At 41.5% G+C, this 72,089-nt stretch overlaps 3 protein-coding genes and 1 long non-coding RNA gene across 10 annotated transcripts in view; 1 reads left to right on the top strand and 3 right to left on the bottom strand.

Moving 5' to 3' along the window:
- Positions 1-15,419: 15,419 nt before the first annotated feature.
- On the bottom strand, positions 15,420-16,454 carry LOC123019200. The gene is made up of 2 exons (XR_006413885.1): positions 16,327-16,454; positions 15,420-16,211 (listed from the first exon to the last, which is right to left on the bottom strand). It is a non-coding gene; the product is annotated as an uncharacterized LOC123019200 (long non-coding RNA).
- A 4,754-nt stretch (positions 16,455-21,208) lies between these two features.
- On the bottom strand, positions 21,209-33,877 carry SOD2 (superoxide dismutase 2). Of its 2 annotated transcripts, none has more exons than XM_044421870.1 (5): positions 33,709-33,877; positions 30,085-30,287; positions 26,633-26,749; positions 25,586-25,765; positions 21,209-22,123 (listed from the first exon to the last, which is right to left on the bottom strand). In XM_044421870.1, the coding sequence occupies exons 1-5, from the start codon at positions 33,741-33,743 to the stop codon at positions 21,978-21,980; spliced, it is 681 nt and encodes a 226-aa protein (XP_044277805.1). In that variant the 5' UTR covers positions 33,744-33,877; the 3' UTR covers positions 21,209-21,977. The 2 variants fall into 2 exon arrangements, with proteins under 2 accessions (XP_044277805.1, XP_044277795.1); XM_044421860.1 differs by lacking the exon at positions 33,709-33,877 and adding an exon at positions 33,146-33,691.
- Positions 33,878-39,580: 5,703 nt separating this feature from the next.
- LOC123019169 (WT1 associated protein) lies at positions 39,581-58,331 on the bottom strand. Of its 5 annotated transcripts, none has more exons than XM_044421828.1 (8): positions 58,074-58,331; positions 54,355-54,392; positions 54,215-54,270; positions 52,777-52,835; positions 51,061-51,188; positions 48,043-48,221; positions 42,239-42,393; positions 39,581-40,778 (listed from the first exon to the last, which is right to left on the bottom strand). In XM_044421828.1, exons 2-8 carry the CDS (start codon positions 54,382-54,384, stop codon positions 40,195-40,197), a joined length of 1,191 nt encoding a protein of 396 aa, XP_044277763.1. In that variant the 5' UTR covers positions 54,385-54,392; positions 58,074-58,331; the 3' UTR covers positions 39,581-40,194. The 5 variants fall into 5 exon arrangements, with proteins under 5 accessions (XP_044277763.1, XP_044277782.1, XP_044277754.1 ...); XM_044421847.1 differs by lacking the exon at positions 58,074-58,331 and adding an exon at positions 57,929-57,938; XM_044421819.1 differs by lacking the exon at positions 58,074-58,331 and adding an exon at positions 57,699-57,922.
- A 9,395-nt stretch (positions 58,332-67,726) lies between these two features.
- ACAT2 (acetyl-CoA acetyltransferase 2) overlaps positions 67,727-72,089 on the top strand; it is a 10,442-nt gene continuing 6,079 nt past the window's right edge. The window contains exons 1-2 of one of the 2 annotated variants that reach the window (XM_044421784.1): positions 67,727-67,827; positions 70,677-70,811. In XM_044421784.1, the coding sequence (XP_044277719.1) occupies positions 67,773-67,827; positions 70,677-70,811 (190 nt within the window). In that variant the 5' untranslated portion in view covers positions 67,727-67,772. Of the gene's footprint in view, positions 67,828-68,243; positions 69,413-70,676; positions 70,812-72,089 lie in introns of those variants that run through there. The other variant, XM_044421778.1, reaches the window with a different exon arrangement.

Raw genomic sequence — 72,089 nt, 5'->3', positions numbered from 1 at the left:
TGAAAGCCCCCACCCTGCCCCTCTCAGAGCCCGACCTCTGCCAGCAGCTTTCCCCATGCTAACATTCCGGCCTGCTTGCTTTGCTCTTGCCGTCCATCCTTCTTCTTCATTCTCGCTGTGGGTGGCCTCAGGCCGGGTCTTTCTTATGAAATCGCCCTGATTCATTCATGGAATTTTACAGTGGACTCCAGCCAGTAACATCTTCCATTTGTAAGCCTCCTTTGTGTTCTCCTCTCATCCCTTCTGTGGCGGGGTGAAACCCGACTTGGATGTGGCAGAGAAATAGAGCTGGGTGCCATCTGTGGCAGCTCTCTCCCAAATCCCCCAATGACTGCACCCAGCAGTCTCATGCTGATGACAAAAAGCACTGGGAACGGGATCATGCCCTGTGGCACCCCACAGAACAATGGTTGCAGGTCCAAATCCCGCAATGCCCGTCCCTGAAAATGACCCCTCAAGCAGAGGCAAGGCCATTGCAATACAGGCTGCCTCCCTTATCCAGCCTCAAAGAACCAGTCCAGGGAGCTGTCAGGGTCAATGGCATCAAAAGCCACTGACCAGTCAAGGAGAAACAGCATGGTCTCACTACCCAGCCCTTCTAAATGCCGTCACCCATCAGGACAACTGCGACCCATTCCACCCTGAAGCGGACTGAGACTCTGCATCCTCCAGAAGCATCTGCAACTGTGAGAGTGCCACTCCCTGGAGCCCCTTGACCCAAAAAGGGGATTTTTAAAATGGGACCACAGTTGCCAGGGAACCTCTGGATCCAGGGAGGGCTTTTCCAGAAGTGGATGCAGGTGCCTCTCTGAAGGCAGCCAGCACCAGTCCTTCACAGGAAGATGCAATTGCCACTCCCGGGACACACCTGGCCAAACCTCTGCAGCTTGTCCTAGCAAGTCAAGATGGGCAAGGATGGAGAGGGCACATGGTTGGCTGCACTGGGTCCTCAGGCCACATCAACTGAAATTGATCTGGCAGAGCTGAATACAATGGAACGTGAGGCATCTCAGCAGGACTTTTCTGGACTTTAGTCTGCAGATCAGAATGAGCACGAGCAATTTTTTCCTCAAAGTGCCTGATAAGTTTGTAACAACAGGCTCCTCCTGGGACAGATGACATTAAGCCTCATGCAACCCAAAAGAGCTCTGCTGGGAGGGTACTTGAGAACATGATGGACTCAGCAAAGCAAGCCGTGGCTTCCACTGGCTTTGCTGCTGCGCAGAAGGCACAATTCTAGGCTCTCATGTGTGTCCACCCTTCTTACACCACAGGCACTCCAACCTTCAGCTGTCCTGCCTCATCTCACAAAGTTCTGCAGAAAAACACTTGAGCCTCACAGTGCCAAAGAAGGTGCTCAGGGCCCACCTCACTGCGTCACTCCACAGCAAGAGCAGGGCCTGGACAGCCACCTGAGTGGGATGGTGTCACTTGGTGTCCTGCAGCAGCAGGGGGTTGGACCCAGTGGCTTTCATGGCCCCTTCCAACTCTTCTATTCTATAACTCTATGACCATACACACTAGCTAGCAAATACTTCCTCAGAGCATTCAGAGTCCTCTAGATGCCATAAGTCTATGGGGCAGACCATTTTAAGAAGTCCTCCACCTCAGTGATTTGTGTGAGGCTTCACCAGGAAACAGTGCTGCCTTACTAGTTCCTTTTGCTACTTTTCAGCACAAAAACTCTCCAGGGCATGAAGAGAGCCTCTTGAAAATCATGCAGTACAACAGTGTTCAAATAGAGAGACAGCATTTGGATGTAGATCTGTGGTCATCTGGAACTAAAAGGAGAAACACCAGGGATGCTAGAACACCCTGGCACTGGGCAAAGAGAATCCTTTGCTTGGGTGGCAACCTCTCCCCACAGGTTGTCACTGCCAGCCATTAGCTGGTGGGGTTCCTTGGAGCAGCTGCCAGCACCCCCATTCCTTCTGATGCGACCTCATGTGACCACCACCAGCAGTCACAAGCCCTCAGGCAAGCTCTTGCAAAATCACTGCAGCGGGGCTTTGGCCAGTCTACAAATAACCCCAAACAAGCCAAAATGCTCATTTCCACTAACTTCTCCCCATCAGCAAACCAGCACTTCTGCTCACTTCCAGGGTCATTTTTAGGAGTTCGAGAACTCCGTTGCACAAGCAGTCACTCCCACTAGCACAAGGAAGCTGAGGCAGCATAGGACACTGCCCAGTGTAAAACCAGAACCATTTTTAAATGATAGAATAAAACCAGAGTGAAGCATGCTTGTTGGCCTGCAGATAAACTGAGAAGTTTTGCTTTTATGCAAGAAAGCCCTTTCGTACTGGTGACAGACTGGGGAATTTGAGAACTGTGGAATTTGCCACATCAGCACTCTGTTCTTAATTATTATAAATGGGCAATCCATTTTGAAACTGCAATGCATTCTAGCATCATTGGAGTGCCTCTCGAGGCTATTTTCTGTCCAGAACATATGGTTGCAATGGCACATCAGCTTCCAAATGCCTTCTCTAGAGTCGTGCTTTTTAGCTTTGAATTGCTTCCTTGTGACTGCAGATCAACAGGGACTACAGAATAAAACAGTTCATAGGCAATATGAACCATTGTGATGAGTGGTACCCCCAGTGCTCCCGAACACGGAGATGGTAAACAGCACTGAACTGCAATGGCCAGCAAGAGTTTGCTTTCTTCTGGGCAGTTTGAGGCAGTGGAAACTCTTATAGGAGACATATTTTTACATTGTCTATCACATGCTCAGAAGAACCAAGAAGCATAGAGCCCATCAGAGAAAGAGAGAGAGGCGGGAGTGTGCTAGACCAATCCAATGTTTCAGAAGAAGCTTTCTTTTACGGCAGGGGCATCTTTCTGCAGGGCTGCAGCATATTCTCACATCCACTGAGCTGCGAGGAGCTCTGCACCAACAACCTGAGGAGCTCTGCACCAACAACCTGTGGTTTAATGCTGTAAGCTGGTTTCAAACATGAGGGAGGGGTCAGAGTAACACACCCAAAGGGCATTTGGAATTGGACAGGGCTGGGCTGCTGCCAAAGAAATATCGTTCGCATGCCCAGAAGGCTTGTTTGTGGTCAGGGAGAGCTGAGTTTGCATTAAACTGAAATTGCTGGATTAACAGAGGGAAATGGCCCATGTTCCATTCAGTGAAGCTCAGTTCATAACTTTGCATTAAACCAGCAAGGAGTGGGGGTTGTTTTTGGTTTTGGTTAAAGAATAGTACAAAACAAAACACAAGCTCTGGCCAGCACAATTTTTAATGGGTTAAGATCTGGAGAAATTAGGAAACAGGCTGGTTGAGAGATACAAAGGCTATATGTGTTAACAGAGATTGCAGAAGGGAGAACAGACACTTTTGTATATCAAGAGCCACTGTAATACGTTCAGAAAAAGTGCACCCTGGTTCTGCTGTCACCTCGGCTGCAAACTGCAGCCATCGTTCTCTCAGTCCCCACCCACATGGTGAACCATGCAAGGGTAGTGCTGCAGGCCTCATATGCAGGGCTTACATTGCTGAGGTCCATACTAGTGAAGCGAGCAAACATGTCTCTTTGTTTCCATGTCTGCTCTATTCATTTATGCAGTGGAACAGCTGTCCTCAACCTGGTGCCCTCCAGATGTCCTGAGCTTCAGTTCCCCTCAGTCTGAGCCAATATGGCCAATGGCCAGGAATGCTGAAGTTTGTCGTCCAACACGTCTGAGGAGCACATATTGGAGAAGCTTGAAGCAGAGGTTGAGCATCTGCAGCTAACACCCAAAGGGGCACTTGGGTAACAAGTGTTGAATGCCACCCTTTTAGTGCCTGAGCAATGCACTTCGGGTGTCTTCACGTGTGAAGTTTAAATTCCCTTTGGGCTTCTCTTGCACTTTTGGCTGACATTGGAACACCACTCATGTGGGAAAGAACATGGCAGAGACACAAATAGTGATGCAAAAGAGAATTCTGGCAATCTAGCATTGTTTTGTTTTGTTTTTGCATTTTGAACTGATTGAACCCAGAACTGCTTTAAGCCTAAATGTTAAACACCTGCAGACGTCATGCTTCTCCAGAACTGGCTAAGGATTTAATTAGATATATTTTGTTCTGAAATAACCAGCTAATATACACAAAGTAACACTGAAGACTGCTTCAAGCTTTGAAGAATATGCTTCTTTTTTAGTAAAAAGGTACAGATTATTAAAATGCACTTTTTAAAAGGCAATGTCCTCCATGCTCCATACAAGATAGTTTTGATTAGCCTTTCTCAGCTTGGACACTGTAGTTACACTGGAAGTAATCATAAGAAGACAACATTGAAGTAAAGCAGATTTGAGAAAGAAAGCTGTCAAACCATAAGGACCAGACCAGGTGTAACTTTACCCATTCAGTTAGCAAATGTATGATTTTTTTTTTCAAGTAAATACCACCACCACCCTAAAAAATATGCAGACTACCACACTCCACACTCATTATTTACTTTTCAAACATTCACACAATAGCTCACTGCATTAATAATATCTTGTCAAGGTTGGTCCACATCAACTGCACTACTCCATGAAAAAGGAAGTGTAATCGACATTAGAAAAAGGGCTAGAAGAGTACTGTGTACTCTCCTCTGGTGCACAGGATACTCCAATGGTGAGAGCATGGGAGGGAGAAAGCAGAACCTTGGATAGCTCCAAGTGAGTTCAGCCCGCAGGACCTCTCCTACAAGGATAGTAGGAGGATAGTGTCTCAGCAGGAAGCTAAAGCCAACTTTGCTTAAAGCTAAATTCAAAGCCTTATGTACTCTAACAAGATGATAGTGATAAGCTTTGCCCATTTTGGAGGAGCAGACTGGATTGTTAAAGGACCTTTGCCTGATATTTCTGGGAAGATGGAGCTTCTGAATCAGAGAAACATGATGGGACTCATTGCTCTGCCCCTGAGGAAATAGCTTTGCCTCATCCTAATCAGAATCCTTTGCTATGCACTGTAAGGTCTGAGAGTTGGGGAGTCATGACAAATATCTCAGAAGTGCATCCTTTTGTTCCAAATACATTCACAAAGAATTAATTGTCCATGCACTCAACAAGACTTACTGCAGAATAAGCATAAATTGAATCACACCACATAGTTCACTGCAAGATATAGGAGATGCTATTGGTAACTTGATTACATTATCAAACCATAAGGAAAAAGCCCAGAAAAATTCAACATGGAAACAAAGATACTGGAATCAAGACAAGTCCCCAGCCCCAACACACACACACACACACACACACACACACACACACACACACACAAAACTGTAGGGAAACTGAAGTGAACCATACTTTGTCAGCTGTCTGGTTAGTGCATTCAGTTTATGTCAGCAGCTTTAAAGACTTTCTTCCATCCTGGCTAAGCTGGAAACCATGTTAAAAAGTTTGCTGCCAGCCATTGCATAGAAAAAGCACTGGAATTCAAGAATGTATAACAAATTAAGTGACAAGTAGAAAACCAGGTCAGGACACTCACAGAGGACTAGATGTGATATTACTAATATTCCTATAGAAGTTAGAGTTTGTATCTAGAATGAGTCTGATTTTTAAAATCAAACATTTTCAGTAATCCCATTTCCAAAATCATTTCCAAATAGGCATTTCTAGAATTAGTGAATGAGAGCAATATTACAGCAGCTAGCTATTATGCTGGATATTAGGAGAGTTCAAGCAACCCCCATTTGTTGTTGTTATTCGTGAAGTCATGTCTGACCCATCACGACCCCATGGACAACACTCCTCCAGGCCTTCCTGTCCTCCACCATCTCCCGGAGTCCACCCAAGCTCACACAAACTGCTTCAGTGACTCCATCTAGCCACCTCATCCTCTGCCCTCCCCTTCTTCTTTTGCCATCTATTGTTCCCAGCATTAGACTCTTCTACAGGGACTCCTTCCTTCTCATTAGGTGGCCAAAGAATTTGAGTTTCATCTTCAGGATCTGGCCTTCTAAAGAGCAGTCAGGGTTGATCTCCTCTAGGACTGACTGGTTTGATCGCCTTGTGGTCCAAGGGACTCGCAGGAGTCTCCTCCAGCACCACAATTCAAAGGCCTCAATCCTTTTGCGCTCAGCCTTCCTTATGGTCCAGCTTTCACAGCCATACATTACAACTGGGAAAAACATAGCCTTGACTATACACACTTATGTCGGCAGGGTGATGTCTCTGCTTTTAAGTATGCTGTCTAGATTTGCCATAGCTTTCCTGCCCAGGAGCAAGCGTCTTTTAATTTCTTGGCTGCAGTCCCCATCTGCGGTGATCTTGGAGCCCAGGAAAATAAAATCTGTCACTACCTCCATTTCTTCCCCATCTGTTTGCCAGGAAGTGAGAGGACCGGATGCCATGATCTTAGTTTTTTTAATGTTGAGTTTCAAGCGAACTTTTGCGCTCTCCTCCTTCACCCACATCAAGAGGCTCTTTAGTTCCTCTTCACTTTCTGCCATGAGAGTGGTATCATCTGCATATCTGAGGTTGTTGATGTTTCTCCCAGCAATCTTAATTCTAACTGGTGATTCATCTAGCTCCGCCTTTCTCATGATGCATATAAGTTAAATAGGCAGGGCGACAGTATACAGCCTTGCCAAACTCCTTTCTCAATTTTGAACCAATCAGTGGTTCCATGTCCAGTTCTCACTGTTGCTTCTTGACCCGCATATAGGTTTCTCAAGAGACAAATAAGATGGTCCGGTACTCCCATCTCTTTAAGAACTTGCCACAATTTGTTGTGATCCACACAATCAAAGGCTTTAGCATAGTCAATGAAGCAGAAGTAGATGTTTTTCTGGAACTCCCTAGCTTTCTCCATGATCCAGCGTATGTTGGCAATTTGATCTCTAGTTCCTCTCCCTCTTCGAAATCCTGCCTGTACTTCTGGTAGTTCTCGGTCCACATACTGCTGGAGCCTAGCTTGTAGCATTTTGAGCATAACTTTGCTAGCATGTGAAATGAGTGCAATGGTGCGGTAGTTTGAAAATCTTTGGCATTGCCCTTCTTTGGGATTGGAATGTAAACTGGCCTTTTCCATTCCTGTGGCCACTGTTGAGTTTTCCAGATTTGCTGGCACATCGTGTGTAGCATTTTTACTGCATTGTCTTGTAGGATTTTGAATAGCTCAACTGGAATACTGTCACCTCCACTAGCTTTGTTGTTGCTCAGACTTCCTAAGGCCCATTTGACTCCACATTCCAGGATGTCTGGCTCGAGGTCAGAGACCACCCCCTCATGGTTATCAGGGTCGTTAAGCTCTCTCTTGTATAGTTCTTCTGTGTAATCTTGCCACCTCTTCTTAATCTCTTCTGCCTCTGTTAGGTCCCTCCCTCTGTTGGTCCTTCATCATGCCCATCTTTTCATGAAATGTTCCCTTCATATCTCCAATTTTCTTGAAGAGATCTCTGGTCCTCCCTATTCTATTGTTTTCTTCTATTTCTATTTCTTCTATTTATTTGCACTGTAAGCAACCCCCATATGTGTTTGATAAAAGTATGGGGAATTGGTAGGAACTTACCTGCTAGCTATGCCCTTACGAAGCCATGGTTGCCCTCTGGCCATGTCCCTGCTGACCATGCATTAGCACGAGAGGGGCAAGACCAACAGGTACATTCCCATTGCTCTGAGCACTTGTGGGGCATCCCATAACCATCCCTAATTTCAAGGATGGTGGGCGCGGTGCTGATGCCCCTTCATGTATGATACTTCCAGGGAATGCAGATAATTTTATGACACGAGACAGCTGGGAAAGCAACGGAGTGCCACAATTTTGCTCACCTCTGGAGCTTCAGACCAACAAACCACATAGCACACACAGGAGAGCACAAGACGTTGACTTATTATAGAGGCAAAGCACTGGCCCAGCTTGCTCTGAATTGTCCAGCCAGGGGTCCCCAGCCCTTTTGGACCTGTCTGTGGGCACATTTAGGAATCTGAGAAACTGCTGTGGGCACCATCACGAAATGCCAAACCATGGGCTATCACTTCAGAATCTACCTGTCGTGTCTGTGGCTCTTCAGCTGTGTCTCGTTGAGCAAAAACATTTGCATTGTGTCTGTTGGACACTACAACATAAGGGATTAATAAGGGATTGTCTAATTTGGCTAATTGCTGGCAGTGTCGTGCAGTGCATGATTCTTTTAAACATATTTTTGGAATATCCAGTAGCTGCTTTTTTCAGGAAGATGTTATGACATGGATAAATGTTGAAATGGAACATCCTTTAATATTCACAGATTGCACACTCTTTTAAATTATGCTTCATGGAAATTTGACAGATAAAAGACTAATATTAAAACATGGGATGGATAAACGTGCATTTCTTACCATGCAGCGGGCAGAAAATTTTACAACACTTTCTGTATTTGAATGGATGACATACAGATGCCACCTTCAAATGGCAGCAGCTCTCCAGGGTTTCAGACATGGGTTTCTCCCAACTCTACTAGAAGATTTTAAAGTTCTCCGCATTTGTGGTACAATGAAATAAGTGACCCTGAGATAAGAGAAATTGCCATGAGGATGTTTGGTCATTTCAATGGGCAAAGAGAACGTGTGTATGACATGGTCATAGGAACGTTGTAGTCAGCTACCACTTGGTAAATGGCTTTTGGTAGTCACCCTCAGAACTACCAGTAGAGGTGGATAAGATGTCCATTAACATGGATCATAAAGAGCTCCAAAAGCTGTGCAGTTTGCTAGTGCAAGGTGTGCCAACAACTAGAATGGCTTTAAAGGAGGAGAACACAAATTCATAGAAAGTAGGCTACTCGTCCTGATGGCTGCATATTCCTAGCACCATCAGGGATGTACGCCTCTGAATGCCAGTTGCTGTGGAATATAAGGAAGAAGGTACTATTCCTTGCAAGTTCTGCCTGTGGATTCTCCCTGGGCATCTCTTTGGCTGCCGGGAGAACTAGATTAGATAAGCCTTTGATCCATTAGGTCCTTCTTAGGTTATTACATTTGACAATGGCTAGAATATAAGCTTTCTAGAAACATTAGGTAAATACTTCTTCAAGCCATGGATTTCTTTGTGAGCATTTTTCTCTGCTTTGTAATGCACTTTTCATAAACCTCATAGTGAGTCTTTATTATTCTATATGCAGTACTGTCCTGCAGATGAGATATTGAATTGCTATGGGTTTATATGAGAGCTAAACAGTAAAATATGAGAATACCATGGGTGCAGTCAAAAGGTGTCATCTGCCAGTTATTGTAATCCTCATGACCCCCAAAATATGCTCCAAGGCACTGATGAATCCTCTGAACAGACTGGTTGTGGGGTGGGGAGGTGCAATGGAAAGACAATTTCTCCTAATTGAGAAATCCTGTTGCATGATCAGAAGGCCAGTTGTGTGACGTTGGATGTTGTCTGATCAATGAATGTGAGCATGTTGTGAGTCTTGTCTTTCTCCTGGAACAACTGCAAGGAGCTGTAAACTGAACACTTCACACAACTGCACTGACTAGTGGGCAGGTTTAGCTTTTCTGATGCAGAAAAGGAAAAAAACAGAAAGGAATAAGTGGCAAGGACAGTTCAAAATCCCATCCATTGTTTCAGGATGTCATAAAGTGGAGGACTGAGATGAAATGATTGGGGTGAGGGGGATTAGCTTTCACTTACATGTACACATAGAAATTTAGCTTTCAGGTTATGTCTTCAAGTCATTGTTGGGCCATGAAACATAGAAAAAATATGATAAGGTCTCCCTGAACCACATTTTAGCTGTACACTATGATCAACATCTGTCTGAGTGCCACCTCCTAGAAAGCCCTTCTCACTGGTGACCTTCCAGATCTGGAATGATTATCCCACTGTGGCCTGATGAAGTAGCAGATGGTGATGAAACCACCTGTGAGTAGGTTATCTCCAGATTGCTCTAGTCTGCAAGGTCAGATCAAGGCTCAGTTAATTGGGACTGAATGATCTCAGCTTTGGCTTTGGAAATATCTACCTTCCCTCAGAGGGTCTGGGAATGCTCCTATAGTTAACATGGACATCCACCTCACAGTCCAGTCTTGAAGGCACCACTGATTTAGTGTAAAATCATACTAAGAAAAGGAAGGTTAAGATTTTTTAAACAAAGCTAAGATCGTATGCTTAACTGAACACAGGAAGGTGCCTTATGCCAGGTCAGACAAGTTGATGGTCAAGGCCAAGGTTGTCTGTTTCACTGGAGGCAGAATCTCAGGCGAAGGGGTGGGTTCTTGTTAAGTGGAGATGCCAGGGACTGAACCAGGACCCTTCTGCTTGCACAGCTCCTGTTTTGCCCCTGAGCTATAACCTCATCCTCTAAGACAGATGGGCACAATGACCTTCATGGCGCTGATATGGCATAGAGGCAGTTCACTGCTGATCACCCCGCTCATTCATGCAGAGGCAAGGTTTGAACCAAGAGCACGCAGTTCTCTGACCATCTCCCAGCTGCTACACTAAGGCTGGCAAGTTAGCATATCCACAAAAAAAGAGGAAATGCATCCTCTCGAAAGAGAATGCAGCTGTGCACAAAAGACAAAGACGCATGTGCTAACATATATATGCAGATGCAAGCCAAGTTGTAACTATTTGGCAGGGAGCTATTTGGGTGGACCAGATAGTTTGTGGGAACTGTGGACAGATTGAAGATCTCCACATTACAGGATGTTTTCTCCATTGTGTATGGAATCAGGGAGGAAATTAATCCCATATATCATATTTCAGAGTCTCTGTGAGCCATCTCAAGATATCATAGTGGAATTCTGGTGTGGCTAACAGTTTACCATGGAATAAACAGCCTTTTGTTATGTACAGTTTAGGGCTGTTTGCTGTGTCTGCAAAGAAATTGCAAGCTGCATTAGGAAGCATTGCTGTCTAGCTTAATTTGTTGTTCTTGCTTTTGCTGCAGTGCTGGGTTCACAAATGGGTTAAATTCCAATCACCCACAACTAAGAAATCCAAAACTTCCCACCTCTGTGGGAAAGATCTGAGTCCAGACACCCTGCATGTCTTCTGTCCAGGCCACTCCTTCAAGGCAACCTCAAAGCCATCCTGCTGCTCTCCCTTCTTAGGGCTCTTCACCATGAAGCAGAGCTTGGAGTGTCCAGTCTTTCAAACAGAGGATGCCTGCAGAGGACTGTCCTCTGTAAAGTAGAGGACATGGCCTGAAACCCAGCAGACTTGACAAAATGACTGATCCATTGTGTTGTGGACTTGACAACAAAAGCAGTCTCAGGAATTATAGCATTCTTGAATGCATTAGGAGTCAGAAACAAATTTTGTTGGTGTAAAATATAAACAGTGTTAATATTTTAAACAACTCATCTATGTTGTTTCCATTACTCGGACTGTTTTCCACAATTATAGTTGAGCTTCTCACACAATTTATGAGCTCCATATATTTGCATGATATCTTTTAAAAACATACACAAATAGACATTCGAGAAAGTCTTTTGGCCATGAAGCTGCCATTCTCTGCCTTTAAATCAAAATCGTATGGAAAACATATTTATTACAGAGAGACTATTTAGACCCTCTCAAGGAGAAAAGAAATACTTATAGCAGATGTTTCCTCTTAAAAAAGAATGGACTGGAAAAGCCAAGAAGAACTCATCTTGGCCCAACTTAATCTCCAATTGGAGAACAATCCCTGTAGTGTTCACTGTAACAGTCTAGACAACCTCCCCATGCTACGTACAGCTTCTGCCATGAAAAAATGCCTGCTAAAGTTGCTAGCTCTCTTGATTCAATTGAAGGAGCAATGGAAAGACTTACTCTTCAAACAAAAGGGGCAGGAGGAGGCTCAAGTTCTTTAGAATTAATCACCAAAAGCAAATTATGCCATGACTAAGGGAACGCCTCTCCCCATATATACCAGCCCTGTCACTGGGGCCCTCATCTGAAGCCCTCCTCCATGTTCCATCCCTCAACGAAGTGAGGGGGAGTTTGCAAGCAAGGATGCTTTTTTGAGCATCATGCCCACACTCTGGAACATGATTCCATTGGAGCTACGGTTGGTGCCTGCCATTCTAGTCTTTAGGTGCCAACCAAAGACATACCTGTTCGTACTTACTTTGATTAGGTGATCTCTTGATTTTTATTGATGTTTTAATCTCAATGTTTATGTTAATGTGCCACTGTCAATTGGTGTTTGCTTTAATGCTAGATTTAGATATGATTAAATTTTCATGGTTTTGTTTTACTTTTGGGGTTATGAATATATATTATTCATTTCTGTTATTTTGTTTATCTTGGTTTTATTGAATTTTGATAGTTCATGATTTTATTGTTATTGGTTCTTTGTAATCATGTATGGTCATGTTGTCTTTTGTATTGTTTCATGTTGTCATGGATTGTAAGGATGGAAGCCACCCAGAGAACAATGGCTAGTGCGGTAGCATATAAATCAGATGATGATGATGATGATGTCACAGGGTCAGAATCAAAAGAGACAGTGAGTCTGGTTTAATAAATTAATATGGGCCATGGGCATGCCCTGGTGATTCCAAGCAGGCAGTCATCAGCGAATCCCAAGCACAGAGGGTAAACTATCTCTACTACTAACAGGAGTGTCAGGTGGCGAACGCTTACAGCATTAAAGCAACATCAGGGATGCTGACAAATAAGAGGGAGATGTTGGCATGTTTGGAGAACCCAAAGTAGGAAAACACCAACCATACAAAATTAAAACCTTACGAAGGACACACAGACACAAACAGCCTGATGTGAGCATTTAGAGTGGCCTTCTCCCACCTTGTGCCTTCCAGACATGTTTGGACTACAACACCCAGAATTCCCAATAAATGGTCCTGCTGGATGGGAATTATGAGAGTTGCTGTCCAACTGCCTCTGAAGGCCACCAGGGTGGGGAAGGCTGATCTAGAGAACCCCCAAGGGCTGGAGTCAGCTCCCAAGTCTGAAGTTCCACACACCTGCCTGAGAACTTACACCAGGGTACAATGCTATGTTACTTCAACAGAAAAACTCCTACAACAGCTTGCTGCTAGGGAATGCTAGGAAATGTGGGACTTTTTATGCCTAGACATGCATAGCATTGTGCTGTGCAGGAATCAGTAGCTGAACTGAAACTTTCAAATTTGCATCTAATGGATTCTAGCCACCGTTAGCATAACTTAAGTTCCATTCATTTCAGTGGGTCTACTCTAAATCGAGCTAAAATGGGATACAACCATCAGTTCCTATACAAACTAATCTTCTCTGGGATTAACAAGTAAAGTCCTTGCAGTTATTCCATTGCCTATTTTGCTAAGGATGTGGTGAATTATCTGGTCCAAAATGACACAGATGTTTGGCCACCTCTAGGAATTTTAGCGGGCTTGGTGTTTATAGGTAGACTATAGCTAGAAGTGATGGCGTGTGTGTATGCTGAATACATTTGGCATTGATTGCTGTCTTTCCAATCTGCCACGCTAGTAAGTGCTCTACTCCAAGTTGGCTCATGGAAGCAGCAAGAAAACTGATGTATTTTCAGACCGTTACTATGGCTTTTACTTTGTAAAGAGCATACATTTTTTTCTTTGGTGCAAAAGAAAAAATAATAAACTTGTATAGTGAACAGACATTTCCCCTGGAGATTCCGGGAGTGTTATTATCGTTATTATATAAAATAGAATTAGTTTGTTCTCGGTGCTATAAATCCTTAAGTACTCATTGGCCCAATGTAGTTAAGAACTGTCTCTTGCATTTGCAGAAAATTCCATATATACTTCTGCATCCATTTGCATTAGGTTTCCAAAGCAGCAGTTAAAATTCCATTTTCCATAACTGTTTAAAATACTCAGTGATATAGATGTTGGAAAGCCAACTCAAATGATAAATGGAAGACTCTTAGAAGTTTCATGTCCCATCATCCATATTTTTAAGGAGGGGGCAAGCTGCTTTGTTTTGGATTGAACTCCTGGAAAAATAACCCGAAATGAGAAATGAGGGCTCAAGCTGGCATTGCTGGTTCTCTTCATAGGAATAGCTGTCCTGAGTACAAATTTCTTTGTAGAAAAGGAGTAAAAATATTGTGAATTAATTAATGAGGAACACTGCCAACATTAGAATTTTCAAAACCATAAAGCAGAAAAATCTAAAATCTCCAGTGTGGTTTGTTCATTATTTTTGAGGGAAGTTTTATCTCCTTCAGAAATGTTTTCTGATGTTCTTTGGACTGCTTCGACTTCCATGCCATTTTAGGGGTCATTTTAGAATTCTTTCTAAAAAATCCAGTCTTATCACTCTGGAAAGCATGTAAATGGATCCCAGAAGCAAGTACTGGAAGGAGTGGGAACATCAGATATGGATGCTCTGCAACATTCATTCATTCATTTATTTATATTACAATTTATATCCTGCCTTTTTCCTACAAAGGGCTCAAGGCAGCTTACATCATCTCTCCTCCTCCATCTTATCCCCACAACAACAACCCTGTGAGGTAGGTTGGGCTGAGAGTCTGTGACTGGCCCAAAGTCACCCAGTTGGGTCCATGGCTCAGCAGGGACTAGAACCCAGATCATCTGAGTCCCAGTCCTGTGCTCTTAACCACTACACCACACTGGCTCTCTCTCATTTCATAGGCACTGCCTACATAAAGATGGACAATTATGTTAACAGATGCTAAGGTGGCAGATATTCGCAAAGAGGTGGATCCAAACGTATTCCGATTAGAGGTGAAGGCCGCTAAAGGCATGGTCCCATGCATGTTTAGACGGAAAGAAAAAAAGTCAAAGAAAAGCAGCAGCTGAGGAATGCTGAGAGCTGCAGGACTTCTTTCTGTCTGAACACGTATAGGATTGTGCCTGAAGTCGTGGAACGATCAGGCAATGGGATGGCACCCAGAGAATCATGAGATGGTGGGATATAACAAGTCACGTGGTCCCAGTCAGAAGGAAATCCTATTTTGTTCAATTGGGGTTACTTCTGGATAAATGGAAACAGAGTTGCAGCCTAGTATGTGCACCTCAGGCTCCACTGGGATGATACTGGAAGCTCAGCAGTCAGTTGCATACTTGGCATGCACAAGATGCAGGAGCAACTCCTGTAGCATCTTGGATGGGACCATCTCCGGTTGGAAGCCCCGGAGAGCTACTTGCCAGGCAATGTAAAACTGGACCCCCACCAGGGAGGCTTTTGCCTTTGCACTGATTGCTGGGCAGGGTGGGGGTGAGCCAACCCTGGTGAAGACAGCCCTCATTGCAGGTGCTTGCAGGAAACCATGGTCCAAATCAGGACTACTGGTGAAGGGAAGGGGAGCAGCTCTCCATGCCCCATCCCACATCCATATGGCCCGAGGCCAGAAGGCTTGTCCACCTTCAGTAAGCACAACTCTGTGTCTCATGGACCCAAAGCCAGTCTCCGTGGAAGGACGCTTCCTGTGCTCCCAGTCACTCAGGGCTGGTGCCACCATTTTGCAGGCTGATGCACAAACATTGGGTGGAAAAGGGGGAAGAATGGGCAATTTATTTATTTGCTTATTTATTTAAAATTCTTATAAACCGTTCTTTAGTAGACACTCTCAGAACGGAGTACAGTGATTAAAACAGCATAAAACACAAGGTAAAGCATATATGTAATAATCATAAAAATTTAAATATAGCAAACCAAGTAAATAATAACAACACAGTAACAACTGATCATCAACAACCAAACATCATACGATAAAAACAATATAAAATCAAAGCATTCTATTCAGCAATTAAAATAATGGGTGAATAAAAAGAGTTGAACCTGGTGCTGAAAGGGTTGGCCTCAGGTGCACTTTCCCGAGGAGCCAATTCCATATCCGGGGTGCCACTGCCAAGAAGGCCCTTCCCCTCGTGGCCAACTTCCTTCTCTCTTTTAAAGTTGGCTCCTGGAGAAGGACCTCATAGATGAGCTCATGGTCCAGGTAGGTGCATGCTGGAGGAGGTGTTCCTTTCGATATCAGGCTCTAAGCTGTTTAGGTCTTTATATGTAATTGTAAGCACCTTAAAGTGGGCTCAGACCTCAACTGGTACCCAGTGCAGTTGGTAGAGGACAGGGCAATTGCGCTGCTGTGCTCTCCCAACAGGAGGGCCCACCCCTTCCTCCACTCCACCTGCCCAGGGGTTCTGGGGAGCCCAGCTAGCCACTCTCCTGAGCTGGCATTGGCTGCAGCAAGAGGGCAACTGGCAGGCCTCTCCAGGGCCCCCTGTGGGGGGCACTGCCAGCTGCAACTATAGGAGGTGGCCACCACCATCCTGTCCATCCTTCCAGATATACCCCAGTCTACCTGTGGTATACTTCCACAGGTAGACTGGATCCATGGGGTTGCGATGGGTCGGACACGACTTCACGACTAACAACAACAAGGAATGAGGAAACTCCTGGCCATGGATCCAGTCTACCTGTGGTATACTTCCACAGGTAGACTGGATCCATGGCCAGGAGTTTCCTCATTCCTTGTTGTTGTTAGTCGTGAAGTCGTGTCCGACCCATCGCAACCCCATGGACAACATTCCTCCAGGCCCTCCTGTCCTCCACCATCTCCTGGAGTCCACTTAAGCTCACCCCAACTGCTTCAGTGACTCCATCTAGCCACCTCATCCTCTGCCCTCCCCTTCTTCTTTTGCAATCTATTGTTCCCAGCATTAGGCTCTTCTCCAGGGAGTCCTTCCTTCTCATTAGGTGGCCAAAGTATTTGAGTTTCATCTTCAGTATCTGGCCTTCTAAAGAGCAGTCAGGGTTGATCTCCTCTAAGACTGACCGGTTTGACCACCTTGCGGCCCAAGGGACTCGCAGGAGTCTCCTCCAGCACCACAATTCAAAGGCCTCAATTCTTTGGCACTCAGCCTTCCTTATGGTCCAACTTTCACAGCCATACATTGCAACTGGGAAATCCATAGCCTTGACTATACACACTTTTGTTGGCAGGGTGATGTCTCTGCTTTTAAGTATGCTGTCTAGATTTGCCATAGCTTTCCTCCCCAGGAGCAAGCATCTTTTAATTTCTTAGCTGTAGTCCCCATCTGCGGTGATCTTGGAGCCCAGGAAAATAAAATCTGTCACTACCTCAATTTCTTCCCCATCTATTTGCCAGGAAGTGAGAGGACCAGATGCCATGCTCTTAGTTTTCTTAATGTTGAGTTTCAAGCCAACCTTTGTGCTCTCCTCCTTCACCCGCATCAATAGGCTCTTTAGTTCCTCTTCACTTATGTTATCCCTATTGTGCATTGTGTCTTTTGGATTTTTGGAGTGTAAGCTGCTTTGAGGACCTTGGCTACACAGCTAGGTAGACAGTTGAAAATGAAATATGAAAAATATTAATTGCATTCCTAAGGTCTACAAAATTAATTCCTTCAACTCCAAGGGGCTTTAAGGAACTTTTATTATTATTTTCCTCAAGAGCTCCCCACCCCACGATCCATGGAAAACTGTTTGTGAAACTGAGAGGATTTCAGAAGCAGGTTGTAGTTTGACCTGGGGATACTGAAAAGTCCAGAGTTGGAGGTGGGGAGCAAAAACCCTATGATAAAATGAACAGTGTTTGGGGAAGATGATATCTTTAGCAAGAGAACAGAATTTGAAGATAACTGACCTATTTATACAAATATATAACATATGCACATTTTTGTACCAAATACTGCATATCTAAAAGGCCTTTATGTATGATATTTTTCTTCTACAGAAAATTATTCTAATAAACTGCAAATCCATTGTAAAGGCTTCAATAAGCACACAAGATCTTCCCTTCTTGCCATAATATTTCAAAGACATTTCTACGGAAGTCTAAAGACAGCTTTCCTACTCCCGGGGTACAGAGTAGCCACTGCTTTTCCACCTTTTAAATGCTTTTTATCCTACTAGAGAAAGCAGAAATGAAATGAGTTTGAGATGAGTTCTTTGTGGATTACATGAAATGCCTGGGGTCATTATTGTTCCTGGAACTGAGATTACCTCTGGTTTCTCACAACGTCATCCATGCAAACATGCTGCATGAGATAACCAAAGCAAAGCAAAACTGGGTATGTTCAGTTTTTTAAAAAATTTCGAGGTAAAAACTAGGCAAATATATTCCACTAACCCTCATAAAAAGCTAGGACTGCGCAGTAAAGAGAAATGACTGTAAACTCTGAAATTGAAAGAAGGTGGGGGTGAAGAAAAGAAAAACCTCCGCCTTGTCTTAACTAATGGATGACTTGTGGATAAGGCTGGCCTGGAGGTACAGCTGCTTTAGATAGCTTCTATTGCCAGGCAGGACAGGTTGGTGTGGGCAGCTCATTTCATTTTCCTGGATGAATTTTAAAGAGGTACTCTAAACAGGCTACAGAGGAGGAGGAGAGAAACAGTCCTTGTGCTGGGTCTGCCTTTCCCAAGCTGGTGCCCCCCAGATATGTTGGGTTACAATTCCCATCATCCTCTGTATTTAAGACAGCTGTTCCTGTTGATGTATGTATTGGAACGATTAAGACTGTATATTTAGGCCATGTGAGAAGGCGGCCAGGTGGTGGCACTGCTATTAGCCAATGAGTAGATGGCTGATTTGGGCCTTCTAACTGTGGGGCTTGGAAGGGAGGGAAAGAGGCTGAGTGCCTCCAGGATACCTCATCTTTTGCCAGCACCACTTTCCCTTCCTGCCCCTAAATGCACCCCAACCCTTCTTTGAGATTGCACGTATGTACCTGGAGAAGCAGCCAGCAGGGGGCTTTCTGTGCTGTGAGGTGAGAGGGTACAGCCCCAACTCCATGACTGGAGTCCTTTCTAGCCCCAGGGCTGGGCCTCTAAGCCTGCCCCAAGACAGATTCAGGTGAGGAGCTGAATGCTTGCTAAAAATAAAGCTTGTCACAATAATTCTGTGAGGCACCTTAGACGCTGACTGGCCAAAATCACCTGGTGAGCTTCATGGTTGAGTTGGAAGCAGAACCCAGATTACTCGTCCCAGTTCAGCGCTCCAGACACAACCCTACACTGACCTCCACAGGTTTCGCCTGTGTTTTCAGTTCCACCTGCTCCTTCCCTGCCCAATCTTATACTCATTGCATCATTATCAACTCATGATGATAGCCTATTGCCCGAGTTTGCTTTTTCCATCCATTTTCCCCATCCAATACAGAGTTGGATGGCTTTACAAAACCAAGCATAATATCAGCATGAACTGAAACACTTAGCAATTGATGGCTTTGGTAAGCTAATTTAGCTTCTAGTGCAGCCAGTTTGTACTACAGGGCTAAAATAAAGATCTCCCTCTCCTGGTGAGTCTTCATATATCAGGTCATGTAAAACCACACACAAGTTTTACTAAACACTGTAATCCTGGAAGCAACACTTATCTGTGTTACGGTATTATCTGAAACCCTGTGTATATTCTTTACTCATTAGGCAAAAGCAAATGTGGGTGAGAAAGGATACAAAACTTGATGGGCAGAGTGATCCTGCCAGTGGGGAGAGAAAGGGAAATCTGAAGATGGAGAAAATGCTTAATCCAAATCCCTTTTGGTTTCACGCCTGCTAAACCAGGCTTTCCTCCAATCTGCCCCAACATGGAACATTCCTCCACTTTTGCCTCCACAGACACAAGTTCCAATGTGAAAGAGGCCAAGTCTGTGGGAGTTTATGCAGCATCTCAGAGGGTGCTGCAAGGCCTGGTCTTCCCTTCCAAGATCAGGCATCTCTTGCTGTGGCCAGGTCCACATGCCGCTCCGGTGCCAGCTGAACTTGACAGCATGTGACATGGAACTTTTGAGGCATGTGCTGTAAATATTGAGTTGACCCCCCCTTGCCAAAGATAGGACACTACTTCAGTTGACCCAAGGGGCTGCCCAAGACATATTGCGGCCCGAAATGAAGGGCAAGACGGTGGATCATGCTGCTACTCCACATACATAAACTGACCAGATGATCTTAATTCAACTCGGGCAATAGGCTAGCATCCTCCACACCTAGGGCAGGTGGTTAGCTTAGGGAAACCATGGCAGGCTCCAGGTGTACACTGGGGAACGCTTCCCTCTGCCTAATGGCTAGGGTTGCTCCAGCCCTACCTGTGTTGAAACTTCAGACTCAAGTGTGGCTCGGTGGCGGAGCTCTCCATTAAGCCAGATAAGATTGCACTGTCACTCATCAGTGCCAGAATGTTTAATACTACTTTAAATGTTTTAGATACATCTAAGCTTTTAACAATTATCTCTGACTATGTTTCTTTCATTCCTTCCTCCTCTGATCTCCCTGCTAAGACTATATTCTTCTTTACCCTGTGCATATATATCCACCATCTTCAATCACAATCTGATGAAGCAGGCTTTGGTCCAAGAACTCTTAAATCATGATAAGCATGTTACTCCTTAACGTAACCCAAAACTTAGTTGTATAAGCCAAAGTGGATTTCAAAGTATGATGGTGTAGCTCCACCTGCTGGACAAATTAGAGAACTGCTGTTGACTTTTAGCAACAAAAATCAACATTCTGCAGCTGGGGACTTGCAAGGAAATTTCAGAATAAGATGGGGCACCCCTTTTTGCTCATCTTCTCATTTCCCTCCCTCTACTGGCAGATGGTGGCAGCAGACACAGCACTGCCTAGCCTTTTAGGCGTAAGCTGTGACTAGGATATGTACAGCAACACAGAAACCTTGGAAGCTGCCTTACACAGAATCAGACCATTTACCTTTAGCTCAGTATTGCTGAAACTGAGGCGCAGTGAAGGACAGACATAAGTTTCTCCCAGATGTTTCCCTACGTGGCTTTAGGAAGGAGGCAGTTCCATGGCCCTGAAAGCCAAGGTTATGCCAGCACCTGTTTACATTCCTGCAAAATGAGATAAAAATTCTTTTTTCCTAGGGTTTTCATTTTGCCTACTTTGTACACAAAGACCTTTTTCTGCAGAATAAAGCTTTTTCCACCTAACACCCTAGAGTGCTTGATTAGCTACTACACATTCCAAGACCGAATCCCAACAGTAGCAGTTCTCCAATGTTTCAGGCAAGCATTTTTCCCTGCCCTACTTGAAGAGTCCAAGCTGGGACCCTCTGCATGCCAAACATATGCTCTATCACTGTGCTGTAGCCCCTGTTCCCACCTCTTACACTCCTGGCATGCTTGATCCCTTGATGCAAACTTTACTCCTCATCAAGTATAGCCAGTCAGTCACAACTGTCTCAGATCAAATGCATTTGTAAATTAAAGTTTCCCTACACTTCGTGGCTGAGTTAATACAAGAGTTGCATAATAGTTAAGGTCCTTACATTTCTCAATACGCTACTATAATTAAAAACTATTATTTAATAACATGGCAGAGTTGTTTTTAGATTTTATTTTGACACTGAACTTCCATTTCCAATCAAACACTGTAGGGCAAAAACCAGCTAGACCATTACCAGATAATAACAATTTGATCATTCATTATTAACAGTATCCTACAGAAGTAGCAATAAATTGACATTTCCCACCTGAATATACAAAAGACAAACATTCATACTCATACCACAAATCTGATATCCCACCTATACAATTTATGTCTAGTTTTTATTTTCCCTTTTGGTAGAGCATATTTTATTAAAGCTAACCCACTGTCTTTAGTAACTGACACACACACCAGAAATTCTGATCTTGTAATGAACAAACATTTGCCAAGCCTCTAGGAAATTATAATGGATTGCTTTTTACTGAAGCACTACCAGAATCTGACAAACTCATATCAAGCTTTTATGAAACCTTGTTTGTAAGATCTTCCTGAACTGGATACACCTAGTTTTTCTTTACATGTTAGAAATTTGAAAGCATCATTATCAAGAGGCCCTTCAGCTATAATCCCATTGTGTTGTTTTAAGAAATTATATTCTTTCAAAGTACGGTAACAGAATTCCTGATTTGAAAAGCAGATTAGCACTTCAAAAATATTTCACCAAATAAGACAAACATTTAGCTTCACTGTGCAGAGGTGGGCATTTTGATGGGCTAGAATATTTTCAAGTGGTGCAATTATCAAGTAAACTTGTTAACTATGAGTATAAAAATTATCAAGGGAACATCAAGGTTCTTGCTCTAGGCTGCACAAGAATCCTGTTTTACTTTTTGCAAGCTGTATATCTTGAGGATACATTTTCCCAGTTGATCACATTCCAGATAGCTTTCAGATAGTCAGGTCTAACATTTTTATACTGGAGATAATATGCATGCTCCCATACGTCAATTCCTAGAAGGGGAATGAGACCTAGAAAAGAAGAGATGTATGGCTCAGGTATTATACAGCTTAAAACAATTGCAGCATTTCTCCCATAATTTCTTTCTGCTTCATATGATATCTACATAATTACGCAAAGTAGCAATAAACACCAGTTTGTTCACAAGCATATATAAATAGTCATTAAAATGCTTTCCTAACAGAGGCAAGTACTGGAGGTGTCCTGTTTGTAACAGAAGCTGTAATTTTCAAGCTAGTCACTTTTAGTCTATTGTATTGCATGTTCAGCTCCAGCTGTTTCCTAAACTGAAGGGATGATGGCTTAAAATGAGCGTTTAAATGTGGTAAAAGAGTGGTGCATATATTCTTTGAAATAAAACAAATATTCAAGAGTGGATACGAGATACATAGTCCAATTTCCTCAGAATTCCCACTTTCACTTGAAGAACTCTAACTTTTATGGGTTAGAAGCCTATGAGAAATGTCTACTGCAGTGGTTGGAGGCAAGGATTTAGTGCCCCACATAGTATCACTGTGGCAAGCAATGCCAAAGTTACGCCGAAGAATAATAGTATGACATTTATACTCTGCCTCTTCCCCATTTCCAGGTAGATACCATAACCAGAATTCTTCTAACTTGTAAAGTACCAGTGTTACTATCCCTTCAAAAACAATTCTTAACTTTAAGAGGACAAATTTTACTTGGTGCCTTCCATATTGTGTGACCATCTGATTTAAGCTTTGTTATCCAGAGGCAGCTTCCTCAACTGGTGCCCTCCTAATGAGCTGTGCTACAACCAGCTGAGGATGATGGGTGTTGGAGCTGAGCACGTCCAAAGGATAACCAGGTAGGGAAGATCGCTTTAGAATATTTCTGCTAGTCTCAAGTTATATTTAAAAGAAAGGTAAATGCTATCACTGACTTTAAAGTAAGTGCTTCACTAACTAGAAGCAAAAGTAGGATTCTTCCATTAATTTCCCCTAGGAACATAGTTCCTTTTCTTCCAGTACACAAAACTAGGGATATGTTTGGCACGGGGATATGTCAGATTCCCTAGGCTCAGCTTCTCACTCTGGTCCACTTTGCAGCAGCCCTGAGACCAAGTTCTGGTGATCACTCCCAGCATTCATAGGGCACTTGCCAGAAATCAAGCCTCACACATTGTGCCAGCAGCATCTTTCTTCTGTGCCTGGTTGGGCTGCTGCCAGCTGCACTGGGCAGGGAAGAAGGATGGGCACCGGGAATGGTGCCTGGCACAGCCACTACCAGTGCCCTCTTCCATATCCTGACAGGGAAGGTTACCAGTTGCACAACTGGGCACACACGGACTTCCTCTGGGCTCAGCTTGCTTTGCAGGACCAGGCAGAGCACAAGAGGAAGTGCATGGATAACAGAGGCAGGGATTCTAAATGGGTTCATCCCAATGCAGCTCAAAACTAGGGCTCAAATGCCTATCCGTGTGCTTTTCAAGATTAAGCCACCATATGCTCCTGGCTTATGGCAAGCTCCATTAGTTCCTGGCCTTCCCAAAGTTCACTGTACATAAAAAGTTCGGTGCTTGGCTGCATCTGCTGGCTCTTCCTCCCTTGCTGAAATTATTACGCAGGCAATATTAAGTGCACAAAACAGTACTCCAGGATTGCCAATACATCTTATAGATTTAAAGCTTGAAAGTTATACATGTATAAAATGTATACACTGGATGCACTATTGGTGGCCATTTTGCTTGTTTCTGAATTGCTCAAGTCATGGAATCCAGGGTTCTGCCTCATCAACTCTTTTTCCCCAAATGAACGGTTTTCCCCCAAAGTCCCTGCTTTTGCTGAAGTGGGCACCCACATACAGCTACTCTCAAGGCAACAGAAGTTTTCCCACACCTGAGCTCCATCTTCAGGACAACCCCCAGAAAAGCAACTTTTAGACCCTTATCCTAACTTCTAGAGCTACTTTCCCTGCACACTGTAGCCTCCAATTTTTTTTTACCTATCATGTAATTTTCCTATCATGTGATTCTGTTAGTGTACATATAGAAATTTGTTCTATCTGTAATCGAGCTCTGGAAATTAGTGTTAATGCTCAGAATTTAGCTACTGCAACATTCTGCCCTCCCTTTGCCACAGCAGTTAGCCACGAGGACTAACTCCTACACTTTGCCTGTGACTAGAGAGGAAGCACTGCAGGCCCCTTGACTCTCCCCATCTCCCCATCCTCCTATCCCTTGTCTCCTTCCTTCCTCTCTACTGAGGCCCTAGAGCAGTGATGGCGAACCTTTTTGAGACCGAGTGCCCAAACTGCAACCCAAAACCCATTTATTTATCGCACAGTGCCAACACTGCAATAAAACCTGAATACTGAGGTTTTAGCTTAGAAAAAACTCACAGCGAGTCCAAGCAAATATATATATATCCTTGACAGCGCACTGACTGTCCATGCAAAAGCTCAGACGAGTTGCAGCTAATAAGCATGCGCATGGCCCCTATGTGCACTGTTATCCAATGCTCAGCTGCTGGGGTGATGCTGGGGCAACTTGGCTTGTGTGCCGACAGAGAGGGGTCTGCATGCCCGCAGTGGCACGCATGCCATAGGTTCGCCACCACTGCCCTAGAGCATCCATTTGCCTAGCCCCTATTTCTTCATTTTCCTTCAAACTGTGGTATAAACATTTAAGGTACTTCTGATTTTTTTATTTTATTATTGTAATTTATTATCAATTTTATGGACTGTTGCAAACCTCCCAGAGGGCTTTGGCTGTGGGGTAGTATAGAAATGAAATTACTAACAACAACGCATTTGGGTGTAGATGTACAGTGAATATTCGGGTCTAGCCTTTCAAGCACAGCATCTCTTGGTTTAGACAATAAACAGGCTGAGCAAATTTCCCCCCCTTCTGAACCCTGAGTATGGATGCCTACCATATTAATTTTGTTTTCTTCCTTATACGTTTAGTATGCCTATGATTGTATGAATTTGATTAACTCCATGCACTAATTATAGCATGCCCATTATCAAACTGATTAATTGATAAGTGACTGATGCATATTTTTCTTCTCTGTTCAATGAAATAACTCTTTCTGGGAGGTTGTGTGTATCATGAAGACAAATCTGATGAGATGTGCTGCAAGCAACATTCTAAGATCCTTTCAGAAAATGTGCTTACTCATATAAGCGTTCAGAAATGCCTCCTGTAAACAAAGCATATCTCAATTCAAGTGAGAAGTCCTGTCATTCTCCCAAAGCAACTGTGACTGCCAGAGGGCTGAATGGAGAGGAAGAAACCTTCCTCTATTGCAAACAGGTTTGGATAAGGGCAGAGCAAATGCACGCTGTTTCCTTCTTATCCAAATGGTTGTGCAAACGACCAGCCAGTCAAAGACTATGGGCAGTCCTGCTCTCTAAGGAAGCAAGAGGCACTGTTAATGCCCATCTTCTCCTACCATGTAACAAAAGTGATATTCTCCACTTGTGATCAAGTTCTATTGCAAAAAACTCACCTGTGGTTCCTTGGAGAGGATCCTGGTTGGCACAGGCAGCAATCTGCAGTCGGCCTTGCTCTTTACTGAAGCCTAGCCATCCCCATCCTGAGCCTTGCACTCCAACTGAAACAGCTGTCAATTTCTCCTTGAAATTCCCAAAGGAGCCAAAATCACGCTTAATGGCCTCCATTAACTCCCCTTTAAAAAAAAAAAAAATACACCAGACCATTTCAGATTAATTCAGACATAAACAAGAAAGGTACAGGTCTAAACCAAGGTACAGAACCTCTTTCAACCCAAGGACCACATTCCATTTTGGAGAAACTCTTGGGGCTGCCTTCCAGTGCTGGGAAAGGCCAAAGGCAAAATGGGTGGAGCCAAGATTAGCAGCAGAGTTTAGTCTTAGTGCCAGTCACTAAGGAGAAAAAGTTCAGCCTTTTAAAACGAGGGAAAAACTAGCAGCAGATTGCCCTCTCCCTCCACAAAGTTCCTTCCCTGAATCCCCCCCCATCTCCTCAACATCAGTATTAGTCATGGTTGAAGTTAAGGCTGTCTGTTTGTAAACATTTCCTGAGACAAATTTTGGTACAAAGTAGCTGATTCATATATATGTATGTTCCTGTCCAAAGTAAAGAATTTTGTATACATTATAAAAGTTAAAAAATAATGGAACTGGAACCACTGCCATATATAATTTATGCAAAACCCAACTAATCACTGAATTCATCACTGAGTAAAGGTGCTTAGGACAGTAACTTAAATTCTCTATTCAACATGGCATTTGCCGAAAGCTCAGCTTAGTACAGCTCATGCAATATCAATCTCTCGCACCTGTGCATGAGTGTGTTTGCTTTCTTATAGTTCCTTACTTTGCTGCACCCATCCCCCCACCAAGCAGTTTTATGCTAAATCAGTGCTCAAACCTGATTTCTGGGAGTGTTTACCAGCAGTAAATGATCCAGTTCGTCTCAGTAAAATGTCCTGTGAAATGTAATTTTGCTACATCTGTGAGACATAATTTAGCTAGGTACTACAAGTTACAACAGACCCTTTTTCTTTGCAAACCTTGGGGCTCCCCTCCACCATTTGGAGAAAGGTTTGTCCAAAAAATAGTGTGATTGATGTGACCTCCACCATTGAACTTCAGAGCTGGCTGAAGGGACACTTGAGCAGTCACATCTCCTGCAGATGCAAGAAAAAGAGAATGAAGTGAAACCAAGATAAATCCTAGCAGAAAGCGTTTTACTTACTTCTACTGATTTCTTCCACTTTGAAGAAAATGGATTGCAGCTTTTAAAGAAACAAATGTTTGATGCCAAGTACAAATATAGCACTTCCTGGCTGTCCTAAGAACCCTGTCTTTAAACTATAACTGTCTGTAAACCCATACCTTATGGGCAGTATCCAACACTGCTGCTCTGCTTACACAACAGACACAGTGCTAGCACCACACTGATAGCATAAGCTGGTACAACAGGGTTTCCGGGGACAGTGCCAGAGGCTGCTCACATAACACTATATCAAGTGTATAAGCAAGCACCTCCAGACACTGCCCTACATACACATCTTCACCAAAAGCTTTCAACACACATCCCCTAAGCCAGAGTTCACAAATGTCTTCTCTTGATAGCCAGCTATTATTTGGCTGACATGAACCAATCTCTGCAGCCCTTTGGGAGAGAAAATCCAGGGGACCAGGATCATCTCGACACATATGCAGAACCTCAGTTAAGAGAGCAGGTTATTCCTATGCTAACAAACCAACACCTGAGAATGTAACCAGCACAACAGAGAAAACACTGACATGTTTTGGTTGGCACCATATGAGAAAACTGCCTTGTGTACATATTTCTACAGAACTCTTGAAAAAGTATCACTGATATGCAATATGTATTTCATAGTAAATCATGCAAAATACCACTACTGCAAACATGCTGAAAATACTTATCACACAGAAGAAAGTATTCTCAAAAGATCTGAAGTAAATTTAAAGTTTGTAAAACAGACCTACAAAGACTCAAGATTTAAACTCTGAATACAGCATATACGATTTAAAATATCTTTGAAAGAGAGGCTTGAACTGTTAATGAGAAGTTACAAGCTTCTGATGAAATTTCTTTTAAAAGGGTTTGAACTCACTGACTGTTGATTTTCTGCTACATGCAATTTGAGTAGGAGTCTATTTGTTGGACTACCTATCTATTAAAAAAGGTTTCCCCATGACATTAAAGTCCAGTCATGTCTGACTTGGGGGCAGTGCTCATCTCTGTTTCCTAGCTCAGGGAGGCAGCATTTGTCCACAGACAGTTTCTGTGGTCGTGTGACCAGCATGACTAAACAGAGGTGCACAGACCGCTGTTACCTTCCCACAGAAGTGGTACCTTTTCATCTATTTGCATTTGTATGCTTTCGAACTGCAAGGTTGGCAGGAGCTGGGACAGAGTACAGGAGCTCACCCCAGCTGCAGATTTGAACTGTTGACCTTTCAATCAACCAGCCCAGCAGCTAACCCACTGCGCCACCCCATCCCACACATCTACTGGCAGCACTCAAAAGCTAGCCTTGGTTGCACCCTAAAAAGAAAGAATGTTTGCTTATCTTTAAGTCACCAGCCAAATAAGCATTCCTGTCTTTGCTTAATCACTCAACTTACAAAGTAACAACACTTTCCTCATCTTTTTCTGTTTTATCTTGCACTGCCTTTATCAGCCTTTCCCAATGTGGTGTTCTCCAGATGTGCTGCACTATAACTTCCATCATTCTTAACCACTGGCTATGCTGGGGTTGATTAGAGTTAATAATCCAAAACTTCTGAACAGCATCATGTTGGATGATATCTGACATGGTGGAACAATAACACAGAGAAGAAGTAAAGAGGAAGGGAAAAAGGGAACAATAATGGGGTTGCACCATAAATAAGAAAAGGAAGTAGAAAAATCAGATTCAGAAAAATAAAAAGATTTGATTTTAAACCCAACATATTTCATAAATATGTTTATGAAAAATAAACCCAACGTATTTCATAAATAAATTTCATAAAGAGAGCCAGTGTGGTGTAGTGGTTAAGAGCATGGGATAGGGACTCAGACGATCTGGGTTCTAGTCCCCGCTCGTCCATGGAGCCAACTGGGTGACTTTGAGCCAGTTACAGACTCTCAGCCCAACCTACCTCACAGGGTTGTTGTTGTGGGGATAAGATGGAGGAGGTGATATAAGCTGCCTTGAGCCCCTTGTAGGAAAAAGGCAGGATATAAATTGAAAAACAAATAAATAAAATCCTTCTTCAACAGCACTTGCTTTCAGGATATTTCAGCAAATGAGTACCCCTGAGGAAGGATTTTCAACATGTATTGATCCCACAAGCAAACTCTTTTTCCAACTCTAGGAAGAAAAAAACCACAAAACTTAAGTTGCCTTCAGAATGACTAATCTAGACAATTACATTCAACAGCTGTCAAGCGATCCAGAATCAGTTGCTCAGAAATGTATTCAAGTTGCAGAGAACCAATATGAAAACCAATAATTTAAGTCAGATACATATCTTAAGGCAGGTTATCTAACACATCCGAAGAAATCAGTTTTTTAATCTGTTCCATTACTGAATTGATTCAGAAGTGCATGCACACAAAAAGGGCCACATCTGCTGCAATTCTTTTCAGGTAGACCTTAAGTAGGCACACAGGTGCTACCTAGAGCTTAAGGAGTCTGACGGTTTTGAACTAAGTAGTCAGAAATGAAAACCAGAATTATTTCAAGTCCTGTGCACAAAACTCCCATGTGTTCTTTTCCAGCCAGATGGTTCCTTTACAGGTTCTGAAAAACTAACTGGACTTAACAGAATGAATCCTTTAACTATAAGTAAAGCTTTTGAATTTAAAATATGTATTACATGTTTTCATAGGCTTCCCATTTAATCACATGAGAGACTCAGTACTTAACTGTGGCTATTCTGATTTCATTAGCATCTCAATGTCTGTTAAGAATTCACTACTCCATCATTGTTTTAACCTAGGTTCCAAGAATCACTACAACTTACTGTAATATTAAGTCACAAAGAATAAAGCAAGTCAATCCTATAAACCCTGCAGTTGAGGCAAACAAAGAAAAAGATGGACCTCATCTGCTTATTTGATTGGCCAAAGTGCTTTCAAATTATAGTTGTGGTAACTAATCCAAATGTAGTAACAACTGCTTCTTGATGACAACAGTGATAAAACCCTCCCTTTTAGTGCAGACGTCTTTACAGTTAAAAGTTCTCAAATCTCACTACTATTTACAACTAAATTGAGATCAACTTGAGCCATAATTCACATTTGAAGTTGCTAAGGATGTCACAGTGGATGCTACATCCCTTCTACAGTATAGCTAGAAACTTTATGAACACACACCAACAAGATGGACTATGTCCTAAATTACTATTAATCTTAGCACTGGAGAAAACATGGGGAAACAGTGAGAAGCATGCAGCAGCTACAGGAAAACAGAGGCAACACATTCTGACATTTTGTTACCCATACCTTTTGCCAAGGCCTCTTTATATTTTTCTTCAGCAATATTCAGATTATTTACGTAAGTGGCATGATGTTTGCTGTGGTGAAGTTGCATAATTTCTGCACTAATATGAGGCTGCAGGGCACCATAATCATAAGGCAAATCAGGGAGAGTGTGCTTTTGCCTGAAGGCCAGACAGCCAATAGGTTCAATGAGTTTAGTGCCATTTCTGGAAAAGAACAAAACATAAAAAGTTAATGTTTTGACTCTTACTCATGTTTCGCAAGTGTCTTCATTATCTCTTTTAACTAAACTAAGACAGAGAATGATTGTCATGTTTGAGTCCAATACTATGTAGTGCTTGCACTTTTTAAAAGGGTTTGAGCTTCTGTCTCTGAGGTCCAAAAGTCACTCCCAGGACCCTGTATTATAACAGCTCTCAATAATAACTGTTGTTACTCTATTATGGAGAAATGGGAATACCAGAAATGTCCTGTTATAATTCAATTGCAAAAGACAGGTGAAAGAGATACAAAAGCTGAGGGTTTCACCCCGTGAGCCACAAGGAATTCCTGTGGATCACAGAAACTTTAGTTGCTAAAATGCTGGTAAGGACTGTGGAAGGCAGTTTTGGACCAAAAATGATTGACACTAAAACAAATTTGTAACTGATGGATCTTTCTAGTAAATATCCACCGAGAATTGTTTTTAAGTCCAACTACCTATATCAGCAGTTGCCAACACAGTATCCACTGACAAATCTCTCAACTCCCAGCTACCTTTAAAAGAAATTGTTATTAATGCAAACCCTGAAAAAAGCAAAATCTTCTCTTTTGTCTAAGCTCTGGTTTTGCAGCTTTGGCTCCTCTCCCTTGTTTCCCTCCTCCCAGCCTCTAGCCTTGTGCACTCACTATCTCCCTTCTGTCCCTTATATTCCCTTCCTCCCTGCCTCTAACTTCACTACCTCTCTCTCTCTCACACACACAAATGTACCTCTTTGGCTCACTTCTGAAAAGCCACAGACCCCAATATGAGTAGCCACATCTTCTGCTGGAGACATTTTACGGTGGTGCTCACTGCAGTTTTTCAGATTCCCAAATATGCCCCAAAACATTGAGGACCCCTAATCTATACTGCTCACATGAAAGATTGACTACAACATAAAACCAAGGTAATAAATAACACCAACAAGTTTGATGACTATCATCTTGAAATACTGTGGAGCTTAAAGGTTAATAATACAGGTGTCAAGGTTCTTATCTCAGGCATTAAAGACATATGTACCTCTGAAAGGCAAGGAGTCAAAATTTGAAGACTTTTCTACCTAATATTTATATAAATAAATATAAATATTTGTAAACTGCCCAGGCTCTCTGGGCAGTTTACAAATTTAAAAGATATATAAATAATCATTAAAATTATTGCAATTAGATAAAACAGTAAAATGATAAAACCAATGTAACAGGATCAATGGCCACAGCTACTATATTAATATTAACATACAGCACAGCAGCAATAACAACAACAACATTAAAACTGACCCGTATCTATTAAAATGTCTGGAAAATAAAACGGTTTTCACCTGGTGCCAAAAAGAAAGCAAAGATGGTGCGAGGCATATCTCTGGGTGCCATTACTGAAAAGGCCCTTCTCCTGGTCACCATCCCCCTTACTACCCTAGAGGAGGGGTTTCCTAAGAAGGACCTCAGTGGATGATCTAAGAGGCTGGGTATGAACATATGGAACCAGGCATTTCTTTAAATAACCTGGCCCCAAGCCTTTTAGGGCTTTAAATACTAAAAGCAGCAGTTTGAATTGGGTCTGGACTTCAACTGGCAGCTAATGCACTTCCAAACTATGCAGCTTGTCCTTCAAGGGGAATACAGCCCAATCCAGGACAGGTTAAATATCTCCCAATTAGAAAGACAATCGCGCATGATGTGATCTCTTAGGCCAGCCCCACTAACAGCCCTGCTGCCCTTTCTGAATCAATTGGTGTTTCCAGACCATTTTCAAAGGCAGGCCCCAAGAAGAACATGTTACAGTAATCCAGACCATGTATGAATCCAGATGGGAAGTTACCAGAGCAGGGATAACTGTAGCTAGGCTCTGTCTGTCCAGACAGGCTGATTTACCAACTACAACTCTAAGCTGATAAAAGGTGCTCCATGCCACTGAGTCCACTTGAGATTCAAGTGCCAGTTCTGGGTCCACGAGCACTACCAAACTGTGAACCTTGTCCTTCAAAGGGAGTACAATTCCATCCAGGACAGGCTGAATATCTCCCAGTTAGAAAATCTATCTGAACTAGATGCTTACAAATATGGTGGTGGGGATACCAGCTCTTAAAGAAGCAGGTTGTCAATAAACAGCCCAGAAGGACCTAAAGTTAATACATTTAACTGTGTTAACAAAGCAACAAATTAGACCACAGAGTTCTTTAACATACATCTAAATGTTCCCAGCCTCCTTCTTCTAGAATCATATTTAAAACTCATACCATTTGTCTATCCTTTGATGCATCTCTCATGAAGACTCAATATGTCTAATAAAGGTAGCAGCACCACATTCTAAACACATCTGTATGCAAATATCTGTATGCAAATATTAATAATAGAATTAAAACCTCTTACACTACTGATAAATCTATTTATTTTAAATTAAATTTCTTAGTAAATTTCCCATAATATGTATTCAACCCCCAAATAATTGCTAATCTGCTTAATAGTTTACACAGCCACAAAAATATTCCCAGAGCACCTATGCTTTCTCTTTGAGCGCCTCCCACCCCAGAAGAGGGAAAGTGTTAATATTCTATAACAAGACTGATTTAACACCAACAAAACAACTTGAAGATGCAAGCTCATACTTGCTTAAAGAGAAAAAAACCTCCTACATCTAGGGCACTTTCTGCCTAGTAGGATTATGGCTTAAAGGTTTTAGTTCCAAAGGAGAAGCATCAAGAGCTCAAACATACTTGAAACAGGTTGCATTCTGCTGGGGAAACCTATTCTTATAATTGCAGGTATGTAGGAGTTGTGCATACCTACTGGGGTCCGAGTGTTGCTTATTATGCTGCTATCCTACCTTTCTTCCTGGCGAATTAGGGTCAGCGGACTGCCTCCCCATTCCATTTTATCTTAGCAACTATTTTATGCGGTGGGTGAAGCAAGCTGAGGCCGCGCAACCGCCCAAGGTCACTCGGCGAGCTGCCCGGCAGAAGGACGCTTGGAAGCCATGCCGCTGGAGTCCGCACTTCCACCACCGCTCCCCCAGAGCCGCCCTCCCGCTCCCGTCCAAGGCCTCGGGGGGTGTCCTCCAGATGCGTCTGCCTTCACCTCCCAACCATGCCAGATGGGGGACGGTGGGACTCCGGGTCGGAGAAAGCGGTTTCATTATTTCAGTGTTTCACAGCTAAACTAGCTCAAATTGAACAGGAACCCCTGTTCCTGCGAGGTAGCAGCTTTGCACCTTCACAGCATTAGTTCCTGCAGGCGACTCCAAGCTGCTACTCCTCTGTCTCCATCCCAGACTGCCCCCCTCGCCTTGCTTGCCTTCTAATCTCCCGCCTCTCCCGAGCTCCAGTCAGGCCCCATCCCCAGTGCCCTTGGCCAGGCACTCAAGGGCTCCGGACCCTCCTGGGCTCTCACCTGCAGCTGCCGCGCGAAGTCAGACGGCAGAGCATAATGGAAGCGGTGCTCAGAGAGGAAGAAACTGAAGGCGACGCAAGAGACACGACTCACGCAGCTCCTCAGGAGCCGCTCACACGACTGTCTGCGGGCGGGCGGCCTTGGTCGGGTCAACGAAGCGCTTGCGCAGCCCCGCCCCGTTTCGCCCTCCTCTCTCAGCGGTTGCGGTGCAGAAGCTGATCTGTCTGGCTGCCAGTAATAGAAGGGGCGAGGCGGCGGCGGGGGAATGCTGGTGACGCATGCGCTTGGGGCTCTGCTCGCCGCTTGGTCGGAGCCTGCGGGCGGCCTGGTCACGCGCTTAGAGTCGTCCCCATGAGGCTTGGTACGGTTTGGGGGGTATGCTGGGAGTTGTAGGACCCTGTTTCTAAACGTGCAGAGGTTCGTGCGTGAAAACATACTGCAGTCTTCATAGATGAGTATTAAAAGCGGCAACGGGAAAAGGACAATTAACACAAATTTCTGCAATTATGATTGTAAGTTAAAAGTTGGACAGGAGGATGTGGACCAAGTCACAAATACAGGTCACACGGAAGAGCTTTGCATGGAGACCGCCGCCAACAGAGTGTGCGTTAAAGTGGATCCATCACGGATTGCAACGTTCAGAGAAGTAGCCATGTTAACATGTTGGATCAAAACCAATGGTATTCTGGCACCTTTAAAAACTAACAAATTGATTCAGACGTCAGCTTTCACGGACTGTCATCAGATCTTTGCAGTATTATGAAGAGTGAATGAGGTTAATGCTATCATTAGAAGCTTGAATTAGGATAATTTAGTTTGTGCTAGCAGCAGCTGTTGCACTGTGATGAGTGCAGTGCAGTGCAGTGTTTGAAACTTTCTGTATTTAACGCCTTTCTGATTTCACTGTTCACAACCACCATCACTGCACAATATGCACCTTACCGAAACTGCATTTGTTGAAGTGGCTATAGCCCATGTCGTTCAGTGGTAGAATGCAGGCACAATCCAGTCACGGTCTTCATAGAATTACAGAACAGAAGAGTTGGAAGGGGCCATGAAGGCCATCGAGTTCAATGCCTTGCTGTTGCATGATCCTCTGATCTTAGAGATTCATGCTAATCCAGTGCAGAGCAGGCCATGGAGGCAATATTTGCCTCCCAGTTCCACTGGCTCTGCTTTTTTGCTGGATGACCATGTTCAGGTGTCAAGTAATAGTGGATCAAAGGGGGAGCAGAGAAGCCTGAAATGGCTTCAGTCCCATGCTTTCCTGGCTATTCTGATCTCAATCCCCAAAACACCCCTTAATCCCTTCCTAAAGTCGTGTTCTCGACTAGGGAGCAGATGCCACTATTCTTTTTGCACTAGAGGTGAGGGGGCAGGAAAGGGGGATAAGCCTGCTGATTTCCAGCTCTGAAGGCAGAGCACATTCTCCAACCTTGGAGCTGGGAATCTGAGCTATCCAATGGTCTCTGAACAATGCCCAGGAGCCATAGAATAGCTCCCTTAATGTGTTAATATTTTACACTGCCACAAAGCCGTTACTTTCCATTTCATATACAGTGTCCTCATCAAGAAGCTGTCAAGGATCTTGTATGTGGGTAGCAAACATCCCAACCCCAGAGTCCCAGGCCAGAGTTCTGCCAGCACTGACTTCTTTTTCCGGACAGACACACACAGCAAAGTGGCAGCAAAGCAACACATCATTTCTCCAGTGAAAGTAAACTGTTGCTCTGTGACCTATTTGATATGTGAAAGAAATGAATGTATGCAATCATGACCTTCTTGGAAGAAAGATAAGATATACATGTAAATAAATAAATGTGCAGCGGGTCGGGGCTGTGCATGTAAAGAATCTCCAGCAGGATTTGCTATTCAGAGGGAGACCTCCAATGCCTGTGTTTTAAAGCAAATTTCTAGTCTTTATGTTTACAAAAGGATACTTGAAATGTGAACAGTACTTGACAACACCATAAGAACATAATGGGGTGGGCAAATCATTATGTCCGTGTCCCCATGCTCTGCTGTCAAAATAGCTTAAGAATAATTTAATATTTAATTACAACATTTATATGCTGTCCTTTGCAGGAGCCTCAGGACAGCTTACAAAACCTCAGGATAGTTTACAAATAATGATCTGCTTGTTTGCAAGCTGGCTCCTTTAATGTCAGAAACAAAGAACCCTTGGCTCAAAGTTTCAGGGGCCCAGATACAATATTTTTATGCATTATACATTTCTCATGCAGAGTGCTTCCCCATCCCTAATGACTTCAGTGCTTCTCCAACATGTCACACACATGTGGTTGAGATATTTTTAAACACTCTGTCCCCAGGTTGGCTATCACTTTTGTAAGGTGGCAAACTAATTACACAGATACGTGCCATAATTGCCACTTTTCACATTTGTTGCTCACAATTCTTCACTGGTATTTGATCCCCAAAGTACCTTTACTATGATCAACCCAGTATTGGTTCACATGTTCCCATTACTCTACATACATTATTTTGCTAAATGTTCTGGTATGAAATGACAAGCAACAAAGATTTCTGATCCATTTAATATTGAGAATTGCTTGGGGCTAAAAGTCAAGCCTGTTAAAACCAGCAGAAAATAGCAAGCATTAGCTCCTTTAGCTTCAGAAAGAAGAGGTAGTGACAACCAATTGGAACTTAAAGTCTCAAGAATATCCTTTTTAAAGTTTCCAGTAAGCCATTCTGATACTTTCCAAGTAGAAGGGAAGACCAGTCTAACATATACATTTTAAGAAACTCCCTTTGTCTTTTACCAATTTTTTGAAGTTTTTAAACTGAACCCTGTGAGAAAGTTTGACAGAAGCAGGGGATTATCTGGTCCTAGGGAATGATGAACATATTTTTGATTGTCCAAACGGGAAAAGTTAAACTTTTGAGCCTGTGAGCCTATTTGGAAATTTGAGCAACGTCTGGGTGCAGCCATAAAATGGTTGCCATGAGTGGGCAAGGCCAGTCACAAAGAACAAGTAATGTGCCCAGAGTCATTCATGAGAAATTAAGATAGCATCAGCCAGAGCTTCCCACTTTGAAGCAATTCCAGCAGCTGGTGAAAAATATTTCTAAACAGTTGACATGAGTAGGGTGTAGCAATTGGCACATTGGTACCTGGAGGCACCACATTGTATGCCTTTTAGGTAAAGCTAGGCAATAAGCATACCATAGGATGTGATAGTCAGTCAAAGGGACACAGGGGAATATTGACATACCAGACATTCAGAAAGGGATACCATATGTAGGTGTTTATAGGCTAATGCTAGAAGCCTCTGAGCCAAGAAGTGAGAGTTTATGTGCAGTTTTCAAGATCATAGAGAAAACTGTTGGAATGAAAGAACCAGTGAGATATGAATTATTTCAGGGTATAAGTTCCAAAGGAAGGACATTAAAAAGAGCATTGGGTGATGTTTTGTATGTCCAAGGGGCTATAGAATTAAACTAGAAATTCCACAGACTCCTCAACAGAGCAATCATGGGTGGAAATATCAGACCTCAGAATTGTTTTAGCAATAGAACTATATTGCCCCACACCCCCATCAAAATGATTCAGGGTGATCTTTAATGAATGTGATCAGGAGGTATCAAAAGGAGAAAGTATTACAGTTTAGTTATCTTCATACGGACTTACAAAGGCATGATCCAGCATGAAGAGGGAAATGTCTAGGCACCCTGAATAACTAGGAATAGAACAGATGAGAGCGGAGACCTGGACCTGATAATAGGTGGCACTCTGAACCCAATGCAAAACCTATATATTGTTAATGCGAATTGAAACAGTAACCACAATGCTCTAATTGCCAGGAAAGCCCAAGAGTTATATTTGATATCAAATGAGGAAGTGAAAATGAGGGAGTTAAAAAAAGCCAAAGCAAACATCAGGAGGGTCAAATATTTTCCAAAATTGTAGAAGCTACTCAAAGCCAAAATAGTAGCTCAGCTAGAATGTCTACCACATATTGAGAAAGATTAACACCTAGAACAAGAGGATGCCAGCATGGCTAATTTCAGAATACAGGAATTGGGTGTGAGCTAGAAAATGAGTACCCCAGAAAAGGGATCTTGGGGCCATGGTGGCTCAATATCAGTATGTGATACATCTTGAAAAGCTCAAATTCTGTGTTAGGAAAGAGACCAGAAGCAGTCAATATAATGCTTTTATACAAATCTATAGTGAAACAATTGGAATACAAAGTACAGTTTCAGTCACAACAATCCATACTGTAGATATGGATAAGGTGTAGAAAAGGGCACCCAAAGAAATGGTTGGAACCACGCTTCTGAGATTACATTTGGGGTATCTTTCTGTGGACTTTGTCTCTTATAATGCCAGAGCTGATGGGCATCTAACCCAGACGAAGGGTGGGTGATTTAGTAAACAAACTTACCTCTTCACACTAAGGGTTTGTTAAACCATGGAAATTGTTAAAAATGTATTGATGGCCACCAAATTTAAAAAGGATTAAGCAAATAGTGGATAAACCATTCAATGACTTTTTCCTCATGATGGCTCTATGCAACTTCCAGAATATAAGGCAGCATTCCTCTGAATTTATGCAGCTGCAAAAGCAATAGAAGAGAGCTATTGGTTATATTCTTGCTTGTGGGTAATAGCTAGACTATAAAGACCTTTGGTCCGATCCAACAGGGTTCTTAGGTTCTTGTGACGGAGGGCAGATTGGTGTATCAGTGTTGTCCAGGTCATGCTAGTGTGCTCAAGATTAATCAAGAGTGTATCGTTCATACGATGATCCTTGGCAAGATTGCATCAACTTCATTCCAGCAGTAACACGAACATTATTGGAGAGTCCAAAGTAATAGATTTTCCATTCACATCTTGAAGTAAACACAGGCTTGCTGCAGCAGTATCACGTTGTACCCTTTTGCGTTGCAATCCACTCTGTCACACACAGAGTATCGCCAAAGTATAGTATACTTTGCTCCAACTCTACAACCTTTACTTATTGATTTACCAAGAACAGAGACTATTTAAGGATCCATGATGGTATTGCCATTCTTGATGAGAACAAAACCACTTTTACTATACAGCTGGGAATTTAATTTTGTAAAGTTTGATTAAATGCTTTTATGGCATATAATCCTGAACTAGGTGTGGAAAACCCATAAATAATGTATTTCAGTGTACAGAAATGCACTGGGGCAGACATCTTGCTCGGGTATCGCACTGAGACATAGGACAGTTGTTTAATGTGAAGATGTGAAGTATTTAGGGATGAACTCCTTTCCCACTACTATAAGCCATTTTTACAAAGCTCAGCAAGAATCAACAGCATTTGCTATGTCAATCTATACCTTGATCCATTTAAGCATGCCTAATTATATTTAAGTACAATAACCACAAGTTTAGAAATTGAATTCTTCTTGGAATTGTGTTCCATAAATGCCCTCTTCCTACTGCCATACAATAGGAAAATAGCAATGGGTTTCAGCTATGAAATGTTTTTAGTAAAGTGACTGCAACCTCTTTTACTATATGGGATAAATCTGCAAATTCTGCAGAATTCTCTCAACCATGGGGCTAGAAATAAAAGTGTATATAAATTCACCCTCAACTTTTTTTAACAGTACACATCTAGTAACTGCATGTTATTACACAATCTAGTATTTATAAAGCAGCCATGAATACTTCCTAGGCAGCAGACAGTACATGTCACTTGCTAGGAGAAATAGCCCATTAAAAAGTTCGGTAAATGATAGGAACACCAAAAAGACATCTCTTCAACTGACTTCCAAGTACATGTTTTTGCTTATCACAGTGAAGGCCCCTACATAACAGGGTAATAAAGAAAAATCCAGTTTGCACGCGACAAATGCAGGGGGACTAAATGCATTACATTATTAAAAATTTTTATTTAGGTTTGGTCAGTACAGGTAAGATAATATTGGAGTCACAGAGCAATATGTATTAACAGGATACAAGAGTTCTTAAACTGAGTAACTATGCACACAAAATTCTTAACATTCGGTCACCTAAAGAGAACGCACAGATGCATGGTGGCAAAACTGGAACACAAACTACTACAGGACTCCCTCACCAAGTTCATTTTAGTTAGAAAACTACTGTACTGGGCAAACTTGGCAATCATTCAACTCACAGCTATTATGACAAATTCTGAGTGTTATAACAGTATGAGTAAAGAATGCCCTTACACAGCACAAGTTCTAGATATACACAGATTTGTACAGACATCATTGTGTTATACCTGGAAATAAAATTCCATTTTCAACTTCACATTAACTCAAAAATACCTTGAGCCTACACAAATATCCTTGTAGCAACATTCAACGTAATTAGTTGTTAAAATTTCAGAAGTGGCAGAGGTATTGAAGCAAAAAACCCACAAAGGCAGAATTGTGACATATATGCACTAATTTGAACAGTTCTGGACAGTTTTTCTTCTCCCAATTTAAGTGACACTATATAAAAATGTAGCAGAAAAAAGGTTACAAAACTGAACCCTGTGCATTTACATTTGAGTCCAAACCATTCTGAACATGACGAGACCCCGCAGTTCTGTTACCTTTCACATTGACTGTTTTCTCCTCTTGAGGATCGTGATTGGAGTCTGTGTCATTTGAATGGTGAGTTAGAGAATTTTCACTACCAGTGGGAGAGTCTACACTTTCGTACCCAGTACTGAGTTGATTTATATAGCTACCAGATCCTCTGCCAGTTTTATCTTCAGAGTGGTTGGAAAGCTTATTACCATTGTTTGGCGAGGGTGGAAAGTCATCCTCTGTTCCACTACTCTCTCTATAAAAACCGGGCCCAGCTGTCCTCTGATGGGAAGAGCTGCCATTGCTTGGTCCATTAGCCAGACGACTGCAGTCTTTGCTCACAGCCTCTCCCTGATCGGTAGTTTCAGAAGTTGGAGTCCGGCTGGTACCTGCAGCTGAGGTTTGTGACTGCTGCTGCTGATACTGAACCAACTGCTGGCGAGTCTCTTTCAGTTGCTGTTGTAGGACTAGAATGGTACTCTGCATACCTTCTACTTCCTCATCAAGCTGGATGATGAAATCATTCAGTTCTACACGAAGAAAAACACATTTGGAGCATACACTTAATAGCTTTTATCTGTCTCCCCAAACTGAATCAGCCACCTGAACTTATGCAGTAACATCAGACTCATATGTCTATTTTTCCTTATGTAAACTCCAATGTAACAATTTGATTGTTTACAATGTGTTTTTGCTGACTAGACAGAAAAACTTACGAGATAAGTGTGTGTGCATGAGCACACATGCACACACCTTGCCAATAAAAATACAGAACATGGGACACTTTATAGAATACCTTTTTTAATCTCAAACTACTAGCAAAAAGTTTGTAATATTAAGAGGAAACCCCTGAAAATCCACATGCATAGTATTTTGTACCAGGCTTAAATTTAGCTTCTGGTAAATCATCCTAGAGGGGAAAAATTGATACAAATGGGCTTGAAAATATGAACATGTCTAAAAACACCCCTGGGATTCCTCTGATCTGCAAACCTACAAGCCTCTCGCCTGTTGCTTCTGGTTAGTTTGCCTTAAGCCATTTGCTATAATTGACTTATACTTTCCACAAACAAATAGGCCAGAATAAGATATAAATTAGAGAGATGTAAAGTAAGAAATGCACACACATGTATATGGAAACTGGGTTTTTGTGGCAAGGATTTCTTTACTTCTGCGCAAGCAACACTAAGCCTGAGCTAGTAATCCACTTAATCTATGATTTATATGATCATTTTGTCACATTAAAAATATTTAGTATACTATCAGTATACAACAGAAGTTGAATTGTGAATTATTTTTGGTATATTGCCAATACACACACACACACACACCAAATATACATTGGCAATCCCATTTACAACAGTGGACTAAACTTTTTTTTTTTTCATTTTTAAGTGTATATTGATCTAACTCCCAGCTGGATCACAAAAAGCTTTTTCACATCTCAATTTCAAAAAAGTACTTTGATACAAAGTGTCTATTCAAGAATCAAATCCAAAATTCCTTAGGAACACAGAGGGAAGTATCCAATAGGGTGATTATGGCCCACAGATTCTCCTGGGGCTCAAAAATTACCTTCCGCAAAGTGCACCCACTGTTTATACAAGCAAGCTTCCAGGAGCAATACAAAATCAATGGAAATATTTTTTTTCTGGAAGACAGCAGGACAGCAAAGCTCATAAGGGAGCTCTACTGACCTGACTCCTTCCAGAAATATCTGGAAATGCTTGTTCCAAATGCTTTCGATACCTCACAATGTGTTTTTTTACATGTCAAAACACAGTTCACTTTAATGGGAAGCCATTAATTTAATTTGTGTTCCTTAACTATATAGTATTCTTTTGTTGAAAATAGAATCAGATAACTGACCTATTCTTTTAATATTTAAACAAACATGTTCCACAGCGGAATCTTATAATCAAATGTTTAATTTTTGAAGCCTATTCAAATACAAGGAAATTCTCTAATTTCTTTAAAAAAAATCCCTTACCATCCTGACTGCTTTTAAGCTCCTCACTATATTTCTTCTGTAAAGCCAACTCTGCCTCGAGTTGTGCAATACGTCCTTGGGACAGCTGCCTTCCAAGCTCTTGATTCTCCTGGATAAGCATTCGACACTTCGCCATTAACTTTTTGCCTGTTTGGCTGTAAAGGAAAGAGCCATCTATCACAAAATGAAGACAAAATTCTCTCATCTCTCTTGATAAAAGTTGTCACTAAAAGTGGTATTTGTTAACACACTCTTAAGTATCTTACTGCCAGTACAAAGTATTCCTACAGACACCACAGCTTGATCCATCATCATTTGTTGATCTTCTGGCCCTGCTTAGAGAAACTGAAAAGAAAGTTCTACTGATAAAGATTTTAAATAACCAAAGCATTAATGATGATCAAAGTACTTATCCATTTTTATACAAAACCAAAGCACTACATAATTTTCCAAAGAAAATGGGACTCAGCTTATGGGCTTTAAATCAAGAAGTGGCAGGAGGAAGTGCTGGAAATAGCAACATCCAGTGTTTAGCTTTCATGAACTGAAAAATCCAAATTTATTGAATGCTTAAAGTCCTTAAGGTTATATCAAATATTTGTCTAAATTAGACCCATCAAAATGAATGGGACTTAAGTTAGACTAACATAAGCTATTAACTCCATGACTATGTGCATCATTACATTATTTCAATGAAATGATGCTCACAAGTGAGAAAGAGACTAATTGGTTTTAGTACCAGAAAAAACAAAGCCTTAGGACAATTTGCAATTGGAAACATTTAAGATTTTTTGGAAATTATTCAGGTCCTTCAATAAGCAGAGTAGAATGGGAGGAGCTCCATGCTGAATGTTTGCCATCAACTTTCACTGTTGGCCTTATGCCAGGTATGCTGCTCCCTAAGTGTGCTGCAATGCAATGCAAGCCATGGCCATCTTGCACCTCATATTTAGTAATCCCCTGCAGAGTAATCCTAGAAAAAGCAGCATCCTATACAACTACAGTGTAACAGCCAATACATACATATAAAAGTAGACTAGGATGGCATTTATTGACTTGTTACTAATAGCCAGAAACATTGCAGTAGCAAAGGTCCAGAACAGAAGATAGTCTACATACAGAAGCAGCTATACTATAACCATTGCCTTGGATATTTTTTAGGTAAGCAGCTGATTACTGCTTATGACTAAATTTGCAATTATGGTGAAAGCTCATTTTTCTTTTTAAGACTAGGAAAAATTGCAAACTTCTAAGGCAGTATTTTATATACACACTTTTGTGTGCCAAGGATTTATGTAATCTTCAATTCAAAATAAACTGAAAGTCATTTTACATTTTTAGAATCAGAGTTGGCAGGGACCTCCAAGGTTCATGGAGCCAATCCACTACTAAGCACTCCTAACACATAGCCTGCTTGAAAACTTCTAACACAGAAGCAACCATCACTGTTCAAGTCAACCTGTTCCATTGTTGAGTAGTTTGCTTCATCAGGAAATTATTTTAGTTAAAACCCCATTTTGTAATTTGAATCAGTTAACTCTGGTCTTACTTGCTGGCAGAACACCAAAAGGATTTGTTCCATCATCTATCTTACAGCCTTTCAAATATTTTAGATGACAATCTTATTACCTCCTAATCATCTCTTCTCCAGGCTGAACATACTCAACTCCTTTGACCTTTCCTCACAGGATTTGGATGTCCAGGCCCCTTACCATCCTTGTTACCCTCCTCTGGACACACTTGTTTGTCAATATATTCTTCTTAGAATGTGGTGCTCAAAACTTTAGTTTTACCAGACTGGAACATGTAGTTCACATTTTAAAACTGCAGTTTCAAACACTGTATTAAGAGTATATAGTAAAATAGGTTACAGCTTAGTGGTAGAACATTAGCTTTGCATGTAGAAGATTCTAGATTTAGTCCTCTGCATTTCCAGTTAAAAGGAACTATGGTAGGCTTGGGGGAGAAATTCCACTTGATAATAGAGAACTACTGCCAGTGTTGGGTTAACTGGGCTACATGCCTGACTTGGTATAAGACAGCTTCATGTTTAAAAATCCCTTAACTGTTACGAGCTTGTAAACATCAGAAACAGTAGGCAATTCTTCTCACTCCTTTGAAGAAAATTTTCAACTGCTAAAGAAAATATTGGATCTAACTTAAAATATATAGTGAATGAAGTTATAAAAAGCTTGACAAATATGCCAGAATATTTTAAAAGCTAGGAACTTAACCACATCTGTCTCATATTGTCCTAAAAACAGAAACAAAGAGCATGCCTTTCACATGCCTTTTTTTAAAATGACAAGTGTACATGACCTATTTTCTAAGTGTGGTTCTAAATCCTTGAAGCTTAATTATATGGGTTCAATAATATCCAAGAAAGTTAATTTCACTTCCTCTGAAGGATATTTATTCATTGGAAAGCAATAAGCACCTATCCTCAAACTGTAACCAAATATAGCAATGGTTTCACCACTTAATTCCACTCTTTTGTGTCTATTCACAATACTTCAAGACTAAACAAAAATCTGACACTTCCAAAATTGGTTTCTAGTACAACTTGGATGCAAAGGACACTTCTTTCATAAATGACCAGTTCCATATAGGGAAAACTCCATACATTGGATATACATGGAACTCACTGATTCCCCAGCATGTGTACATGTGGTGAAACACAATTCTGTATGTGTAACATGTTATGCCAAACACCTGATGTTTTTTCTCCCTGGGAATAGTATCTATTTAGAAAACAATTTGTATGAAATAACCCATAGCCATCATGCAAAGCTTACTGCCAGGATTGAATGAGCTTCTTTAGACATACCAAAGGGTTTGGGCATGCCTAGTACAATGTAGTTTTGTTTCAATTCCTTCAATACCTGCAACTCTTCTGCTTGAGGGAAAAAAACAATCAACCCCACATCCCTGCAACTAATTGGATAGTTCTTTGAATCCTGATCTGTGTCTCCAAAAATGGTGACCATATGACAACATCCATGATGTATTCTTCAAGCTTACGCCAAACAAGATATACATTCTTATGAAGTTTCTAAATATTAACTTGTTGTTTGTAATAGTTCATGTTCATCAACCGTTTGTCACATGTAATAACTCAAACTGTTTCTTATATGTTAAACTACATTATAAACAGGTAAGAAATGCAAGGACAGTTACTATCTAACTATAGGGTAAATAACATAATTACAGGAAAATACCACAGTGCAAATGCTAACTATTTAACAATGATCAAAATTATAATTTAAAAAAAAATACTGTTGAGCCTTCATGGTGATGTCCCTATTAATGAAAATCTCAATTAGATGCTATGTGTGGTATCTGTTACAATCATAACACATTGTTATGTGCTCACTGGATTTCTCCCTACTGCAATCAAGAAGCCTGTTGACAAGGGCAATGCAATACAATTCTTAAAACACTGTCGGAAAATGTCAGATTTTGAGAACAGACTTGCAAAGACATTGATAGATCCACAAAAGGTGATAGGTAGATACAAGAATGATTCCTTAAACACTTAGAATAGCTTTAAAAGTGCAAAGGAGTGCATTTGCATTTTCCAGTGTAAGGTCAAAATAAACTGAAAAAATATGTGGAACCAAACAAGGAAATACTTCTTATAGGGGATAAATTAAAATCCCATTTGTTAGACCAGCCTTTCCCAACCTGGTGATCTCCAAATGTTTTGGACCACAGTTTTCATCATCTTTACATAATGGCCATTTGTCCAAAATATCTGAAGGGCACTATGTTGGGCCAGGCTATCCTCAACACACAAAAGATGTAGTCAATTATTAGGTAACCAAATAAACCTACAATATTTGAGGAAATATGATTTTACACTGATTATCTGATTTATCAGATTTGGAAATATGTATACACCAAAGACTTAAAGCTAGGAAATTGTCACCTTCTACAAGTCAAGGAAAAATAAATTTTGCAGATGTCTCATGTGAAAATGAAGTAAATTTACCCTAAGGTAAATGATGCATTTTAAACCCAAAGACATTTGATGTTACCATCTTCTATCAAAACATGAATTCATCTGGTTAAGTTGGGAGTTCACAAGCAATCTGTATGACATCCCACAATTAAAACATACCTATGAAGAATGATTTTTTGATTATACAATTCATCATGTTTCACAAAGCCAGATGTAACATTAAGATAGGCTGTTTGTTTTATGTAGGTCTTACCTCTGTATTGATGCTAGATCTCATCACACCAAGATGGTTTTCAAAAGACATAATTTGTTTTTATGCAAGGTTCTTTTCTGATGTATACCCAAAGGTTCGTATCTATCAATCATTATGATGCAATAATGATCTAAATCAAAGCTAAAAGGTATTTATGGGAGTATGTTTAATTTAATGCAAATTAATACTTCATTTCAAATATTGGAATTGGTCTGTTAACTACTTCATTCTTCTGCGATTTTACCTCCTGTGAAAGAGACTTCACTAAAAGTACACAAGTACTGTTAGTTCAATTAATGTCAAGGATTCTTTCCATTGTATTCTGAAAAAATGTGCACTAAACTGCCCCATGCTGTTGTTCCTAGTATACACTTGGGACATGGCAAGACATCAGAATGTAGCAATGCTTCTGAGCCAATGCCAACCAGCAAAATGTATGCAAAAAGCCCAGACATCATCCCTCTTCAAGAGAACAGGTCAAGACAAAGTAGCACCCTGTTCTCCATTCTTTTATAGTCATAACCCATGAAAGCTTCATATACAATAAGTACCACCAGCAGTGGTCCCTGAATTATGCAGTACAACTATTTCAAGGCATATTTATGTATGAGTGCAGTACAAAAAACTAAGTATACAATGGAATGTAAAATGCCCCACGCCAACGAAGGTACTACCGATGTGCCTTGTATAGTCTGCATATATTTTATCAGGATAAAATTATAAACAGTACTTCTGCCCTGACATGGGCAGTATAAGAATCACAACTAGTTTTTTTTTTTGATTATATACTCTAGTTGAGATCCAGAGTGAACATGACTGCTTCAACAATGTTAAGAATATGTAATTAAATTGCATTTATGTTGTTACAGCACTAGGATTTAGGAGTTCACATATTGTCAGCCATCCAAAGAACAATTGTTATTCAAAACCATGACAAGGTTCACTGAAGTTCTATGGCACCCAAATGCTAAGAAAATCAACACTGACTGTGTGCATGTTCTCACAGCTATTCAAAGCTGATTACCAAAAATGTGATTTAAACAAAATTCACCTCATTGAGTTCTGACCCAGCAGTTCAGTGAACAAGGAGCAAATCCACGGTCCTAATGGCAAAACTGACTTAATCCGTCTCTAAGTCACTAGGTTTAGGGTTAAGAGCGAAGTATATTCCATTTTTATGTTTTACTCGAATTTGACATAATCAATTCATGATTTAAAATCTCTATGTTCTCCTCCAATATGTCTGTAGACATAGTGTGCCACAGACTTTAGACTTCTGCTTCTCCCACTATTTTCTTCAAACAGAACCACTTTGCAAATGTCTACACGTTCTAGAAAGGACACTTTTTTCTGAGATGGCCACTTCTTCAGAACAGTCCGACGCTGTCAGGCCTCTGAAGCAAAGGGGGGAAAAGCTGAAACACAAGGTTCATCTGGTAAGTTTTACATTAAGCAATACAAGCTGGACAGTATAAGAATGTGGCTTTTGGCTCAAAACGTCTGAGTCTTGGTGTGGAAACGAGTACGTGGTTGTCCCACCAAAGCATTCTCTGTCAGGGAAGTCTTGACTGGGGAGTATGTTTTGTTTACCTATCAGGTGTAAATTTCCAGGCACTCAGTTCATTTTGGGCTTGTTCCAGTTTGTCTTTAGTCTGTTCCAGTTCACCTTTCATTTTTAGGAAAAACAAGTTGATGGCTGGGTCTACCATTGTTGATCTCAGTTGAGCAACACTCGGCTGCTGGACTTGCTTGAGGTACTGGATCTGATTCTGCACAAAAGGAAAGAAAAATTGTTAAGTCTGCATTTATAAAGTTTCATGCGTTCACATGAATAATTTCAGTTTGTTACCCCTATATAATTCTTAACTAACATTTTCTTGAATAGGTCAGTAAATTGAACTCAGAAAACACACAGAATATACTTGAAGATTTGGTGCAAAGTATCATTTTATGGAACACTTCAATCCAGTGTTTGCTCCACCAAAGTACTGGGTCGTACAACTGCTTTATATAATCTATCATTACCCAGCATTTATTTCCAAATTTTAACTAATTTCATCTTCAAATTATGCAAGCATGAACAATGAGTCAAAGTGCTGCTATCTGATGACAGCCTAACAAAACCCTAAAATGGGGGCAGGCAACATACAGCCCCCACAGTTGTTTTTTATGCCCTGTGCTCTGTTCCCCTCTCACTGCTGAAATTGCAGCACTGGCAAAGATCACAGCAAGTTTGTAAGACAACAAGGCATGCAAGGAGCATATGCCTTTTTTGCAAGAATAACTTTAATACTGCTTGAAATCAAGCACCCTGTTTCCCTGAGAACTTACTGCAATTTTGGCTGTCAGCATGGTAACAATTTCAGGTGAGATGAACCTCCACTGGCTTCTGAGGAAGAGGGCAGCATTATTTGGGTTTTGTGTCCCCCAAACCCTGTAAGTTGCCCAGCTCAGCACTTAAAACATAAGCAGAGAATGCAAACACTGCCTGACAATTTCTGAATCTGCTACTTGAAAAGAGAAGTATCTGAAAAATATACCATTTTTAATGTGCTGTTTGTAATTCTGTATGCTATTCTATCTCCCCAATTCTGGCCAGGTTTTGAACTTGTAGATAATGTCAAAACTGTTTCTACTCATTAATAGTACCAAAGAGAAATTACCAAAATAGGTGGCTTTGGTACTTCAAGAAAAAATGGCATTCTAAAAGTCCATTCTTACTTGAACTTGAATATGAACTTCGTTTTTAGTAAGACAAACCTCCTCCTAAAATTATTACAACAGAAAGAGAATTCCACTTAACACCTACACTGCTGCCAGTAAAAGCTATTTACTGCCCAACCAGCTAAAACAGCCAAAATAACCTTGAAAAGAGAGCCACTGTAAAATGGATGTTCTTTTACTTAAGAACCTATCACAGCCTTAAAACTGCTAAAAATCAGGAAGTCTAGGTAGTAGGAAATATGCTGTTGTGTATGCTAAGATGTTACGTTAGAGAAAGAGGCAAGGCACCTTGGTTTGTCCCACAGAAGTTCACAGGTAACATGAAGTAGTTCTCCAATCCCTAGCAATACAATCCTAGGCATGTCTACTCAAATCTACTGAGTTCAGTAGGATTTATTCCTGGTTAAGTATGCACCGGATTGCAGCCTTCAGACAAGTCACAGATTGACTGGGTTCACACAATCACAAAGGGGGAAATCAGCTATAATGGCTTACTTCTCCTACTATGTATGTGAGTCACATCCCTTGGGATTTGCATGATTACAATCATAGCTTGCTGTTTTGTGAAAAGCTGGCAAGGGTGGCTTGTTGCTGTGGTTAATAAGCAGCCCAGAACTCTTGCCTTATTTCCTCCCTTTATGATAATACATGCAGGCCTCCTTAACATCATAACAGGGATACAAGTACTCACCCATTTTACTGGGCTATTGTAAAGATATACAAAATCTACATAGTGATATAGAAATAAATAAGAAGAATGAATAATGCAACAAAGGGATATCTTGGCCACATTTATCAAATACAGTTTCCAGAGGGGATGATCATAGTAACTTTGATGCTGAACTGACAGCATTTCTACAGTAAATTCTACAAAAGGTAATGAGAATGTATCTATCAACTCCTAAGCTATAGTCTGAAAAGCAGGGAATTCTATTGTTGAAAATGACCAGGTTTATAGTTGGAATATTTGTCTAATTACTGAGTGTCAACATCCAACAATACTTCATGTGAAGCACAGCAAAGAAAAGTTAAACTTTATTCAAATCCTGTCTGTAAATTCCATTTGAAAACTGGCCAGCAAAGCTGTTGCTGTATTTACCCAGATCTAAGTGATCACTAAATGGGTCAAATAAAACTGATATTTGATTATTTTTTTTACCAAGAAGAAAAGTGATAGTGTTCTCCCTATTAGGTACAGAAAAGATATAGATATTAGGCCTACTTTATACAGCATCATTTCTGGGCCTCCATTAGTCATTTGAAAACTAGTGGAATATAAACACTAAACCAGTGACATAATGGCAGCAAATTGTTAATTGATTAATCCATTATTTGCTGGGTTACATGTGGTAAATGAGCAGCTTCCAATTTGACTATACAACCTCTGACTGATCTGACTGTAAATTGTTTCATGATGTGCAAACATGGACACTATGAGTTTTCATAGATGCACCTAGGGTTGTTAAATCAAAAGTATTTCTTATATACATCACAACAGATTTAACCGTGCAAACATTTTACTGTTATTTTGTACACACTATTGTCAGTGATGCATCTTGGTGAAAGCACCTACAGTATACATTTTGCAAATATCTTCATAACATCTATATTTTGGTTAGGTTTGGAGCTCATCTATGGCAGCCTTCACTTAAAATATAAAAATTAAGCATTTTTATACCTCCATAATGCTGTATCAAAATTTGCATTCTAAGGATATCAACTACTGACTGAAAGTTTGAAAAAAAAGAAAGGAAAAAAGGTCCCTGTAGGATAGAGCACAAAGTCCAAGCGGTTAACTATTCATATACAGGATCCTAAGCTAAAAATAATTTGTAATATATTGACACAAAAACCTTTGCCCCAAACAATGTTAACTTCACTTACAGTACACTCCTGCATTTCTTGCTCCTTAGTGGCCAGCCGCATCACTAAGATATTTTCCCTTCGAGCAGATTCTTGCTGTTGTTGTTTCAGCTTTTCTTCAGATTCTCTCAATCCCGTTACATCATTAGCTAGCGTAAAACAGTAAACAAATCACAAAGTTTATCAGTAGAAGACTTTCAAGAATTTAAGCAAAACCTGTTTCTAAGGAAAAATTATTTGGCCATCATTTTGTAAGCCGCCCCGAGGCTTCGGCGAATGGGGCGGCATAAAAATGTTTTAATAAATAAAATAAATTTTCTTCTCCTCCTCTTTTAAGTTGGCTAAAGCCATTTGTGCAAGAGGGAAACAGAATAGATCCCCTATACCGAAAGTTGATAGCAACACTGAACAAGAAATCCCAGCCCTAGTTCTACTTTCCATTCTGCTACCAACTGTCTACAAAAGTCAGAGGAAAAAGAACATGGAAATGTCATGTCCCATTACAGACATGGCACCCCTCATACTGATGCCCTCGCATCACACTCTACACTTTTAACTTTCTTTCAAGAGGGTTGAGTCATAAAAGCCTACTTCAAATGCATAATACACATCTACATATTTTGCCTACTAATCAAGAATATTCAAATCATAAAGCATGATAAAATAGATTTCTACTCTGAACAGAGAACTAAATGGTAGCTACTTCATTATTTAAAGGGAGATGGTTTTTGTACAATCATGCTAATTAAAATGTCCCACAAATACATACATTTAAGTAAATGGCACTTTTTTCTTGCAGGTGGTATTTTAACGTATTTGGAGAAGAGGGTCAGAGTATCAAGGAATCTGATCATTAGGTTGCATTCATTTCTAATGCCTACTTCCTGCAACAAGCATCAATGGTATCTGCGTGTACAGTTTTGAGAACACCGGGCGGGGGGGAGGACTGGCATTTCCTACAAACAGCATTCATTGAGTTTTGTCAACAGGTTCATACTAATTAAACCAAACCTGAGATAGAACTCTCCTAGGTATGTTAAGAAGACTCCCTGTTGCACTCAGGAGGCATGACATGCTTACCAGAACAGCTATCTGCTACTCCTTAATTGTTGTTTCCAGTACTAATCCCATGACAGGCATGTATAGTCAGAGGGACAATTTAGAGATTCATTTGAATAACTTTAAATAACCTAAACTCAATTCCGAATAACACAGAGGAGTTCAATACTTTCTGTGAAGATTTCTGACTGAATGCCATTATAAACAAAGCAAGTTAAGTTTAATTGCCTAAGGGGAGGTAAGTAGAAATAAAAACACAACCCTAAAGTAATTTTATAAACCAACTAAGGCTGCGAGGATAGGAAACAACTGTTTCAAGCTGCCAATGGGTACACAACATTTTTTGCGCATGCTTACACCAAACTGCATTGAGTATCTAGTGTTTGTGATGCCCTGTGAACTATTTAAGCAACTATGGTCCTTCACCTACCTACCTGTAACAAGTTGAATACTCTACAGGAACATGACATTAAATTATCCCTTACTTGTAAGAATAGAAAACTAGGTGGTAGGGAGTTCAGTCTACCACCTTTAGAATACATACTGAATTAACAGAATTTGGCACATGCTCATAATTTTCATCAAAATTAATTTATAAACCATTATACTCTCCCTTTTATTACTCCTACTGCTTAAGGAGTAGCTTGGGAGTGATTGACACATTCAGTTTCAACTTACAATTAAGATCTGTGTATTTTCCCTCCAGAGCTTGCACATATGCTTCATACTGCTTCCACCTAATGAGAAATGAAAAATATTTTTCACCTTAAAAATGATTAAAATTATGTCTGATGCAAATGGAGAACACATTCTCTCTCCCTCTCTCTCATACACATACAGGTTGTCTTTAAAGTTGCTAAACTTTTTCCAATCGACGACTGTGACCTACACACACCCTCACACCTAAAACATCCTAAAGACCTTATAAACATTGCTAGATCTTTGTTTGCCAGAAATTAAATCAGAAGCTTAGCATCTAGAACACACAACACACAAAAAAGTATAAAGAAAAGAGGTGTGATTTGCAAAGCTTCAGCCCCTCTTGCAGACAGCTGATCTTGCCAGTTAAAAGTTACAGCCAATTCACTCTTGAGCGTGTTCCTACTTCTCATAATGCTTGGTTGCTGTTGAGTTTTTATTCTCCGCTGTAATATTAATTTTGCTGCTACAAATTGCAATTTTAATAAGCTGGTTCAAATCACAGCATAAAATTATTTAACTCATGATAAGTGTGCTGTCAGTGATCCACTTCCATATATTGCAACAAACTGCAGTTAAGGTTGTTGGCATGATGTGTAAATGTGGGCCAATAGGTTGTTTAGGGGCTAAACAAGCTAGTAACTGACCCATGGCTTATTGTTCTGGGATGTTTAGCCCCTAAAGACCCCACTGGTCTAGGTTCACAGAGCAGGCTGGCTTACTCTGACTAAGCAGATCACAGGTTGCCTATAGTACACAGAAGAGGCTTACACATAGGACACATTCTACCTAGTTTTAAGTTAATTAATTAATCTATGACGTGCCATGTTGACATGTAAACTGGGCCAATCTTTCATGGTGATTAGAAACCATTTGAAGCAACCTAAGAATGTGTCGTAAAAATAATTCTGTCAAAGACAGGCTTCAGGTCACCCAATAAGCATAAAGGCTGAATGGAGATCAGAAGCTAGGACTCCTTGGTCCAACTCAAATACAATGTCCAAGCAGGTGCATAAGGTTCACTATACATGGCCTTTTAAATAATTATGTATCAAGTTTCTAATCTCAGGTATGCAGAACAGCATGATGGGTTAACTTCCATCAAAAACAAAGGAAACCTGAATGGCAGTACAATCCTAGTGGTATACTTTACATTCCTTCTTCTGAAACTTTCTTCCAGTTTCATTACCTCTCACAGCCACATGGTAAAATCTGATATTTTAAGTATAGGATTCCAAACCTCCTGCTCCAGATAATTTTTATACTTTATTTTTTTCTCCATAACCAATAGCAAATACTTGATCTTTCAGCTAACTTTAAATTGTTTAGCGATACACTATTGTGATGAAAGAAGCTATTCAAAATGGGACAGTGACAAATCCACTCTATTCAACTTTAAGGTAAGCTATTATTTTACCTTAAGAGCAACTCCTCTCTAGGTAGAACCTTGAAGTCTGTTTCACTAAGGCGAACCTAGAGAACAAAAATAATCCAGTTCAACACTTGCAGCTGTTATTGAGGAAAAACAATACAAGAAGTATGGTTTTTCAATATTACCTTCTTTGGAAGTGGTTCTTCATTAGTCATTGTGAACGCTGAAGAAAAAAAAAACAAATATCAATGTTATTTAGCCATCTTAGAAGTATAACCTGCATCTTTATAGCACAATGAAGTATTAAGGATGCAATCCTATTTAATGATTCCAGTAAACATCTTATAATTTTTAACAATGCTGTATCATGGGGGCTGAAAACATCTGGAATTCAACTATAATGACTCCCCACAGAAAAATATTGAAGCAGAATATGGGTTAAATATGTAAACAGCAACACTAGAGAGTAGTTTACATACATCTTTTGTTTAAAAAATCAATGAATTCCCATTTAAAAATCCTATTTTAGCTTTTAAAAATTGTATCTGAACCAATGATCTAAATGGGATTCTAGAATTTTTCCATGGCCTACAATTACATAAAGGATCTCAAATTTTGCCACTAATTCAATAATATTCTGTATTTAAACCCTTATGTCAGGATCACAGTTTATAACTTTCTATACCTAGTACATTTTAATCTACTACCAAAGTCTTTTGCAAATAATATAGAAAATCATCCAGCTATCATTTATTGTGCTAATATCTTCACAAACCGTTCTCATGTATGCTGGTCATCCCTGATCCAAAATGTAAAAGCTTCCATCTTTTGCCAGCAGAAACTGTAGAAGCACTGTGAGAGTAAAAAGGCTTTACCCTTTACGGTTAATGAGTTTCATTAGATTCAGGATTCATTAGATTTTTGCTACTTCTTTCAGCAATTAACCAATACCTTCCCTATAATTAAAGGCTAGCTTATACTCAACTTTAAGCATAAACATATCTGCATTGTTTCTACTTGGTATAACCAATCTGATGGAAGAAGTTTAACTCCTCCACAGATGGATTTCAAAACATTTGATTATGAAACATCCTAATAAAACTGATTAGGGTTTAAACTTAAGAGCCATACTGGATAAAGATTTACTGAATGTAATGAAATCATCTATGAAGAATGGGTACTTCTAAAAGAGGTGTGTTATTTTTTAAAACCCTTAAATACCTTTAAACCAGGACAAAGTGCAAGCTTACACATGTCTCTTCAAAAGCAAGTCCCTGTGATTTCAATGTGTTCTACTCCCAGGTAAATTTGGGTTGCACTGGATTGCAGACTTATGATGCAAGCCTTACACCATTATCTAGGAGTAAGGTGTACTGACTTCAGTGAGGCTTACTTCTAAATAGATACATACATGCCCATGCTGTTAGAGGCTCATTGCACTGTAAGTTTTAAAATAAAGCCGTCTGAAGGTGTCACGGTGGTGTAGCTGCCTATACAGGTCACTCGTAAATCAGTTTGAAGCCATTCCTTCATATTAGTGTTCAATCAAGCAATTTATGAACCATCTGTTCTTTCAGGGTGTGCCAACCCTAATTTTGTATTAACACGTCTATGTTCAAAGTAACTATAAAAATAAAATCATATCTACAAGATTTGGTGCTTATTAGCTAAGAGCATTACTGAAGCTTGGCTTTTCCCTTTGGGAAATGAGCATCAGTTGTTCTAGTTCTGGAGCTCTGCATGCACTCAGTGCACTGCATGCATGCACTCACGGCATGCATGCAGACTTCCGCTGGTGCAACGGCACTTCCGCTGGTGCAACGGCACTTCCCCCTCCTCTCTCCCTCTGAAGCTGCACAAGAGGACCTCCAACCTTTCACAGAAGAGGTGCACATGAGGAAGGTGGAATCCATTTCCTCAGCAGTGTCCATTTCACATATAATCCTGAGAAAGTTCATCTTCAAAACATGATCTAATTCTAAAATGCCCAACACAAAGCAACAAATGCTATATTCCTATCTGAACAACAGCATGAATTTACTAAGTGTTACAAAAATAACAATATTTTGTTAACTTTTCACTGCTCACCTGAGTAAATCTATTCATGTTGAGTTAGTGATCAATAAACTGGACATGTGTGCCACCAGTGTTAACATTGCATATGGACAGGGCAACTCTTAATGCAATAATATTTATACAATATGGAGCCCACATGGTCAGTTTATCCATAGTCTTCAACTATGCACTGGCCCTCAGATGAATGTTTTACTTTATGGTGCACTGTGGTAGCCATCAGCTGTGTGTCTGCCCAGCAGAGATATTATTTTCAGTTGTGGCAATCAGTTACTATGAACTGCAGCCAGAATTTTCTATTGGACCATTGGGACATGTTGTACTCACTGGAATCTGTCACATTATCAAAAGTAAAGGCCAGTTTGGTGTAGTTGTTAAGCATGCGGGACTGCAGACTTCGGAGCTCCAGGTTCTAGTCTTCACTCTGCCATGGAGCTAACTAGGTGACTTTGGGCCAGTCACACACTCTCAGTTCAACATACCTCACAGGGTGGTTGCTTTGAGGTTAAGATTAAGAGAAATATGTAAGTAAACTTGAGTGCCTCAAAAGGAAAAAGATGGGATATATTATTTTATATATAATAAATAATAAGGTTCCTAGTGACCAAACATGTGGACTGGATTTTTAAAGAAAAACTTCAAGCACCTAAAATCTACGTATTCCACTTGGGAAATGCAGTGTCAGATTTTATGGTATACCTACATGTTGTGGCATACATGAAGCAGCCTCCTATCTCCACAACAATGGTACTCCTAAGTGAAATACTTTAGTTCAAAGCTTAGTTAGGCAAAGCATGTTAATAAACAGTATTAATTTCCCCCATATTTCTAAGAGGCTCTTAAGCAGAAATCAAGCTTTATAAACAAGCAGGGAGACTGATATGCAATTTAACCTACTTTCACTGAGTAAAAACGCAAGAAAAAATACTGACAACTTGAAAAAATCATAACGTTCTAGCAAGACAAATGAATTCCATGTGCTATTTAGGCTAATCCTATCCATATTTACTCAGAAGGTTCTTGGCAGCGTGGCATTTACTTTCATGCAGCGGATTGCCACCATGTCCACGTTTCTATGAAGGAAGATGGCTAAGTAAGCTCCTCCTCTTGTCACAGCGCTCTAGTAAACAAGCCAGGGCTTTCCTGGGGTGGGGAGTTCTGACAGAAAGGCGGCATCTAAAGAAGAATCCATGATGGGGGAGGTGTGCGCGGCGGCCGACAGCAAGATGCTGCTGCTACTGCTGCTGCCGGGCGTGGCGGCGCTGGAGCTCCACGACCTGAGGCTGGGTAATGCCGCAACAGGCGCCGGGTCTGGCCCACCGATGCGTAGTTGGGAAACGGCTGCCCTTCTGGCGCATCTGCTGATCCTCCCCTGCGCCTGACTGGCGGGCCTCCGGTCTTCCTAAGAGCGGTGGCGGCGCCCCGCGCGTGAAAAGACGACGAGGCCACCACTCACCTCCCGCCTGTGGCGACGCCGGGGCGCCGGTCTCCTGCGCGCACCGAATCCCTCCAAGCCGGGGTTTCCCTGTCGCATCAATAACGATGACCGCCGATGCCCCGGCCCAAGAGAGACCGCCGCTGCCAGCACCACGCTCCCTTCCCGCCCGCTCTTTATTTGCTGGTTCGCTGCGCTACAAAATGGCGCCGGAGAGGGAAACGAGAGGAGCCGCCTCGCCCCTTCCTTACCTCCCGCCTTGTCCTAACGAGAAGGCAGAGCCGGCCGCAGCGCAGAGCCAACCGCTGCCACTCACTCGCAGCCGGCCCCTCCCCGGCCGCCAGCGCCCCCCCTCCCCGGCCGCGCGCTCCCTCGCGCCTCCTTGTTCACACTTACCGGCCCAGCCCGCGAGCAACTGCTCCCTGCAGCAGCGGCAGCGGCGCTTTCTTGGCGCCGGGACTACTTCCCTCACCGTCCTTCCACCCCTCCCCCCCGCGTTTTCTTCCAATGCTTGAAAGGCTTTTCGTTTTCCTGCTCAGCGAAAAGACACCGCCCTTTGCGCGGGAAGAAAAGGGGGGGGGCGAAAAAAAATGAACAATATTTTCGAGGCCGGGGGGAGGGGGTGTAGAGGGAAAGATGAGCTCGAAGACCCCAAACCCTCAACTCTCCAGTCCCGCGTCTGTCAGGGTATGCAGTCGCAAAGCATGATGGGAAAGAGGGGGAGGCGGCGGAAGGATTCGGATTTGCAGTTTGTGACCACCTGCAGGAGTGAGGCATATGCAAGCGGAAGGAGATTACAGAAGAGGTTACAGTGGCGGTGGACTGCGTACAGAACCACTTTTCTGAACTTCTAGTCTGCGTGCGAGTTAGTATCAGCGCAGCACCGCGCTTAAACCGGTTTTCTTCGAAAGTTCGGTCTGTCCCTTTTAGGCGCTCCAGATTCTTCGCATGATTGGGTTTCTTTAGTCAGAGTTGTGCGATGAACACAAGGATAAGTCTAGTCGCAAGTGGTGTGACTTCCGAATCAAATAAGTTCAGGATTGCAGCAGCCGTAGCCGCGATCTTAAAAGTAGCTTGCAGGAGCGAACGTGGGTGTTTCGATGTAGGTGGAATATACGTGCCGGTACTCTAAGACACTGGGGGTTATCACTCAAGCTGATCGGCAGCGGTTTCAGGACTAACAAAACAATACCATTCATGACCTAAGTAGAGCGCAATCCTGTGCATATTTAGGTTGGACTTGCATATCCCACTCAAGCCTGCTGTGGAATGCTTGGACTTGCACTACTTTTTTCTCACGGTGGGTAGGCTTGTGCCCTTCCGGAGATCAGTACCACGAGAAGCGACCAATAAAGTTGACGGTTCACCAAAAGGATTGCGGCCCAAATTAGTAATCCTATTCTAGGCGTGATGGCTAGCTGGAACTCCCCCATTCGGAGTGGATAGTAGTCCGAACCCTGTGGAGTCAGTACCGCCGTTCCGACTTTTCTTTAAATATCTGAAGACTTATCTACAGATTTTGGATGCCTTTAGCACGACCTTTCCATACCTTTTAGCAAGGTGCGGTTTTGATGTGTGCACTGACATAGATTTCATAGGTTAGACATTGGGGAGGCTCTTAATCGCCCCTTAATTTTTCAAGTAGCAATAAAATATTTCTTCAACTATATGTTAAGGGCAGCTGGTAGAGCTCCACATCTTGTATATATAAGAGCCACATAAGTTCACTACTTTATCATGGAACAACCATGCAAGAAGGAAATCTGGTACTGAGTTCAGAATTTATCATGCTGTAAAACGTCATTGTTTGCTTTTGAAAAATAATATGGCTGTTGCAATAAAGGTTAATACTGAAAGTGTATAGGCACTTTCAAAAGGAGAGAAGTTGAGCAGGACTTAAAGAGCTGGGATTTTGCATGGCTTTCACACACATTGAATAAGCTAAGCTATAATTGATCTAAGTAGCTGATCTATATAACTTGTTCCATGATCTAAAACTTCTCTTGAGGTGACATTTTGATTTATTTAGGGAAGATTTATATGGCCCTAAATATATCCTTTAAACAGAATGCTGAAATTACTGTCACCTCCCAGGTCACTGTATAGTGTTTGCAGCTCTAGAAATGGAACTTTTAATGGAATAGTCATTAGATCTTGAACAGTGACTGAGAGAACTGGGTTTGTTCATCCTCAAGAAGGGCAGATTGAGAGGGGATATGAAAGCATTCTACAAGAATCTCAAAGACTGTCACAAAGAGGAAGGAAAAGATCTTTCACTCATCCCTGAGCATAGGTCACGGTACAACAAACTTAAACTACAACATACTAGATTCAGGCAGGACACCAAGAAAAACTTCCTAACTGTCAGAGCAATATAACAGTGGGACCAGTTGTCAAGAGAGGTCATGGGCTCTCCCACACCAGAGACATTCCAGGTGAAATTGGACAGATATCTGAGTGGGATGGTGTAAATTGGTGTCCTATACCAGTAGGGTTTGACCCTTCAAGGCCCCTTCCAACCCTACTATTCTATGAATCTATGTGCATATTACCTTACATTTCTGTCTGCATGCACATATATTTATATCTTAAAATATGTTAAAGTGTTATATTCCTGTCATAAATTGGTGTGGATTTGGAACCCTTTCCAACAGAGTCCAATCCAAACTACAGAGAAAAACCATTATCTTCACCCCATGCTTGTGAGCTTTTTTGGAGGAAACTCAGCAGGGGAAACAATACTAAACTATGATTCTTGGTCTGATCCACCAAGGTAGTTAATAATTTCTTTGAGAGAATACACTTTCAGCCCTATACACGCATCGCTGGAGTGAGTATCACTGAACTCAATGGAATTTACTTCTGACTGAACATACTCCGGGTTTCACACATGCAGAATAAGTGAGGCCCCCAGATTTCAGTGCAAGATAGAATAAATGTAAAAAGTACTATATAGGCTTTTAAATTTTACTAATTGTAAGAATTAGATTTAAAAGCATATTGCAAGTTTCTCAAGCATTTGATTAAATTTCTTTACTACAACTTGTCCTATGAAACACATTGTTTTAAAGAGTTGGTGTTCTATGTAAATAGGGAATCCTGGGGAAACTTTCTTGTTGAGGTCAAGCATTACAAATACGGTACAAAAGGTCAAATTAGTATTATTATGGGGTTATCTTTCACTAAGTGGGGGGACTGCCTCTCTAATCACTTCCACACTGTGTGCATATCTGAATGATCTTGTATATGCACAACAATTTACTTGGTTTGCCAATTGTGAATACTCAAAGTACAGTTATAGCCAAGTCTACTCACAATTAAGTCCCCTCTGAATTTATTGAGGCTTATTCCCAGATAAGCAGTTAAAAGAAGAAAAATCGCTCTGTTCAGTAACTGTAAGTCTTCATTTCTGACAAGTTTGGGGCCTGTAACTGTTTCTAAACAGAAATATGCTTGTGTGTAAAATCACATATGCAACAAAGAGCAGCTGTTTGGGTTATTAGCCAGTTTATGTAGTTAAAATTATTTTTCCAATTATAACAAATATACACTTCTGTGTAGCACAAATGCTCTATTTCAGGGGTGGCTAAACCAAGCCTTGGGAGCCACATATGGCTCTTTGAGTTTATTTTGCAGCTCACCGTTTGCTGCTGTGGGTGCCCATTGGCGCCCACTTGCCACTCAGCACCTGCTGCCACCACCTGTGAGCACCTGCTTGCAGCTCTCAAACATCTGATATTTATCATATACAGCTCTTCTGTTGCGCAAGTCTGGCCACCTCTGCTCTATTTAGTTGTAAGTTTGCTACATTAACACTTTAGTGGCTAGATCAACCAAATTAGCATGTGGCACTATTTAGAAAAAAAACATGTAATTATAAAGTTGATATAATTCAATTATTTAACAATCTTTTTTCTTGGTGATTTGTGCTGGCTATGTGCTGTCTCCTTTACCAGAGATGGCATGCCTGCATACTCAAGTTGCTGAGGATCTTGAGCAGGAGGCAGTCTTACACCTATCCCGCTTGAGGGATCCTGTGGGCGGCTGTTTTGGCAGCTGGTTTGCCACCATGTCTATAGAGTAGTGGACCAGATGGACCTTTGGTCTGATCCAGCATGGCTTTTCTTATGTTCTTATGATTTAAATAAATCTACCTTGATTTATTCAGACTTATTTCCAAGCAAATTGACATTAGAGTATGCTGCACATTTGCAATCCAATGTATACATATTGGGGAGCAAGCCCATTTAATTTGGTTTATGTTATTACATCAGTTAATATGATTTGATTCATACTAATAATTCCAGCAGAATAGCCTTTTAAAAGCCAAACCAGATATTACCCTTGTATTGCTTGAAGTGGCATGCTCATGTTTTCTGTACATTACTACTATTAATTTTTATTGGGACCACAGTGCAGAGGAAGATGAATAACCTTCCATCTAGTATCTCCTCCTGTGTGGTACTTTGTGGGTGTGCCTGTATCAACTGTAATTAAGATGCTCTCTGTGCAAGAGAAGAATTAAAAAGAAAAAACTGCCAAGAAACTGGGAAGAAGTACAAACTTCTACAAAGGAGAGCTCCTGTGTAAGGAACTTGACCAGGATCTAGAAGAACCCTTTAAGCAGAATTGCAAAGCAAAAGGTCATAGCTGATTTAACTCTTGCCGAGGGAAATTTAATAATGTAGCCAAATCAAGGGCCACAGGTCATGAAAGCACTACACAAATGTATGATGAGGAACAGAGAATATTAATCCTTCAGGATGATAATCCAGGGAGACTGAATAACAGCTTGTGTGCTCATAGGATCGGTAGGAGAGACAAATCAGATGATACAGCCAGAAGACGTAGCAGACGACAACGTGAGTGACAGGAAACAGTACCCCAACATCACAGATGAGAATTGGCAGAAAACCAGTGCTTCAGTTTGAGCAGGAATACCATTGGAAACTATACGTAGCAGTAGTGAATGGGATTTATTTCAATTATATTCACAGCCAAGCCTAGCTAACACTGCCGTAGGCCAATCAAATTGGAGATCAGCTGTGTTATGGTCTGTTACGATCTGAACATGCTGTTGCTTTAGAGGCCAATCTAAGTGACTGCTTCTAAGAACAGTGTGCAGGAATTCCTGCACTTCTGAATAGGTGAAGAGTGTGGTGGAGTCCCAAGTGATTCCATGGAAACTACTATGTTAGTACATGTTAGTACATGGTTAGTACATAGTACATGGTAGTACTGGGAACTCCCCCCACTCAGCCATCAATATCTGTTTAATAATGAATAAAACAAAATAAAGCAATCCAGATCCATATGATAGGATCTGACAGTTATTGTGTTCTAAAGCTGAAGTTTGATCTGCATAATTAATAAACCAGCATTTAATCTATTGTAGAAGCAATTGCAATATCTGGTAACTGTTTTGATTAACGTCTTAATGCTTTTGAGAAGTCTAGAGATGTTCCGAGCTGTGGGAAATGCAGTAATATATAAGGTCACTAAAAGTAATGAAAGTATACACATGTGCATATATACTCATATATACATATATGATGTATATACATACGTAACAGTTAAAAGGAAAAGACAGACAGACAGACAGACAGACAGACAGACTCATCTTGGCTACTGTCCTGAACACAAGTTTGAATATACTACCCCTCAGACGTCAGCAGGGTTTCTGCTGAGGTAACAGGATTACTCTGACAAACAAGCATGCGGAATTGCACCCTTATATCCTCGCTCCACCTACTGCTATTACCTAACATTTATTTAGTGCCTACAGAACAGGTACTTGGTTCAACATTTTACTGGCTGTTGACTTACCAACTTTTCCAAACTTTGCATTGATGCCACCAGTTCATTTTGACATTCGATTATCATTTTGAGCAGAGACATAATAGTAATGATAATATGCTTTTATACAGTGCTTTACAATGTTCAAACCACTTTGCATATATTCTTGGTAATTTTCAAAATGTCCCTGTATATTCAATAAATGTCAAGGAGGTCTCATTATGCTCATAGTGGGCTTAGGTGAAGAAATGGTGTATTGCATAAGACCTCTTTCCTCTGCAAAATGCATGTTACAGAAGCAAGTGGCACTGAGGTAGGCAATACACGTTTTCCCTGTTGTCTTCTGCATTTGTGTCATTCTAATGTTCATGCTTCAGATGTTTCCTTTGAAAGGGACAAGAGAAATTCAGAGAACACCATTCGTCACATACAGCTCTTCGTTAAAAGCACTGCAGTGTTTCATCAATGAACTACAGGATAATAATGGTTCCCCCACACAGGTGACCGGCCTGTACCTACACTAAAACAGGTACAGAAGGAACAAAGCCTGCAAGAAGCCCAGATTCCACCTGGGTCCCCATTCTACACTGACGACACGGTCACAGGATCTAGTAACGTCGGCCATCAACATTCGCCTCATCTGCCAACATGTTAAGCGATCGCCTGCCAACCATTCCCTTCTGCCTTCCATGTCGAACTAACAGGTCAGAAAAAAGAAATCTGACATCTGCCAAATCTGACATCTGAAATGTTTTGAAACTAATAGCAGACGTCACTCTCTCTGGACACTGGTGCTGGCCTGCAAGTTGCTATTCTCCAACATAAAGGGAGACTCCAGTGTAAAACAGCTGAATTAGAACAAGTAGCACATTGTGCAGTGTCTTTCAGTGCTTTGTATTATCTAGTTGCATTCTTTAGCGCAGTCTTGTAATATAAAGCAGTATTGCTATTACCCATATTTCAGATGGAATAATGGATGAAAAAAGAGCGGCTCATCTAAGAACCATTGGAGGGTTCATGGCAGAAGTAAAACTTGAACCAAGAACTTCCTGATTCAGTCTCTCAGACTGCAATCCTATGCATACTTCCCTTGAGAGGAAGCTCCATTGGCTTGCTTCTGAGCTGATATGCATTTGGATTGCAATATTAGGTATTGTAAATGCATCTAAACAACATTTGCTTCTTTTTTGTTTGGATACAGATCACTCATTAAGGGTGCTAATTTACATAGTAGCGCTAAATGATTGTCCTATGGCTGGTTACTGTTGTTGTGAATGGTGACTGTGATTATTTTACATATAGAATTAAATAGACTGTACTTTTTGGACTTAACATTTTTATTCATTTCCTTTGGATATACCCCTCTCTACTGAGGATAAAACTTCATGAGCTTGATGACTTCCAGACTAGCTGTTAGTCCAAAAGTTTACATGTTATAATAAATGGGTTAACCTTTCAAGGCTACCATACTCTCTGAAAGGCTTATCTGGACAACTACCTCAGGCCTCTGAATGTTAGAGAGCAGAGCACAGAATGTTTGCAGTGAGCACTGAGAAAACACTACACTCAGGAGCAAGCACAGAGCACATAACTTGGTTCTAAGTTCCAGTATTTATTCAAGCATGCTTTTTCCAAAATTATATTTCATATATATGAATGATCAGATGTTTTGTAAGGTATAATTTAACATAGTCTGATATACTGTTTAGTAGCCCATGATATTTATCTGGGTGGATGTTCTTATTACTATTATTAATTGTATTCATGCACTGCCCTTCCTCCCAAGGGAGTGTCATATTGCAACACTCGTTTAAAGGCTAATTCTTGAGACTGAAAACAGGTTGCAGCACCAAGCTTTGGTATTTCCTAACTTTCTTCTGTGCTCGCATGGGGCCTTCTGGCAAATCAGACAGATTAGATAGAAATTTGTTAGAAAAGCCCTAAGGTACAGTCCCATGCATGTTTAGACAGAACCAAAGTCCTACAACTCTTAGCATTCCTAGGAGTTGTAGGATTCCTCTCACCATCCAGTCACACATAGGATTGTGCCCTCAATGGCTTTCAATTATGCAAGGAAAGGACAGCTCCAAAAGTGTGATTTTTAAAAAATGTTAAACAAGAGTACTGTTCATGTCACATCAGCCCTAGGAACAGGGCAGTTCTGTATCATTTGCGACAGAGGAAACAAACAAGTAGTTGGAAGCTAATAAACTCTGAATGTAGAACCAGGTTTAATGTCTGAATTCATGTTGAAGTGTTTAGAGATTAATCTGTTCTGATGAATTTTTCTTGCTTGCCAAATAGGTAAAAAAGGCAAACTCTAGTAACATGTAACCAATTCAAGCCACCAACCCAGTGTACACGAAATAGGTGTAATTTGGAGGCTGTGGTATACCTAGGGCAGGAATAGTACTTTCTACGAGAGCTGAAAGCACTCCGCATGGTACACAGCCTTGCTATCACCCGTTGGTTCAGGGGGTCGACTAGATGCAGGGATGGAGGCCAGTGGGCAGAGAACAGCTCAAATTCTGTTATTACTGCCAGCCACAATGAGCACCATTTCCCTGGTAGAAAGGCAAGGTATAAAGAAAACAGGCAAATAATACATGTTTAACAAACTACACCTTTTTTAACAGTTTAAAAAAAACTTTTTTCTGGCAAGTGGTTGTAAAGCCAAAGAAACAGCCAAGGGGGTTTTCTAGTAAAATCGTTTGCAACTATGGTGTGATCCAAAACAAGGATCGTACCATACGTATTCCGCCCCAAGCTGACAGTTATTCTGTTCTAAAGCTGAAGTTTGATCTGTGTAATTAATAAACCAGCATTTAATCTATTGTAGAAGCAATTGCAGTATCTGGTAACTGTTTTGATTAACGACTTAACGCTTTTGAGAAGTCTAGAGATGTTCAGAGCTGTGGGAAATGCAGTAATACGTAAGGTCACTAAAAGTAATGAAAGTATACACATGTGCATATATACTCATATATACATAAATGATGTATATACTTACGTAACAGTTAAAAGGGACAGACAGACATACTCATCTTGGCTACTGTCCTGAACACAAGTTTGAATATACTACCCCTCAGACGTCAGCAGGGTTTCTGCTGAGGTAACAGGATTACTCTGACAAACAAGCATGCGGAATTGCACCCTTATATCCTCGCTCCACCTGCTATTACCTAACATTTATTTAGTGCCTACAGATCAGGTACTTGGTTCAACATTTTACTGGTTGTTGATTTACCAACTTTTCCAAACTTTGCACTGATGCCACCAGTTCATTTTGACATTTGATTATCATTTTGATAGAGACATAATAGTAATGATCATATGCTTTTATACAGTGCTTTACAATGTTCAAACCACTTTGCATATATTCTTGGTAATTTTCAAAATGTCCCTGTATATTCAATAAATGTCAAGGAGGTCTCATTATGCTCATAGTGGGCTTAGGTGAAGAAATGGTGTATTGCATAAGACCTCTTTCCTCTGCAAAATGCATGTTACAGAAGCAAGTGGCACTGAGGTAGGCAATACACGTTTTCCCTGTTGTCTTCTGCATTTGTGTCATTCTAATGTTCATGCTTCAGATGTTTCCTTTGAAAGGGACAAGAGAAATTCAGAGAACACCATTCGTCACATACAGCTCTTCGTTAAAAGCACTGCAGTGTTTCATCAATGAACTACAGGATAATAATGGTTCCCCCACACAGGTGACCGGCCTGTACCTACACTAAAACAGGTACAGAAGGAACAAAGCCTGCAAGAAGCCCAGATTCCACCTGGGTCCCCATTCTACACTGACGACACGGTCACAGGATCTAGTAACGTCGGCCATCAACATTCGCCTCATCTGCCAACATGTTAAGCGATCGCCTGCCAACCATTCCCTTCTGCCTTCCATGTCGAACTAACAGGTCAGAAAAAAGAAATCTGACATCTGCCAAATCTGACATCTGCAATATTTTGAAACTATATTTCAAACTATATTTGAAATATTTTGAGAGCCTCAGCTATTGGGCGGTATATGAAATGCGCGAAAACCTCACTCCGCACACTGCACCTACATCCCTCCCGCACCCAGCCTCCATTATTCCACGCAGCGCAAATATGCCCGTCACGTGACGACGGTGTCTTCTTGGGCGGTGACGAGGGAGGAGGGAAGCAGCCGGAGTCTCGCGGAGCCAATAGGAACGCGGGTGCTTGGCCTTGAAGGTGGGACTAAGGGAGGCGCCGGACGGCTTTTAGGGGCTGAGCGTGCCGTGGCGATAGCAGTGCGGAGCAGGTGGAGGCGTCATGAGTGCCGAGGGGGAAGCTGTTGTGCTCGTTGCTGCTGCAAGGACCCCGATTGGTGAGTGGGGGATTTCGTGGTGATGCCGCCGCCACCGTCGCCTTTTCCTTTCGCTTGTACGACTGGGGAGCGAACGGGTTACTCGATCGCCATAACACCGGATAGTCGCGATCTGTGATGGCCATTCATTCGGTTGTCTCCGGGAAATCTTCCTACACCTCATCATATTGAAGATTCCCGGAAGCTGTTTCTCCTGTGGCAGGAAAACCAGGCAATAACTCTAGGCTGGGGAGTGCTCGGTGGGGAAGAGCTCTGGGTTGTATTTAGCGCAAGCCCTACTTCGAGTACACTTATTTAAGCGAATGGGACTGAAAGGTTAGGTTATCAATGGGAATAACCCACTCGGTACAGCCTCCGTGTTGCTTCTGCTGCTGAAGGGATGGGGAAAGTGTGGTCCTCCAACTCCCTTCGTCCCTCATATGACCGTACTGGGTAGGACTGATGGGGGCAGTAGTTGAACAGCATCTGGAGGTTCACACGTATCCCGCTTGCCTGGGTAACTGCTCCATTTTAATGAAACTGTATGGGTGATATTTTAGTTGTTAAAATTCCGCTTTAAACTTTAAGCAGAACGTTACGTTTTTATTATTTTCTATTGTATCTGATTGATTGACAGCACCTGAATTGCAGCTTAAAGTACTTGGTACTAGTGGGATACATAAAGATGTTTTATTGCTGCATCTATTACCCTTGTATCTCGCTTTTCGTCTCAGATAGTTCGAGGAAGCAGTGTACGTGGTGGTTCTTCTGAGGTTTTTTCCCCTCACAACAGCCTTATGAGAATTGGTTAGGCTGAGAGCGAGTGATCACCCAGCGAGCTTCAAGGCTGCTTGGGGTTTTGACTCGTTGTCTCCTTTGTAATAATGCAATGCTTTAGCAACCTTTCCTCACCTGCTTGTTTGGCAGAGTAATACCCGTTGTTTTAATGGGATTAGTGGAGAATGATGAAAAATTTGCTTCTTCAAAATAATCGGAACCCGAGCAGGCATCCCATTTCGCTGCTGCACCTATGAAAGTTGCTTCCCTTATTTTCTTTGTTCTACCTGCCAGAAAACATCGATGCGGCCACCCGAGGTTCCTCCCTCGCCTGTGCTTTGCCTGCAGCGATTGGGCAGTGGCTGTGGAGCCACTGGGTGGGGGAAGGCTGTGATTGCCTCGTGAGGGTCGCTGATGAGTGGCTCTTGCTCTGATTGGTCTGTGACCATGAGCGCTGGACCCCGGCTGCTCTCTCGCTTCATTAACAAAGCCCAAGACTGTTCTACTGCTGCCCCCTTCCCTCCATAGAGAAATGGGTCACGGGAGAAGAGGATATATGGTGCCTTTTGAGAACCTGGTTACAAAGTAATGTGATCTAGCTTGGCTAGAGAAATGGTACAAGATCAGATCCTGTTGTTTTGTTTTTTTTTTAAGACAACCTGGTTATTCCTGAGCATGCACAAAGTTACTTACATTCTTGATCACAAATGGAATGCCTTTCCTTGGGTTGGAGGGTGTGAGGGAACACTGTGTTTGAAACTGCAGATAACTGTTGCAGTTAAGGTAAACACTGCAGGACTAAATTTACCTTTGGCTCAGCCTGTGCAAGGTAAATTTTTAAAATTGGTTTGCTACTAGTCTTCTGTTAAATACCATTCCCTTTACAGTTCCTGCTTTGTGCTCTATTTTTATCCTTCCAACAGCATCTTACTTTTCGGCCTGGCATTTTTCTAGGTTTCATTTGTCTTCATACCACGCTCCTTTTAGCAAAGAATGAGCAAAGCCATAGCCTGTTCATATAACCCAAGCAAACTTAGTTTGTTCTGAACAACTATGCCATATAGTACACCATGGTTAGATTCTGTGGAAGAGAGAGAATCTCACCTTGAGAGAAAGTTATTTTCCAATCCTAAATGTCTTGGCCAGTCCACTAGTTTTGAAGATGGCTAACACCAACATTGAAGTTAAGTGGCAGCAAGATATAAAACAAACGAAGTATATCGTTTCACACTTAAACTAAATTTGAGTATTGATTTATTAAAAAAAAATAGAAGGCAATCTTGCTGCATTTATGGCCCCCCTCGCATTGTCTGTGGGACCACAGGATTATTTGAACCTGTGCCAGCTACCTCTCTGATATTGGAAATCAGCCCTGGACTGGGCTAAAAGGGATGTGCCAAGGAGGGAAATGGGCTGGGGCCTATGGCTTCAGCCATATCCAAATACTGCACCAGTCTCTTTTCGGTTCCTTTCTTGGCAGGTCATCTAGATGGCTGAAAACAGTTGTCTGGATGAAATGGGGAGTACGAAGCTCAGGGCAGCAGAGGCCACCACACGCCCTGCCCTGCAGTGAGGGCATGTAGGCCTCGCCTCCAGAGTGTTATGTCACTGAGGGCAGAGGGCTCTTGGTCACACTCTGAAAGAATCGGGGTTATATGCCACGGCATGCTTTGGTGGCACAGAATAATGAGACATGACAGCTGATCACATAGTGGAATAAAATGCCAAGGTCACATTGTTTGCTAAAGAGATCAACAAATTCTCTGTATTCTTTTAAGCATTATAGCCATGTCTTTAACAAATCATTTAAAGCTGTTGTTTCATGCCCTGTACTTGGGACTAAGTCTTTTTTAAATCGTTGAACTTACTTTCCAGTCTGTCATGTAAAGCAAAGCTTGTATGGCTCATAAGCATCTATGCACAATATGTACTGGGGAATACTACTTTAGCTTTGTGCGTCATTCCATCTAGATGACTCTCCAAATAGTACCTCTTTATGTATATTTTCCTGCTTTTGGATTAATGAACTTTTCACTGTTTTTTAAAATGAAAGCATATCTTGAATCTGAAGATGCCTTTTGTTTCTTGTCTAGGATCCTTCAATGGCTCCTTATCTACCTTGCATGCCCATGAGCTGGCATCCATTGCCATTAAGGAGTCTTTGCAGAGGGCAAAAATCAACCCGAAAGAAGTGTCTGAGGTTATAATTGGACATGTCTTGGCTGCAGGTAAGTCTTCAGTTGACAATTGTGTCTGACTTGAACCTGGACTCTGCTTACAACCTCTTCTCCAGAAGACAAAGGATGCATTTTTGTCCTGAATCATAGCTCTTTATCTTCCCTAACATATCTTCTCTTACCCTGTTTATAAAGAGTTGCCACCCTGAAAATCTGTTTTGACACCTGTTAATACCCCTGGCAGCAGCCTTCTCCTGCCTGCCTTTTCCCCAGTCCTGTTATCTACCATCTCTACCACCCACTGGACAAATGGATGTGTGCCACCCACTGGGAAGAGATGGGTACCAGGCCTCGGTAAGGAACAGGATGGAGAAGAAGGACTCTTCTTCCCTGCAGCACCAGGGATAGAAAAGCTGTCAGGGTGTGCTGGATTGCAACATGGCAGCCCTACCTCTAAGTTTTATGAATTCGCCCATTATCTTGTCAGATTTCCCAGGAGCACAGGAACATTGGAAGCTGCCTTATACTGATCCATCTGGTCCATCTGGTTCAATCCTGTCAACACTGACTGACTGTCAATGGCTCTTCAGAGTTTCAGGCAGGCATCTTCTGAGCCCTGCTTAGAGATGCTGGGGATGGAACCTGGAGCTTTCCACATGCAAGGCTGGTGCTCTGCTGGTGCTATGCACCCACCCTAAACTCTGACTATAATTTGGATTTTACTAGAAAACTTCCTTGGCTGTTTCTTTGGCTTTACAACCACTTGCAGAAAAAAGGGTTTTTTAACTGTTAAAAAAGGTGTAGCTTGTTAAACATGTATTACTTGCATATGGTAGAGGATGTGCTCATCCTTAAATGTGGTGGGGAGCCACATTTAAAGAAAGGAACATTAACTCTATGGAGAAGTTCAGGTGCCACCACTGAAGAATGACTGAATTGTAATAACTGACAATGTTAACTTCAGGTGGTGATGTCAACCAAAGTATCATCAACTTGACTTGAAGGATGGTGTGATAAATATGAGAGAAGATGCTTCCTAAGGAATAATTGCTTAGTAAGAACAGACTTCCTTATCATGAAAGTCTAGGCTATAGACTATAGTCATTAGCGCCCTGCTGCCCTCTGTTACCACCACTTTTTCAACTGCAAGAAAAGGTTGGAACACTGTTTCCTCTTGGAGCCATCCTTGCATGCTAGCCAAACTTCCCCCAGTCCAGTGTCCTCCAGGTGTTTTAGATTTCATGTCTCATCAGCCCCAACCAGAATGCCCAATGATCAGGAATTCTAGAAGTGGTTCTTGAAAACATACAGAGGCACCAAGTTGGGGAA

This window comes from Varanus komodoensis, unplaced genomic scaffold (genome assembly GCF_004798865.1).
Source record: "Varanus komodoensis strain SLA01 unplaced genomic scaffold, ASM479886v1 scaffold1, whole genome shotgun sequence".
Taxonomy (NCBI): domain Eukaryota; kingdom Metazoa; phylum Chordata; class Lepidosauria; order Squamata; family Varanidae; genus Varanus; species Varanus komodoensis.
This window is presented reverse-complemented; position numbering and strand designations above follow the sequence as displayed.

Bases quoted from the DNA above. Each gene is read 5' to 3' on its own strand.
- SOD2 (XM_044421860.1), bottom strand. From the start codon at position 33,192: ATGGAATGGGGAGGCAGTCCGCTGACCCTAATTCGCCAGGAAGAAAG. The intron at 26,750-30,084 runs GTATGGGTAACA...TTGCATCTGCAG, and splicing joins TAAAGAGGCCTTGGCAAAAG to GAGATGTGACTGCTCAAGTG. The intron at 25,766-26,632 runs GTTTGCAAAGAA...TTTTTTTTAAAG, and splicing joins TGGTGGAGGGGAGCCCCAAG to GGGAGTTAATGGAGGCCATT.
- LOC123019169 (XM_044421811.1), bottom strand. From the start codon at position 54,966: ATGACCAGCATACATGAGAACG. The intron at 52,836-54,214 runs GTAAAATAATAG...ATTTCTCATTAG, and splicing joins AGAGAGGAGTTGCTCTTAAG to GTGGAAGCAGTATGAAGCAT. The intron at 42,394-48,042 runs GTAAACAAAACA...TTTCCTTTACAG, and splicing joins TGGAAATTTACACCTGATAG to CCAAACAGGCAAAAAGTTAA.